Genomic DNA, 72,089 nt, shown 5'->3' with positions numbered 1-72,089 from the left:
TCTTCTTCTCCTTCTTCTTCTTCTTCTTCTTCTCTTCTTCTTCTTCTCCTCAAACTAACGTTGGTTGCAAAGTTTCTTTTTAATGGTGCCTTAAATTACTTAGGTTTGGCTTATGCTAAAATAGTGAGGTGGCATGCATGCTTGGGGGTTTAGGTGTCAACTTTAGAATAAATACAAGTGACTCATCCTTGTTAATGACACATGTCCTCCATTTTATTTTATTTTATTTTTATTTACTCAATTCTGAATATTCTATAAATCATATCAAAATTTTATTATTTACTCTTAGGTCCTTAGCCATAAACTTTAATATAATATTATTTAATAAAAAAATTATTTAAATAATCCTCATATTTACAAACAAACATTTACTATTTTTTTTTTTTAAATGGGGGATGTTACACTCTCCCCTCCTTAAAAGAAAATTTAGTCCTCTAAATTTGTCATACCTCTTTCGGCGAAAAGATGAGGATAAGCTTTCTTCATTTCTTCCTCTAGCTCCCAGGTCGTTTCATTTGTAGAATGATGCTTCCAAATTACTTTAACCAGAGTAATGATTCTATTTCTTAAGATCTTCTCTTTTTTATCAATAATCTGAATGGGCTCTTCCTTGTAAAATAAGTCTTTCTCAATCACAATCGGCTCATACTCAATGACATGAGAGGGATCAGGTATATACTTTCTGAGCATTGACACATAAAATATATCATGAATATGACACATCGATGGTGGTAAGGCAATCTTGTAAGCGATAGAGTCAATTCTTTCAAGGATCTCAAAAGGTCCAATGAACCTTGGGTTTAACTTTCCATTCTTTCCAAATCTTGCAATGCCTTTGGAAGGGGAGACCTTTAGGAATACAAAATCCCCTACTTGGAACTCGATATCTTGTCTTCTGTTGTCAGCATAGCTTTTTTGCCGACTCTGAGCAGCCTTTAGCCTTTTTATGATAACCTAAATCTTTTCAGTAGTCTCTTGTACTTTATTTGGTGCTAACAACTTTCTATCACCAACTTCCTCCCAACATATAGGCGTTCTGCATTTTCGCCCTTACAATGCTTCATAAGGAGCCATCTGAATGCTCGAATGGTAACTATTATTGTAAGTGAACTCAATAAGAGAAATATCTTTGTCCCATTCACCTCTCCAATCCATAACATAGGCTCTAAGCAAATCCTCAAGTACTTGAATTGTTCTTTCAGATTGACCATCCGTCTGAGGGTGATAGGCAGTGCTAAACTTTACTTTGGTACCCATAGAATCTTGTAATCTCCTCCACAATCTAAAAAGAAATCTGGAGTCTCTATCCGAGATAATCTCCTTCGGGACACCATGAAGTCTTACTATTTCATCAACATACAAATCTGCAAGCTTATCAAGAGAATAAGTCATATTGATTGGTAAGAAATGTACAGATTTGGTTAACCTATCAACAATGACCCAAATAGCATCGTGCTTTCTAGAGGTTCTGGGTAGCCCTGAAACAAAGTCCATAGTAATGCATTCCCATTTCCATTCAAGAATATCTAAGGGTTGTAACAAACCTCCAGGTCTCTGGTGTTCTGCTTTGATTTGTTGACAAGTCAAACACCTTGAAACATATATTGCAATCTCCTTCTTCATGCCTTTCCACCAATAATGACTTTGGAGATCTTTGTACATTTTTGTGCTACCAGGATGCATAGTATACTTTGAATTGTGACCTTCGTTTAAGATTTGGTTCTTGATATCTAAGTCATTTGGAACACATATTCTATCCCTAAATCTCAATAGGCCATCATTTGAAATTTTAAAATTCAACTTCAATCCCTTTTCAACTTCATTCCTCAAGTATATTAAATGTGAATCTCGTAGTTGTCCTTCTTTAATTTGTTGAATGAGATCAGTTTGCACCTGGATAGAGGCCATCAACATTATTGAGTCTTGCCCTTTCCTTATTACATTCGAATCATAATTTCTTTCTAATAGCTTCCATTGCTTCACAATCAGACTAGCCATAAAACTTGTAGATTTTCTACTAAGTGCATCAGCTACAACATTTGCTTTACTTGGGTGATAACGGATGGTACAATCATAATCCTTTAGAAGTTCTATCCATCTTCGCTGTCTCATATTTAACTCCTTTTGTGTAAAAATGTACTTTAAACTCTTGTGATCAGTAAAGATATCAAATGTCCACCCATACAAGTAATGTCTCCAAATCTTTAGAGCAAAGATGATTGCTGCCAATTCCAAATCATGAGTTGGATAATTCAATTCATAATTCTTTAGCTGCCTTGAAGCATAAGCAATTACTTTCCCTTCTTGCATCAAAACACATCCAAGGCCCTTTCTTGAAGCATTAGTATAAACTACAAATCCTTCACTACCACTCGGAATAGTGAGAATAGGGGCACTAGTTAATCTTCTTTTTAATTCTTAGAAACTTTGCTCACAATCACCACTCCATTCAAATTTCACATTCTTTTGAGTCAGTTTGGTAAGGGGATGAGCAATTTGAGAAAATCCCTCCACAAATCTCCTGTAATAACCTGCCATGCCCAAGAAACTTCTAATTTCTATTACATTTGTTGGCACTTCCTAGTTAACTACTGCTTCCACCTTCTTTGGATCAATAGTTATGCCCCTTCCTAAAATCACGTGGCCTAAGAAAGCAATTTCCTTCAACCAAAATTTACATTTGTTGAACTTTGCATACAGCTTCTTTTCTCTTAGTATAGATAATACATCTCTCAAGTGTTTATCATGCTCTTGATTACTCCTTGAATATACTAATATGTCATAAATGAATACAATTACACAATCATCTAAGAGTGGTTGAAATATTCTATTCATCAGTTCCATAAAAGTTGCAGGAGCATTAGTCAAGCCAAAAGGCATTACTAAAAATTCGTAGTGACCATATCGAGTCCTAAAGGCTGTTTTTGGATTATCCTCCTTCTTGACCTTCAACTGATAGTAACCTAATCTTAGATCAATCTTGGAGAATACTTGTGCACCCTGCAATTGATCAAACAAGTCATCAATCTTAGGTAGGGGATACTTGTTTTTTATGGTCACTTGATTCAACTGTCTATAATCAATACAAAGCCTCAACGTCCCATCCTTCTTCTTAACTAATAGCACTGGAGCACCCCACGGTGAGACACTGGGTCGAATGAAACCCTTATCTAACAACTCTTGTATTTGCTTCTTCAATTCCTCGAGCTCGAGTGGTGCCATTCTGTAGGGAGGCTTAGATATTGGGGTTGTCCCGGGGACCAAATCAATAGCAAATTCTCCCTCTCTATCTGGAGGTAAACCAGGCAATTCATCTGGAAATACATCAGGGAACTCTTTTACCACTATAATTTCATTTAGGTGAGTTTCTTGATTTGAATGCTCCTTTACACACACAATATAACAAAAACAACCCTTCTGCATAAGACGATAAGCTTGAAGTGTTGATATCAAGCAAGGAGGCAAATCATGCCTAATACCCTCAAAGTAAAATATAGGTTGATCTGGTATGTAGAAAGTAATTATTTTTGTATAGCAATCAATACTAGCATGATAGGAAGATAGCCAATCCATGCCAAGTATAATATCAAAACCTTGGATTTCTAGGAGTATCAAATCGGCAAGGAGTTCATGTTCTCCAATAGAAATCAAACAAGATGGATAAACCAGATTTGTAGTCAAGGAATCCCCAACAGTAGTAGTTACGTGTAGCAAATAATCCAGTGGTTTAGGTTGAATGCCCAAGTGACAAGCAAAATATTGTGAAACAAAAGACAAGTTGGAGCCAGGATCAAACAAAACTTTTGCATTTCTATTAGAAACATGTAGAATACCTTCAACCACTGATTTAGAGGCTCTGGAATCTTGTTCTGTGATAGCATATACTCTAGCATGGGCTGTCGACTTAGGGAGTAGTGGCTCTTTCTTCTTGTTTAGTGGGCAGTCTCTGACTTTATGATCTAACTTTCCACAGGCAAAACAGGCTCCAATCACCCGAAAACACTCACTTGTTTCATGATTATGTTCACATTTTGTACATGATAGAGTTCTTTGCGATGGAGTTCCTTTCTCAAATCTAGGTACCTTTACCTTCTCGTTACTTCTTTCTGCTTCATTTCCTCTCTTACTTTTACCAACAAACTTATCCTTGCTATTCTTGTCCCTGATTTCTTGGATCTCCTCCAAGTCTTTTTCAAGTATGAAAGCTCTTTCTACTACATCAGTATATACTTGGAGTTTTAAAACTGATATCCGGCTTCTTATTGCTGGCCTTAATCCTCTTTCAAATCTTCTTGCTTTCCTATATTCATCATCAATCATATGTGTGGCAAATCTAGAGAGCTCGGTGAATTTAGACTCATATTTGGCTACTGTCAAATTTCCCTGGATGAGATTTAGGAACTCCAATTCTTTCTGCTCTCTAATACAATCTGGAAAATATTTATCATTGAACTTTTCTGTAAATACCTTCTAAGTGATTGGCTCCTGTCGAGCTTCAGAAATCCTCTTCATGGTTCGCCACCAGGGCTCAGCCTCTCCTTCTAGCATGAAGGTAGCAAGAGAAACCTTCTTATCATCTGGGCAATTTAAAACATCAAATATTTTCTCCATCCGCATCATCCATTGTTCTGCTACCATTGGATCAGGCTCACCACTAAAACTGGGAGGACTAAGCTTCTTAAACTGTTCAATTCCCAACCCAGTCTGGTTTAAATTCCCAGCTTCATCATTTCTTCCTTGTCGAACTTGTTGTTGCATTACTTGTGTCATCGCTTCTAGAGTTTTCATAATTCCACACAATTGATCAGAAGTAGATGCAACAGGAGAACCAGATGACCTCGTCATCCTTGCTTCCTAAAAATAACAAAAGAAAACTTTTGATCAGTCTCTAAATAGAAATCACTAAACCTCAAAATTTATTACACATCTAGCATATCAAAATTCGTAGAAATCCTGAAATCATGCTCTGATACCAACTCTGTCACGCCCCCCCTGAATTATCACATTCAGGAGGTGTGACCCTGTCTAAAATCAATAATATTATAATTCATCATCAATTCAATCCAGGATCCAATCTAACAATTTGAGGATACTAAGAATCATTCAAAATCAATATTCACAATTCATAAACCTGTACGTTACAAAAATCATAATCCACTTCACTCAAAGATTCACAAAATCTAAAGGCAACTCAACTAAACATCAACCATAACACATACATAATCGTAGAAGTATATACAATCACAAAAAGATAATTATTTACCATGAGTTCTTATCCTTATACAACTTAAACTTATCATTCCAAACACATGAGCAGTCCTTTAAACTTTTACAACACATAAGTATCAACAGATCCTTAACATTACATCAGAATTAAAGTCTACTATACAACAAAAACCTATCATCCAACAAAGATTAGCTCAAAAATCTTCTAGCCTTTCACTGCTTTAACCCAATTCTAGCTTTTCAGTGCGTGACAAGCTACCCTAAAAAATTTATATAGCAACGGGATAAGCATAAAGAGCTCAGCAAGCGTCTAACATATCCATGGCGATAAGAGAAGTTCAAGCAAGCTTAGTATCAAGATACAAAAGTAGAAATACAAGTGTTCATTTGAAATCATCTCATTTGATATAAAATCACAAAGGTTTACCTCATTCAAAAACAAGCATTAGACATAACAATAGGAGAAGGGAAATTGGAGCATTTCATTGGCAAAAGAAGCATTTAGGCATGTATCAAATGACACATGAAGTATTTAGGCACATATCAAAGGAGTAAGAGTGTTTGGGGGTATGATAATGATAAACAAAACATTTCAAAGAATAACAAGTGAACCGAATAATAAACACAAGCTTGAATGACATTTTTAATGTAGCATGCATTCCATTTTTATCCAAAGCATAATATGAACTCATAAACATAACTTTGGATATCATATCAATAAACATAGATGGTGTTGTGGGACCACATACATAATGTGATTCATCCATTTCTGGATGACCACCAAGCATAAGTCTCCCACGTCTGGGAGCTCCATCCACCCACGTCTGAGTGAAGTCAATGGGGCCGGCAGAGCAATCGCAGGCTCTAAGCATAACTCCCTTTACCATTTCTGGCAAAGGTTCACAATATCCCACAAGCCACCAGAGTACAAAAAGGGTAGTATGAACAATAACATTGGCACATATCAGAAGCACATGCGGAACAACAAATTATACTTATGCTTTTCGAGTCTATACGATACAAACATAATCTTTCATAAATGTATTCAGATTTAAAAGAAAACAAAAGCAAGAGTATACAAGGATTTCAAGAAATCACATATAGCTCAATTGAAATAAAAAAGTTAGGTGAATTCAATGTCCAATGAAATGAAACTGGAAGAGGCACATATTGAAAGCAAATGCGGAACAATGGGATGCATGTGCCGAATCATTACGATGCAAACATGATCTTTAGATGATAGCTGCAGATGTACAAATAAATAGAGGACAAAAGTAGACAGGAATTTAAGGTAATAATGTAAAGCTTAACTGAAGTCAGAGTTTTTTCTGAAATCGATTTCCAAAGAGAAGAAACAAGGAAAGCTGAAATCGACCTAAGCTCGATTCTGGCAGAATTTGATAGGAACATTATATGAACGATTTGGATAACCAATTATGCTCCAATTTATACAAAATAGGTGTCATTAGAAAGCTTTGTAAATCTAATTTTAGGCAAATCAATTTTAACAAGAATTGGAATTTACAACAGGGAGTTACAGATAATTTCGTAGCTAAAGGTCTGAAAATATTAGCTCTATTTTACTGAATCCATAGGGTCGATGAAAGCAGATGTTTTAGTTAGCAATTGTACTCCAAAAATTTCAAATCAGGTATATACAGAAATAATTTTGAGTTTAGCTTCGAATAAATCATACTTTGTATGAATCTGAGTTCACAGCAGAAAGTTATAAGTAGTTAAGCAACAAGAGGTCAGAAATTTCAGTCCTTATTTTACAGAATTTGTAGGGTTAATTGAAACAAAAGTCTTAGTAGGAATTTAAACTCCAAATCATTCAATCTCAGTGTCAAAATAAAGATATTTGAGTCTACTTTCAAATGGATTAGGCTTTGTCTAAATCAGAGTTTAGTGCTAAAAGTTAGATCCAAAACAATGTATAGAAGTCAGATTACCGAAAATTTCAGATTCATGGCATTTTATCAAAAGGAAAGAAAGGTTTGGTACTAAGCTGAAATCTTTTGAATTATGAAGTATTAAAAGGAAAACAGAGATTAGGAATTCTATAGAAAGTGGTTAGAACACTTGCCTTAGATGAGTTTGATTCCCAAATATAGGGAGTTGATGCAAAACCTCAAACAAAGTTTCCTCTTCTTCTTCTTCTTCTTCTTCTTCTTCTTCTCCTCAAACTAACGTTGGCTGCAAAGTTTCTTTTTAATGGTGCCTTAAATTACTTAGGTTTGGCTCATGCTAAAATAGTGAGGTGCCAAGCATGCATGGGGATTTAGGTGTCAACTTTAGAATAAATACAAGTGACTCATCCTTGTTAATGACACATGTCCTCCATTTTATTTTATTTTATTTTTATTTACTCAATTCTGAATATTCTATAAATCATATCAAAATTTTATTATTTACTCTTAGGTCCTTAGCCATAAACTTTAATATAATATTATTTAATAAAAAAATTATTTAAATAATCCTCATATTTACAAACAAACATTTACTAATTTTTTTTTTTTTAAATGGGAGATGTTACAGTAATTGAGGACAAATAGGTCCAATGGATTATATTCCCTTGTATCGTCTAGGGATTGTTGTGTAGTAGCCTAGTACGTCCGTAGTCGATGAGTCGAGTGAATTATTATAGAGATAATAATTCATTGAGCTAGAAAGAGTTCTGATTGGTATGACTTATAGCCAGCTCGATATTGGACCTAGAGGGTCACACACATATGGTAGGCGTTGCGATGAGTAGAGGTTCGGATATGAAATATCCGCTGAAGCCTTAATCTTATCGGATATCCAATATGCCCCTGAATTATTTAATCCCATGGACGAGATCCAATAAGAGCCCATGAGAGATTATTGGATAGAGATCCACTAATCTAAAAGGCTTAAGTAGTTGGATGAAGATCCAATACCCAATAGGGGAGGATCCATTAGGGTTAAGTTGACAGGGGACCTCTATAAATAAGAAGGATTCAGTTGTTCATGGGCTAGAGCCTTTGCATGCCTCTCATATTCTCCTCCCCATCTCTACCTTAGAGCAAGCCTAGAGTTTTGAGGAGCATCAGTGCAGCTCTACTGTATAGATCACTGTTAGAAAAGAGGATGCTTGACCTCCTTCACCCTCTCTTTGAGATGTGCAAGGATTCAAGGATATATGATCTCCTTATGTAACACAATTTATCTTATACGTAGTTTTAAGTTTCACCGATTTTGCTCACCAATCTTCACACGACGATAAACATCTCTTTGGGAATAGAGAATTTTGTTTTCTGTTCTTCCGCTACGTATATGATGTCGCCCCCAAGATTTCCCAAAACGCATTAATCGCTATCGGAGATGAGGTAAGTAGTTCATTAAATGCAAATTTATCTTTTGATGAGCTTTTAAATACTTTTCATGAATTATTTGATGAATGTAGATCTTTGAATAAAAAGTATAACTCTTTGAAAAAGGATCATGACATTTTAAATATTGAATTTGAAAAACTTAAGCATGATAATCCTTCTTTGCCTCTATGTACTAATGTGAACACTTAGAGATACTTAAGAAGGAAAACTTGCTACTCAAAGAAACTTTAGAAAAGTTTGAGGTTGGTAGCAAGTCGTTGAATATGATCCTTGCCAATAAGGGTTAAGTTCATAGAAGAGGCAGAATCGGATTTGTGAGTAACTCTCACCAAAATCCAACCACCTTTGTTAAAGGCACTACCTTGCATGTATCACCCCACACCAAATGTAACTTTTGTTGCAAACTTGGACATATTACCTATAAATGTCCACTTAAGAGATATAGTCCACACAAATTGATTTGGGTTCCTAAAGAAACCACGAAACTCTATGCAAAACGATAAGTTGAGTAGATCGATTTTTGAGGTACCCAAGGTCTATTGGCTACCTAAAAATCACCTTCTTTTGTAGAAATGTTTACCATCACAAGTTAGGAGCAAAAGATGGTATTAGGATCGGAGTAGCACTAAGATGGGGGGGGGGGGGGGGTGAATTAGTGCAGCGGATTAAAACTCTTAAGTTTGAAATCGATTACATAAATGTGTAGAGATTTCAATTCGACAAAGGATGACTTAGTAAAGATAGCTGGAGTAAAGGAAGGAGATGAAAACCAAAAGTTTGCTGGTAAGTAAATAAATGTTTCAGAAAGTAGAACACTCACACATTCAAGGAACACCGTAATTTAAAGTGGTTCAGTCAAATGACCTACATCCGCTTGCGAAGCCTTCTTCGATGAGACTTCCAACTTCTACTAGCAAATCACTTTGAAGGGGAAGAACCAAATACCCCTCTTACAACCTTTTTACAAGTGGTTCACACTCTTACAGATTTTTCAAAAAGAAAGTGGGAGGTGAACACTTAAGCTGTTGTAAAACATTGCCAAAACTTTTTTTCAATTTCTAACTTCTAAAAAAGGTGTCTTCTCTCCTGAGAATTTAAGGGTATTTATAGGCCCCAAGAGGATTCAAATTTGGGCTCTAAATTTGAATTACTTTTGGGTTCTCGGTGCTGGTGGTGCCACCGCCTGTTAGTGGCGGTGCCATCGCCTGACCTTTCGGGTTCTAGGCGGTGCCACCGCCCATCCTTATGCGTCACTGGTTGGGCTCCTAATTTGGCCCAAACCAGTCTATATTAGGGCCCAGTTGGCTCCTAACCAGGTTATAGGATGAACCCTTAATCCTAACACTAATTACATGCAAACTAAAAAATCAAGACATAGTCCTAAGTAGGTTTTTAACCAACAACATCGAGTTTTCTTCTAGCGAGCTTTCCGGTGAACTTCTGGCGGACTTTGTTGGGAAATCTTGGGGGTGATATCACATGCGCAGCGGAAGAACAAGAAAACAAAATCTCCGATTCCCAAAGAGATGTTCGTCGTCGTACGAAGATTGGTGCGCAAAATCCGCAAAACTTAAAACTGCGTATAGAGTAGATTGTGTTACCTAGGGAGATCGTATATCCCTATTTCCTTGCAGATCCTTAGGAGAGGGTGAAAGAGGTCAAGCGTCCTCCTCTCTAGCGGTGATCCACACAGCAGGGCTGCGACGACGCTCCTCAAAACTCCAAGCCTACTTTGAGGTGGAGAGGGGGAGGAGAATAGGAGAGGCAAGCAAAGGCTCTAGCCTATGAGGCTCTGAATCCGTCCTATTTATAGAGGTCCCTTGTCAAACCCTAATGGTCCTCCCCTAGTGGGTATTGGATCTGCATCCAATAAGACAAGGGCTCTGTTGGATATCTCATATTCGAACCTCTACTCATTGCAATGCCTACCATATGTGTGTGACCCTCTAGGCCCAATATCGAGCTGGCCGTGAGTCATACCTATCAGAACTCCTTCTAACTCAGTGAATTATTATCTCTGTAATAATTCACTTGACTCATCGACTATGGACGTACTAGGCCACTACGCCGTAGTCCCCAGACGATACAGGGGAATCCAATCCATTGGACCTGTCTGTCCTCAGTTACCATATACATATAGTCCCTCATCTATCTAATATCCGAGAGACCGTATATCGAGCATGGTGCTGTCAGACCCATACGGTTTCTACTCAAGTCTCACTCTAATCGGATTCTCTCGGAGAACTCTTTCTCTCTCAACCCGAATGACCCTGGCCAGGGATTTTTCTGAGCAAGAACACATGGGATATTCCTCTCATGACGCTGAGAGTGGATGATCCTCTATCGACACTCAATAGCCCTTGTAAGGTCGACTACTACTCCCAATGACCAATTGTACTAGATCTGGGACAACCAAACCAATAAGTCTAGTATCAAAGAGTAGAACACTCATACAGGACATCCTTGGTGTCTCAAGTCTAAGGACCAGATACACCACTAGGACTACGGAATCATTGTCTGACAATAAGGCATCATCAACCATCTAACATTCCATAAGTGGATCAATCAGTGAACTCATTATCCAATGAGCACCTGTACTATATCCCTAGTGTCCCTACACGAGCAGCTATGAGATCAGTTGCATCCATTATATGGATGGGTATACAGCACACCAGTCTATCCGGTTATCACGATGTCCCTCTCGAGTAAAGTATGACCGGGATTATTTAGGATATGTGTTTAAAGGTGAATCGATCTCATTATCGTGATCTCATCACGATCCGATTCCCATTGGACAAATCCAAGGACATCACAATATATATATGCATATATGCAATAGTTATAAAGTGATATACGCTAAAATATAATAAGCAAAAAGATTATATATCAAGTCACACGTGCCATCCCTCACATGATTGGCTTACTAGGCACCTATGACTAGCAATCTCCCACTTGACCTAAAGCCAATCACCTATGTGTCTGATCCCCATCAGACCCCTGTAATGCTCAAAGACAATCTAAGACAACGGCTTTATCAGTGGATCTGCAATGTTACCTTCGGATGGAACTCTTTCCACTACTATATCTCCTCGGGTTACGATCTCTCTGATAAGTTGGAACCTCCTCAGAACACTTCTGATGAGACTCGGGTTCCCTTATTTGAGTAATCGCCCCGTTGTTGTCGCAATATAAGGAGATCGGCTCCTCGCTACCCGGCACGACTCCCAAATATGTTATGAACTTCTTTACCCAGACTCCCTCCTTTGCTGCATCTGATGCAACAATGTACTCCGCCTCTATGGTCGAGTTAGCAGTAGTATCTTACTTGGAACTCTTCCAGCATACTACACCTCCATTCAAGGTGTACACATACCCTGAATTTGACTTGCTATCATTGACATCAGACTGAAAACTTGAGCCTGTGTAGCCTTCAACCTTAAGGCTATTACCTCCATATACTAGTAAAAGATCCTTAGTCCTTCTCAAGTACTTAAGGATACACTTTACTGCTTTCTAGTGCTTCAAGCCTGGATCCGCCTGATACCTGCTCGTGACACTTAGAACATGCGCTATATCAGGCCTAGTACATAGCATGGCATACATGATAGACCCTATTGCTAAGGCATAAGGCATCATATCCATGTTCGCTCTTTCTTCTGGAGTCTTTGGGGACATACTCGTAGAAAGCGATATCCCATGTCTCATCGGTATAAGAGATCTCTTGGAATTTTCCATGCCAAACCATTTGACAATAGTTTCTATATACCTGGACTGAGACAAGCCAAGCATCCTCTTGGATCTATCTCTATAGATTCTAATCCCCAAGATATAGGATGCTTCCCCTAAGTCCTTCATGGAGAAGTGTCTAGATAACCAAGCCTTTACTATGGATAGCATTCCTACGTAATTCATAATGATCAGGATATCATCCACATATAACACCAAAAAGATGATAGCGCTCCCACTTACCTTCCTATACACACAAGGCTCATCTTCGTTCTTAACGAAGTCATAAGATCTAATTGCCTCATCAAATCTTATGTTTCAACTTCGGGAAGCTTTCTTTAGTCCATAAATGGATCTAACCAACCTACACACCTTATCTGGGCAGTTATTGGACACGAATCCCTTAGGTTGCATCATATACACCTCCTCCCTCCTCGAGGTTCCCATTGAGGAATACGGTTTTCACATCCATCTGCCAGATCTCATAATCATAGTGTGCTGCAATAGCCAATAGAATTCTGATGGAATTTAGCATTGCTATGGGTGAGAAGGTTTCATCGTAGTCAACACCTTGCCTTTAACGATACCCCTTCGCCAGTAGCCTTGCTTTATAGGTCTCTACCTTTCCATCTACTCCGATCTTTTCCTTAAAGATCCACTTGCAACCGATGGGTACAATACCTTCGGGCGCATCAACTAGGTTTCAAACCTTGTTGGAGTACATAGAATCCATCTCAGAATTTATGGCTTCTTGCCACTTCCCGGAGTCTATACTCATAATAGTCTCATCGTAGGTCTGAGGATCAATATCCTCAACATCCTCTCCTCTAATATGTCTCACATATCTCTTAGGAGGATGAGATACACTATCAGACCTACGTAAAGTTGAAACTTGTGTATTAGGTACCTAAACAGACTCGGGCTGTAGAGTGGTGCTTGAGCTTGGTTCTCCAACCTTGCTCAACTCTATCATTCTCCCACTGTCTCCGCCAAGAATGTATTCCTTCTCAAGGAACACTGCTCTCTTAGCTACAAAGACCTTTTGGTCCTCAAGATGATAGAAATAATACCTACAAGTTTCCTTAGGGTATCCCACAAATTTGTATCCCTCTGTCCTTGATTCTAACTTATCGGGATTGTGTCTTTTAACGTGGGCAGGGCAGCCCCAAATCTTAACAACTTTAAGATCAGACTTCTTTCCTTTTCATATCTCATATGGTGTAGACACTACCGACTTAGTTGGAACTCTGTTCAAAAGGTAAGCTGCGGTCTCTAGGGCATATCCCTAGAATAAGATGGGTAGGTCAGCGAAACTCATCATGGATCGTACCATATATAATAGTGTATGATTCCTCCTTCCAAAGACACCATTGAGCTGAGGTGTATAAGGAGGTGTCTATTGGGTTAATATCCCATGGTCCTTGAAGAACTGAGTAAACTTTGTACTTAAGTACTCACCTCCTCGATCCGATCGAAGAGTTTTGATACTCTTTCCAGTCTGGTTCTCCACCTCATTCTTATACTCTTTGAATTTCTCAAAAGCCTCAGACTTGTATTTCATTAAGTACATATATCCATACCTTGAGAAATCATCAATAAAGGTAATGAAGTAGGAGTAACCACCAATGGCATGAGTTGACATGGGTCCACATACATCACTATGTATGAGTTCCAACAGCTTAGTAGCTCTTTCTCCAGTTCTACTAAATGGAGAGTTGGTCAGTTTTCCACGAAGGTAAGGCTCGTAAGTTGCATATGACACATAGTCGAATGGATCTAAATATCCATAATATAGCAACTTTTGAATCATTCCCTCATGGATGTGACCTAGCCTACAATGCCATAGGTATGCACTGTTCACCTCATCTCGTTTCCTCTTAGACACTTACATTCATGATATGTGGAGTAGTATCTAGCATAAACAAACCTTTATGCAATATTCCGCTTGCCAATCTCCCCTAGGCTTTGCTAGAATTTACAATAAATTGTAGATGTGATAAGCAATACTGGTATCCAATACCAATGCACTATCACAAAAATCTGACAATTGGAGATTGATCATGAATGTACCTGAAGCTTCTCCAAGCTTCTATTTCGCCCTTTCTGCAAGATACTCTTTGCAGTTCCTCTTCCAGTGCCCATATTTGCCAGAGTAAAAATAGTGGCATTTGTCCTTTGTTGGGTCTTTCTTAGCAACCTTTGCTTTACCTAGTATGCCCTTGCCCTTTCCCTTCTTAAGGGACCTTTCTGCTTTCCTTTTCTTTCTGGTCTCACCAGTGTAGAGAACCGGCTTCTCTTTCTTAATAGTACTCTCAGCCTCCCTCAACATATTAAAGAGCTCTGGGAGAGTCACCTCAAGCTTGTTCATATTAAAATTCATTATGAACTGTGAAAAGGAATCTGGTAGAGACTAAAGCACAATGTCCACACACAAGTTATTCTTTAGGACTATTCATAGACCTGTGAGTTTTTCTATCCACTCAATCATCTTTAGGACATGGTTCTGAACCGGTGTCCCCTCAGTCATCCTAGCGCGGAAGAGGCTCTTGGATATCTTATATCGTTGAGTCCTTCCCTGTTCCTTAAACAATTTGCGGACATGTAGGAGAATGAATCTGGCATCCATCTTTTCATGTTATCTTTGTAAATCAGGAGTCATAGAGCCCAACATATAGCACTGAGCAAGAGTGGAGTCATCAATGTACTTCACGTAGCGAGCGATCTCATCCTCGCTTGCCCCTTCTTCGGGCGTAGGCATCACTGTATCAAGGACATACACGTTTTTCTCCACCGTGAGAAAAATTCTCAAGTTACGGAACCAATCCGTATAATTTGGACCAATGAGGTGGTTGACATTAAGTATGCCACGTAAGAGATTTGAAAGCGACATTTTCTAAAAATAAAGATGCGACAGAAATGAATAATATGCAGATTTTACAAAATATAAACTATCAAGATATAGACTTCTATCTTAATATGCTCCCACTATTTTACTAACGAATCACGCGACACCCTCAGCACGTGAAACGGAAGTCTCCGGCAGACTTCTAATGGGGATCAAGATCCAATCAGCGTCTTAGCGTAACCTCGAGGAACTCGACCAATCACACTAAGCCTAAAACATAGGCAACTCTTGCCGATCACAACTCCTTGTGTTTCCTATCCTGTTCGGTTTCCGAATCACCATGGTCTCGAGGGACTCGACTAACCATGATGCTCGGTTAAGTCAACACCTTCGTTACAAGATGAGCCTGATTTGATGATATACCCTCGAGGGACTCGACCAATCATACCATGCCCTCATGTCACCGGTGACATCTCTATGTCGTAAGAAAGATAGCAAATCGCGATATAGGTGAGTCTCGAGGGACTCGACCAACTCAACCTACACCGGGAATCGGTTCCTACTTATAACGATGGAAGGCCACGTGGGTCAATCTAATTGCCTCACGTTTACCGACTTAATATTATCGAGAGAGATGTTTCTATAATTTGGTCTCTTAACATGACATGTCACACATATACATATTTAATATATATCTACATTGCATGCAAATATATATACATATCTAGTATGTGTATAAGCAATCACACCAGATGATCATGGACAACAACCTAATGTGATTAGGCCCGAGCCAGTAGGCCTAATCACTCACATCAAGATCTATGTGTGCAACGGTGCATCTCCATGCCCTGTGATCGTCCATCTCGTCCTTGTCGGTTCTATCGACATCTTGATGCATCTTCATGCATCGCGATCGTCTATCTCGTGGGTCCCGCTATCGCATCCATGCTCCCGCTGTGCCTCCTCATGTGATTACAACTTAATCATAGGCACGCAGGCCCGACAATATGTTAGGATCGAGAGCACTAAGAGGGGGGGGGGGGGTGAATTAGTGCAGCGGAAAACTTTCTACAATTAAAATCGAAAGCTGCGTTCGAACGATAAAAATGATTTCTGTGTAAAATCCAATTCTAAGCAAGATGATATTAAAGTTAATCTAAGCAGGCAGTTTGCAGCTATGATGAAAACCAGAATATAGGCGCAAACTGAAATTCGACGTTCGTACGAAGAAACTGATTTACGTCTAAATGCTGATTCGTAAATCACTTGATTAGGCAAGATGCAGTTTAAGCAAGAGTATGAAGGTAGTTTGTAGTTATGGTAAAGCTCAAAACATAAATGCAATCTGAAATATGATGATCGTACGAAAAAGGCAGATTTACATCTAAACGCTGATTCGGAAAGAAAAAGGCTTGAAACCCGATCGTAAAAAGTGCAGAAGGCAGTAAGCTTCAGAGGAGGTTTGTAGTAAAGATAATATGCTCAAAGTAAATGCAAACTGAGATTTAGAGTGGTTCGGTCAATCTTGACCTACTCCACTTTTGGCTTCCTCCACCGACGAGGTCACCGACGTCAACTAGAGGCCTTCCTTCAATAGGCGAAGGCCAACCACCCTTTTACAGTTTCACTCCTTTTGACGGGCTTAGGAGACAACCCTTACAGAAATTTTCTCTCCTCTCTTTACAACTCAAAACTTGAAGAACAAAGGGAGAAGAACTTTTGGCCTTTACAACAATTTTGAGCTCTAAGAATCACATAAAAGGATCAAGATTTCAGTGTATGTCTGTGCTCTTTCAGTGCTGAATGGGTGGGGTATTTATAGGCCCCAACCCAATTCAAATTTGGAGCTCAAAACTGTCAATTCCCGGAATTCCGAGATCAGGCGGTTGCACCTCCTGACTGGAGCGGTTGCACCGCCTGGCAGAGCTCGAAGACTGAGCCTCTGGGTGGTGCCACCTCCTGTCAGGGGCGGTTGCACCTCCTGCCAGAGCTCGAAGACTGAGCTCAGGCGGTTGCACCTCCTGACTGAGGCGGTTGCACCGCCTGCTAGAGCTCGAAGACTGAGCTAAGGCGGTGCCACCTCCTGTCAGGGGCGGTTGCACCTCCTGCCAGAGCTCGAAGACTGAGCTCAGGCAGTGCAACCTCCTGACTGGGGTGGTTGCACCGCCCAGTCTCGCTCGGAGACTGCCTCCTGGGCGGTGCTACCTCCTACCCTGGCGGTGCTACCTCCTAGCACTATTTCAAGTCCGAATGGGTTGATTCATTCGGCCCAATTTGGGTCTTTCAGGGGCCTGATTGCCCCAAGATTAAGTTAATGGGATCACCTCCCATTTCTAACTTAATCATTGTGCTAACTATGATTATTTCCTAAGACATTTACTGCAACTTGCTCCGGTACGTCAATCACTTCTTCTGGCGAGCTTCCGGCGAACTTCCGTCGATCATCCGATGAACCCTCGGTGATGCTCCTGCGGACTTCCGGCAAACTCCTGGACTTACGACGATCCACTTGGTGAGTTCCGACGAGCTTCTTTGGCTAGCTCCTGGACTTCTCGGATTTATTCCCGTAGAACCTCCGACGACCGTCCGAACTTCTGTAGAACTCTCGAACTCACAACGTGATCATTGTCTTGACTCCGGCGCAACATCTGCTGCATGTCTTACTTTCATCATAGTTAATCCTGCACATGTAAACAAAACTTCGATCGAGGCAATTAACCAAGTTGTCCGGTATGTCATTGGTCCCTCGACGCTTCGTCCGATTCTTCGGCGCATCGTCCTTTCCTACGGCCTATTGCCCAATCGGCCAGTTGGCTCCGCAACTCCGATATCCTTGGCACAATACCCGCTCTTCTTGGCTCGATGCCCGAGTCTACAGCCCGAAGCCTTCTGACGATACGTCGACCGATCCACCAGCCCGACGTCCAATCTTCTGACATGTTCCTCCGGCACAATATGATTTTCCTGCTTTAATTGTCTCATCCTGATCAAGGCATCCTGCGTCACTCAAAACATAGATAAAATCATAAACATATATCAAGTAGTTTCATCATCAAAATACGAGATTCAATAATCTCTCCCTTTTTGATGATGACAACCACTTGATGACGGAGTTAAACTTAACTCCCGGAGTTTAAACAAACTCCCCCTATCAATATGCCATATTGATAGAATCTTGAATTCAAACTGAATTCAAGTCATTTCAATATTCATCATGAATACTTGCAACACGTCATTATGAACTTATGCATAAACTTATGCATAACATGTCATGTCATCAACATACTTCTCCCCCTTTGTCATCAACAAAAAGGAGAAGTACCACAATCAAGTGTTTATGATATTGGTTCAACTCATTGCATGAAAAACATAATATCAAGTTTTATCATCATGCAGTTTTGAAGCTAGAAAATTTAGCAAATGTTACATCATGCTTAGAACATTCAAGCTATCAAGTTTTAGATATGCAAGTTTTACAGCATACAAGATAGCACTTTTATAACATGCAAGCTAGCAATGTTGCAACATTTTAGAACTTGCAAGCTAGCAATTTAGAGATGTTCAAGAAGGCAACTCTTGCTTCTTGAAATATGCAAGTTGCAAGCTAGCAAATTTTTACGATATGCAAGTTTTGCTTCTTGAGATAGGCAAGATAGCACTTTTGCAATTTTGTTTGGCAAGCTTGTGATGTTCAAGATAACAAACTCTTTCTTTTCTTTTGAGAAGTGTCATTTTTGCTTTCTTTGCAAAGTGCAAGCTAGCAAAATGCCAAACTAGCAAGAGATAATGTTTTATATGAGGCAAGCAAACAATTTGGCAAGTGTTACATTTGCATCTTCTCTTTAGATGTGCAAGAAAATAAACAAGTTTTTGCATTTTCTTGACATTTCAAGCTAGCAATTATCGGTGATGTTCAAGATAGCAATTTCTTCTCTTTTGTAATTTTTGTATTTTTCTTGAATTGTGCTAGCAATTTATCTCCCCCTTTATCATTGTCAAAAAGAAGGGAAAAACCCTTTACATCAATTTCTAAATCATGACAAAGGTAAGTAATCATTCTTATTTGTGCATCATTATAGTTTCAATGCACAAATTCATTAACATTACATTTCATTTTTTTTTTATGCATGATACCGAAAAATCAATCATCATCATGAGCATATCAAACATGATATTCAAGCATTCATGATATATCATTTTGGCAACATGATCATAGATATTCAAACGATGGTATCTAAATGTCAAAATTCATTACATCCTATTATGCATGATCATTAACTCCTCATTTGTATTTTATGCATTATTTCATTTCATCTCATAAGGAATATCAAGAAGAGTTATTGGATGATGAGATAAATATTTTATGAATACACGGAATATCATAAGTGTTTCATGTATTCATATTATCACATGAAGCATATTATCATTTTTAAGATTCATAACATGAATAACGTTATTACTATTTCATCAAAATCAATTTCGAGATTCACACAATATCATGAAATCATTAATCTCGATAAGATGGGAAAAGCATTTTCTTTTTAAGTGATTCTGTTAACACATCATAAAAAACTCATTCATAATTCAAGTGATTTACAAGATATCATAAATGAATTTATCACTTGTATTTCATCAAAATTGAGAACTCTAGAGATAGAAAATGATTGAAGCATTTAATCTGATTGAAGCATGATTCATATTTAAAGTGTATCTTATGTCGTAAATACGAATCAAGCATTTGTCAAATCTGAAATCATTCTCAAAATTACATTCAATAAATTCATATATGACAAGCATAGATTTATTGAAAAATCAATAAGATAGAGGATTACATTTCAAGTGTTCATCAATTATAGCATTTCATCACATGGTAAGATATCAATGCGTAAAATTACGATACAAGTTCTTGATATCTTAACGCATGATGCGAACATGGCATAATACAAATTTGGCAATCATAGCATCAATTCATATAAGCATTGCAAATATGGCAATCATATCAATTCATATATCTCTTAATGATGCAAGCATGGGATAATCATAGCATAGTGTTTATAGCATCAATTCATATATTTCTCCCCTTTTTTAAGTGTTTCATCTTAAGTGATCGATTTCATGTTAGCATGCCTTTTCATTTATGTCAAATGAAAACATGCATCAACGTTTAGGATCGTAAAATGAATTTCATCATAAAACTATCAATCACAAAAATCATCATGTATAACTTTAAAATCTCATGCATAAAATCGTCAAATCATAGTATCAAAACTTTAATATTTTCATTGCAACATTAAGCAAGGTTTCATTGAACATAATTTTGAATGATTCTTATAAATGCCTAAAACTTCTTTAGTTTTAATTTATATGATTGACTTTATAATAGCATGCTCAAATCTTTATTCTTATGTCAAAACCATACATCATATTTAACAAACAAAGACAATGAAAAATATCAAGCCTTCCAGACAAAAGCCATGCATCGTCATTGAAAAGCAATATGAAAATCATCAAAATATACATTCTTGCTTCTCAAGCACATAAATAAGATTAATCTCACTAGGTGTACAATCATTAGATTTCTATCTTGCATTAACATAAGACATGCAATTTTCATTATCATTTTCAAAATTACAAGCATGATCATATTTTTACATTTTCATTATTAAATTATTAAAAATGTAATTTTCAAGAAAATTTAAAGAAAAAGAAAAATGCATCATGAGAAGCATCATGTAATTTCGAAGTAAATTAAAGGCATTTTGATTACCTCAACGTCGAAAGGCGTAAAGGCGTAAAGGCGTAGTTTGCCACCTCGCCTTTGTTGATTTTCTCCTCGTCTTCAGAGGAGCTCGATTCATCCCAATTTTTGTTCTTCTTCTTGCGTTCAAAGCAAGTAGTTCCATTCTTTTTACTTTTTAATTTTTGTTTCATTTGTAGTTTAAGTTCACCATCACTTGAGCTTATGCTCGAGTGGTCTTCAAATGTTCTATGTCCCAAATCCTTCATTTTTTGGAAGGTGGTTCTCAAGTTCTTCACGTGCATTGCACGTCATTTCATATGTGATCAAGGAACCAATTAGTTCTTCAAGTGGAAATTGGTTCAAGTTTTTCGATTCTTGAATAGTAGTTACTTTTGAATCCCAAGGTTTAGAAAGTGAGCGCAAAATCTTGTTTACGAGTTCAAAATCCGAAAAATATTTTCCAAGAGCTCTTAAACTATTGATGACATCCATGAAACGGGTGTACATGTCGCCTATAGTCTCGCTTGGTTGCATTCGAAAAAGCTCAAAATCATGCAATAAAATGTTAACTTTCGAGTCTTTGACTCTACTAGTTCCCTCGTGCGTGATTTCAAGTATTCGCCAAATGTCAAAAGCCGTTTCGCACGTAGAAATCTGATTGAACTCATTTTTGTCTAAAGCGCAAAATAAGGCATTCATAGCCTTCGCGTTTAAAGAAAAATACTTCTTCTCCAAATCTGACCATTTCGTTCATCGGTTTAGAGGGAAGTTGAAAATCGTTTTCAACGATATTCCATAAATCCAAATTCATAGAAGTCAAGAAAACTCTCATTTGAGTTTTCCAATAAGTGTAGTCTAATCCGTTAAACAACGGTGGATGAAAAACCGATAAACCCACTTGAAAGCCATGAAGAGCCATTTCTCTCGGGTGTAAATCTGAAATGAGAAATACCGTGCTCTGATACCAATTGCTAGGATCGAGAGCACTAAGAGGGGGGGGGGGGTGAATTAGTGCAGCGGAAAACTTTCTGTGATTAAAATCGAAAGCTGCGTTCGAACGATAAAAATGATTTCTGTGTAAAATCCGATTCTAAGCAAGATGATATTAAAGTTAATCTAAGCAGGCAGTTTGCAGCTATGATGAAAACCAGAATATAGGCGCAAACTGAAATCCGACGTTCGTACGAAGAAACTGATTTACGTCTAAATGCTGATTCGTAAATCACTTGATTAGGCAAGATGTAGTTTAAGCAAGAGTATGAAGGCAGTTTGCAGTTATGGTAAAGCTCAAAACATAAACGCAATCTAAAATATGATGATCATACGAAAAAGGCAGATTTACGTCTAAACGCTGATTCTGAAAGAAAAAGGCTTGAAACCCGATCGTAAAAGTGCAGAAGGCAGTAAGCTTCAGAGGAGGTTTGCAGTAAAGATAATATGCTCAAAGTAAATGCAAACCGAGATTTAGAGTGGTTCGGTCAATCTTGACCTACTCCACTTTTGGCTTCCTCCACCGACGAGGTCACCGACGTCAACTAGAGGCCTTCCTTCAATAGGCGAAGGCCAACCACCCTTTTACAGTTTCACTCCTTTTGACGAGCTTAGGAGACAACCCTTACAGAAATTTTCTCTCCTCTCTTTACAACTCAAAACTTGAAGAACAGAGGGAGAAGAACTTTTGGCCTTTACAACAATTTTGAGCTCTAAGAATCATAGAAAAGGATCAAGATTTCGGTGTATGTCTGTGCTCTTTCAGTGCTGAATGGGTGGGGTATTTATAGGCCCCAACCCAGTTCAAATTTGGAGCTCAAAACTGTCAATTCCCGGAATTCCGGGATCAGGCGGTTGCACCTCCTGACTGGAGCGGTTGCACCGCCTGGTAGAGCTCGAAGACTGAGCTTCTGGGCGGTGCCACCTCCTGTCAGGGGCGGTTGCACCTCCTGCCAAAGCTCGAAGACTGAGCTCAGGCGGTTGCACCTCCTGACTGAGGCGGTTGCACCGCCTGCCAGAGCTCGAAGACTGAGCTCAGGCGGTGCCACCTCCTGTCAGGGGCGGTTGCACCTCCTGCCAGAGCTCGAAGACTGAGCTCAGGCGGTGCAACCTCCTAACTGGGGCGGTTGCACCACCCAGTCTCGCTCAGAGACTGCCTCCTGGTCGGTGCTACCTCCTACCCTGGCGGTGCTATCTCCTAGCACTATTTCAGGTCCAAATGGGTTGATTCATTCGGCCCAATTTGGGTCTTTCAGGGGCTCGATTGCCCCAAGATTAAGTTAATGGGATCACCTCCCATTTCTAACTTAATCATTGTGCTAACTATGATTATTTCCTAAGACATTTACTGCAACTTGCTCCGGTACGTCAATCGCTTCTTCCGGCGAGCTTCCGGCGAACTTCCGTTGATCATCCGATGAACCCTCGGTGATGCTTCTGCGGACTTCCGACAAACTCCTGGACTTGTGACGATCCACTTGGCGAGTACCGACGAGCTTCTTTGGCAAGCTCCTGGACTTCTCGGATTTGTTCCCGTAGAACCTCCGACGACCGTCCGAACTTCCGTAGAACTCTCGAACTCCCAACGTGATCATTGTCTTGACTCCGGCGCAACTCATGCTGCATGTCTTACTTTCATTGTAGTTAATCCTGCACATGTAAACAAAACTTCGATCGAGACAATTAATCCTAAGCAATTAACCAAGTTGTCCGGAATGTCATTGGTCCCTCGACGCTTCGTCCGATTCTTCGGTGCATCGTCCTTTCCTACGGCCTATTGCCCAATCGGCCAGTTTGCTCCGCAACTCCGATATCCTTAGCACAATACCCGCTCTTCTTGGCCCGATGCCCGAGTCCACGGCCCGAAGCCTTCTGTCGATACGTCGACCGATCCACCGGCCCGACGTCCAATCTTCTGACATGTTCCTCCGGCACAACATTATTTTCCTGCTTTAATTGTCTCATCCTGATCGAGGCATCTTACGTCACTCAAAACGTAGATTAAATCATAAACATATATCAAATAGTTTCATCATCAAAATACGAGATTCAACATAATAAACGAGAAATATAATGGAGGCTCGTAAACCTCAATAATAATAATCACAAGTACACACATCACACGGTCCATGATCATCCATCCACACATCATACATCACATGTATAAATAATCATCATCATGTAGGACTACTAGATAATAATAAAAATAATAATCAACTAAACTTTTTAATCAATTAATATTTTCTGAAATCAGGGACATGTAGGGAATTTTTGAATTCCTAAGGGTATTTTTGTAATTTGGATAAAAGACAGAAATTGGAATTTCTTAAATTTCGAGGGGCAAAACTGTCTTTTACCCAGAAAACCCTAATGCCCTACTCCCCTTTATTGCTGCTGCCACCGCCACCCTGCTGGCGGCGGCCTGTGCGGCGGTGCAACACTCACGGGTGGTTCTGCCGGTGGGGCAATGCCCGCAGGCGGTGCTGCCCCTGTAGGTTGGCACCCCTACGGGTGCCGCCGCCTCCGCGGTGCTGCCCCTATGGGGGTCGGCAGGCGCCGCTGCCTTGCGGCGCCTCACCCCGTGGGAGAAGCGGCCGCAAGCGCCTTTGCCCGCGGGCTGCCAGCCCTGCTAGATACAAGCCTGCTGCAAGCAGGCCGCCGGCCAGCTGCTGCAGACGCAACCCCTATGCTGCCTGCTTGCGGCTGCGCTACATGCACGCATATCAAGGGCAGCAACTGTTGCTGCCCTTTCTCGCTTTTGCGTCAACGATTTTGACGTCAAAAGTTTTTCCTAAACACAACACACACAATTCAAAACCAATCATTCGCACGAACAACCTAGCTCTGATACCACTGTTAGGAAATCTTGGGGGCGACATCACATGCGCAGCGGAAGAATAAGAAAACAAAATCTCTTATTCCCAAAGAGATGTTCGTCGTCGTGCGAAGATTGGTACGTAAAATCCGTGAAACTTAAAACTGCGTATAGAGTATATTGTGTTACCTTGGGAGATCATATATCCCTGTTTCCTTGCAGATCCTTAGGAGAGGGTGAAGGAGGTCAAGCGTCCTCCTCTCTAGTGATGATCCACATAGCAGGGCTGCGACGACGCTCCTCAAAACTCCGGGCCTACTCTGAGGTGGAGATGGGGAGGAGAATAGGAGAGGCAAGCAAAAGCTCTAGCCTATGAGGCTTTGAATCCCTCCTATTTATAGAGGTCCCCTGTCAAACCCTAATGGGTCCTCCCCTAGTGGGTATTGGATCTGCATCCAATAAGACAAGGGCTCCGTCGGATATCTCAAATCCGAACCTCTACTCATCGCAATGCCTATCATATGTGTGTGACCCTCTAGGCCCAATATCGAGCTGACCATGAGTCATACCTATCAGAACTCCTTCTAACTCAGTGAATTATTATCTCTGTAATAATTCACTTGACTCATCAACTACGAATGTACTAGGCCACTACGCCGTAGTCCCCAGACGATACAAGGGAATCTAATCCATTTGACATGTCTGTCCTCAGTTACCATGTACCTATAGTCCCTCATCCATCTAATATCCTAAAGACCGTATATCGAGCTTGGTGCTGTCAGACCCATACGGTTTCTACTCGAGTCTCGCTCTAATCGGATTCTCCCAGAAAACTCTTTTTCTCTCAACCCAAATGACCCTGGCCAGGGATTTTTCTGAGCAAGAACACATGTGATATTCCTCTCATGACGCCGAGAGTGGATGATCCTCTATCAACACTCAATAGCCCTCGTAAGGTCGACTACCGCTCCCAATGACTAGCTGTACTAGATCTGGGACAACCAAACCTACAAGTATGGTATCAAAGAGTGGAGCACTCATCCAGGACATCCTTGGTGTCTCAAGTCTAAGGACCAGATACACCACTAGGACTACGAAATCGCTATTTGACAATAAGGCATCATCAACCATCCAACATTCCGTAAGCGGATCAATCAGTGAACTCATTCTTCAATGAGCACTTGTACTTATCCCTAGTGTCCCTACACAAGCAGCTATGAGACCAACTGCATCCATCATATGGACGGGTATACAGCACACCAGTCTATCTGGTTATCACGATGTCCCTCTCGAGTAACCTATGACCGGGATTATTTAGGATATGTGTTTAATGGTGAATCGATCTCATTATCGTGATCTCATCACTATCCGATTCCCATTGCTCAAATCCAAGGACATCACAATATATATATGTATATATGCAATAGTTATAAAGTGATATACGCCAAAATATAATAAGTAACAAGATTATGTATCAAGTCACACGTGCCATCACTCACGTGATTGGCTTGCTGGGCACCTATGACTAGCAGACTTCCGATACACCCTTGGATTTCTTCTAGCAGACTCCCAGTAGGCTCCTAGTCTTGTGACGAGTTCAGCGAGTCTTTGGCAAGTAGTCGAACCTTCTCGGTGATCTCCGCGAACCTCCAACGATCTCTTTGACGGACTTCCGAAAACTTCGACAAGTCCCTAATTCCTTCTCGGTTAGTTCCGGCAGCACTTCCGACGATTCTTCGGACTTTCGACAGATTCTCGAACACCCAACGAACTTGACTACGGTAGACTTGCTTTATGTCTTCAAGCTATCGTAGTTAATCTTGTACACTTAACTCAATAATATGGATTAGATCAATTAACCCATCAATTGACTTCATCATCAAAATTAGATATTCAACGGATGGTACCTTAATAGTGGATGCTAAAGGTACATGATTGGAGATCCATCTTAATTCTCAAATCTCACTAGCCTAGACAAAGGGTATGTCACTTTCGGAGACAACAATAAGGGTAAAATCATTGGCAAAGGAACTATAGGTAACAAATCCAACTTTTTTATTGAAGATGTGTTGTTGGTTGATGGCTTAAAGCAAAATCTTTTGAGCATTAGTTAATTGTGTGATAAAGGATATATCATTATATTTGAATACAATGCTTGCATTATTGAAAAACCATACAAAAACACATCTATGATTGCCATAAAATAAAATAATGTATACACTATCAACATTGATGATCTTTGTAATGAAATATGTTTTTCAATTTTGAATGACGATGCTTGGCTTTGACATAGGAGATTAGGTTATGCTAGCATGAAACTAATCTCTAAAATCTCATCTAAAGGACTTATAAGAGATATTCCTCACATTAAGTTTGTTAAAGACAATGTGTGTGATGCATGTCAATTAGGAAAATAAATAAAAGGTAGTTTTAAACCAAAGAATCAAATAAGCACTTCTAGACCATTGCAATTAATCCATATAGATTTATTTAGATTAATTGATACATCAAACCTAGGAGGTAGTAAATATGCCTTTATAATTGTGGACGATTATAGTAGATACACTTGGACATACTTCTTAGCACACAAAAGTGATTGGTTTAGATATTTTTTAAAGTTTTGTAAACTTGTTCAAAATAAAAAAGGCTTTATGATTTCATAAATTTAGAGTGATCATGGTGGTGAATTTCAAAATCATGATTTCCAAAAAATTTTTGAATAAAATGGATACAACCATAATTTCTCTACTCCAAGAAATCCTTAACAAAATGGAGTAGTAGAAAAATAAAATAGAAACTTACAAGAAATGGCAAGAACCATATTGAACGAACATAGCCTACCCAAATATTTTTGGGTCGAAGCCATTAATACGACATGCTATTTCATGAATAGGGTTCTAGTAAGACTATTACTTTTCAAAACTCCATATGAATTGTGGAACAACAAAAAACCCAACGTTTCATATTTTAAAGTTTTCGATTCTAAATGCTTTATCTTGAATGAAAAAGATGTCTTAGGAAAGTTTGATGCTGATCAAGGTATTTTTCTTGGCTATTCTTCTAGTTCTAAAGTCTTTTGTATTTTTAACAATAGAACTTTGGTTATAGAAGAATCTATTCATGTTGTCTTTAATGAAGTTTCCGAATTTAAGAAAAATGAGTTTGATGATGATCTTAATTTTGATGCTTTGAATTTAAATGAACCTTCTCCTTCAACTAGCAACTTTGATGCATCTTCTTCCGAAATATCCTTACCCGAGGAATGGAAGAATGTAGATGCTCATCCTAAGGAGCTAATCATAAGAGATATATCAAAAGCGGTTCAAACTCGTTCTTCTCTTAAAAATTTTTGTGCCAACGTCGCTTTTCTTTCTCAAATTAAACCTAAATGCATTAACAATGTCACGCCCCCTCCCCCGAATTTAATTCTCATTCAGGAGGTGTGAACCTAACTCAAGATTGATAATATTATAATTCATCATCAATTCAGGATCCAATCACACATTTGAGGTCACTAAGAAAAACATTCAAGTCATTCACCTCTACAATCCATAATTCACAAAACCTATGCAATTTATAATCATACATCATGTCACTAGATGATTCTTAAAATCCAAAAGCAACTTAACTAAACCATAACTATATCATAAATCCATAAGCGCGGCAATTAATGCAATCACAAAACCAACATGTACTACATGTTTATATCAATACACAGTTTAGACTTAACAGTTCCAAAATCCTGACGTAAGAGGTACTTTTCAAATATTTACAAGATACATCAATCTAGATTTGTCATTGATATTTCATTACACATAAAAAGAACTTGTACAATATCAACCAATCAAGTACGAAATATTTGCCCCAAAATCTTCTAGCCTTCCACTACCTCAACCCAATTTACACATTTTAGTGAGCGATAAGCTATCCTGAAAAATTTATATATCAACGGGATGAGCATATAAAGCTCAGCAAGTGACTAACATATCCATAGCAAAGAGGACAGGTTTCAAACAAATAAGGTATCAATGTCATACAAAGTAGAGATACAAGATGAAACAGTAGCATGTTTTGTTTGAATGCAGAATTACAATGTCATATCGTTCAAAGTACGTTTTGTTCATACAATCGAGGAAAGGTAGTTGGAGCATATCATTGGCATAAGGAGCATATCGATGACATATGGTAATTTCAAGGCATAACAAAGATGTAAGGAGCATTTTGGATATCATGAATGCAGAATTACGATGTCATTTCGTTCGAAGCACGTTTTGTTCATACAATTGAGGAAAGGTAATTGGAGCATATCATTGGCATAAGGAGCATATCGATGACATATGGTAATTTCAAAGCATAACAAAGACGTAAGGAGCATTTTGGATATCATGAATGCAGAATTACGATATCATTTCATTCGAAGCACGTTTTGTTCATATAATTGAGGAAAGATAATTGGAGCATATCATTGGCATAAGAAACAGTTCAGAACATATCAATGGTGAATGAAATGCTTCAGAACGTATCAATGGCATATGGAAATATTTTGGAAGCATAAGAAGCATTTCAGAACATATCAAAGAACAAATACGAAATAGAAGCTCAAACGTCGTACTCTAGCATAGTGCATGTGAGGTTTAACTCAGTGGTGGCTCCACGCCGTGATGAGTTCTTGACTCCATTCACGGGTAGCCCTTTCTTACTCGAGCCCTCTCACCCTACCCAAGTGCTAGGTCGGCTCTGAATTTCATATCAAATAAATAGAAGGTGAAGTGGGATTCCAAACATAATATGGTCCATCCATTTCTGAATGACCACCAAACATAATCTAGAGCATCGCGGGCTCTAAGCACATACCCTTTACCATTTCTGGCAAAGGTTCAAATAATCCCACAAACACCAGAGTACAAAAGGGTATTGTGAATAATGAATTGGGACATATCGGAAGCACATGCGGAACAACGAAATGTACATATGCCTTACGAGTCAATACGATACAAACATAATCTTTCATAAATGTATTCAGATTTGAAAGAAAACAAAAGCAAGAGCATACAAGGATTTTCAAGAAATCATATATAGCTCAATTGAAATAAGAAAGTTAGATAAATTCAATGTCCAAAGAAATGAAATTAGAAGAGGCATATATCGAAAGCAAATGCGGAACAATGCGATGCATGTGCCAAATCATTACGATGCAAACATGATCTTTAGATGATAGCTGCAAATGTACAAATAAATAGAGGACAAAAGTATACAGGAATTTAAGGTAATAATGTAAAGCTTAACTGAAGTAAGAGTTTTTGCCGAAATCGATTTCCAAAGAGAATAAACAAGGAAAGCCGAAATCGACCAAAACTCGATTCTGGCAGAATTTGATAGGAACATTGTATGAACTATTTGGATAACCAATTATACTCCAATTTATACAAAGCAGGTGTCATTAGAAAGCTTTGTCAATCTAGTTTTAGACAAATCAAGATTAACAAGAATTAAAATTTACAATAGGGAGTTACAGATAATTTCGTAGCGAAAGGTTTGAAAATATTAGCTCTGTTTTACTGAATACATAGGGTCGATGAAAACAAATGTTTCAGTTAGCAATTGTACTCCAAAAATTTCAAATCAGGAATACACAGAAAGCATTTTGAGTCTAGCTTCGAATAAATCAACTTTGTATGAATCTGAGTTCACAACAGAAAGTTATAAGTAGTTAAGCAACAAGAGGTCAGAAATTTCAGTCCTTATTTTGCAGAATCTGTAGGGTTAATTTAAACAAAAGTCTTAGTAGGTATTTAAACTCCAAATCATTCGACCTTAGTATCAAAATAAAGAGTTTTTTGTATACTTTCAAATGGAAAGGTCTTGTCTAAATCAGAGTTTATTACAAAATGTTATGACCGAAACATTGCATAAAGGTCAGATTACCGAAAAATTACATATTCATAGCTTTATATCAAAACAAAAGAAGGTCTGGTTCTCAGTTGAAATCTTTCAAATTTTGTAGAATAAAAATGGAAACAGAGATTAAGGTTACTGTGGGATGGGGTTAGAACACTTGCCTTAAAATTATTTGAATCCCAAATGTGAGAAAATTGATGAAAAACCTCAAGCTCTTCTTCTTCTTTTCTTCTTCTTCCCTTCTCTTCTCAAACTCACGTTGGCTGTAACTCTTCAGGTTTGTTTTCTTTAACCTTTCATCTAATTATTTGAGTTTTGGCTAATGCAAAAGTTGCAAGGTGTCATGCATACATGAAAGGGGCTAGGTGTCATCTTTAGAGCAATTATAAGTGGCACCAACCTTAGGTTAGTTTGTGACACATATCCACTATATATATTTTTTTTTTAACTTAAATCTGAATCTTTCATAAATTATATCAAACTTCTAATATTTACTCTTATGTCCCTAGCCATAAACCTTTAATATAATATCATTTAATATAAAATAATTATTAAATAATCCTTATTTTTACAAACAAACCTTTTACTAAATTTTTAAAAATGGGGGATGTTACAAACAAGGCCTTGAAAGATGATTCATGGGTTATCGCAATGTAAAGAAGAGTTGAATCAATTTGAGAGAAATGAGGTATGAAAGTTTGTTTCGAGGCTAAATGATCATTTAGTTATTGGTACTAAATAGGTCTTTAGAAATGTAATATCCCTCTCTTTTAAAATTTATTAATAAGAATTTATTTGTAAATCGGAGGACCTATATGTAAATATAGAAATTCCAAGGACTAAACTGTTAAGTTGCAAAAAAAAACCCAAAATTTTAGTTTTATCCCACCGCTGCCCACGCTCTCTGTTAGAAACAGAGAGTGGAGCTGTGGGGCGTGGGGAGAAGAAGAAGAGAAGTAGAGGGAGAAGAGAAGAAAAGAAGAATAAGAAGAGAGCGAAGAGGTAGAGGAGAGAGAGGTAGCAGCAGCAGCTAGGGCTGCAGCACCTCTGTTTCCTGTAGGAGGAAATAGAGGAGTGCATGTGTGGGGCGTCGGGGAGGAGAAGGGAAGAAGAGGAGAAGAAGAGAAGAGGAAGAAGAAGAAGAAAAGAGGAGGGTGGCTGCGGCAAGGGCTGCAGCGAGGAGAAGTGGGGCGTTGGGGAGGAGAAAGGAAGAAGTGGAGAAGAAGAGAAGAAGAAGAAGAGGAGAAGAGGAGAAGAAGAAGAAGAGAGAGGAGAGTGGCTGTAGTGAGGAGGTGTGGGGCGTTAGGGAGGAGAAGAAGAGAAGGAGAAGAAGAAAAAGAAGAGGAAGAGAAGAAGGAGAAGCGGGAGAAGAGGTTGTGACACCTCTGTTTCCTGCAGGAGGAAACAGAGGAGAGGGTGTGTGTGGTGTCGGGGTGGAGAAGGGAATGAGAGGAGAAGAAGAGGCTATGGCTACGGCGGTGGCAGCTGCAGCTGGAAGAGAAGAACGAGAGGGAAGAAGAGGAAGAGGGGAAGGTGGCTGTGGCTATGGCTGCAGCTGCGGTAGCAGCTGTGGTGGCGGCGGTGGCTGCGGTAGCTACGGTTGCGACGGTGGCTGCAGCTGCTGCTTTTGGGAAAGAGAAAGAAAGGAATGGGAAAAAAAAAGGGTTGTGGCCATGATTGAGGCTTTGGCGGCAACGGCTGCGTTTGCAGTAGCTATGTCTGCGAAAGAAGAGGAGGAAGAAGGCAGTGCGGTGGAAGGGGCTGCGACTGTGGCAGCGGTAGCGGCGGTGGCTGCGGCAGCTGCGGCAGCTGCATTTGGGAAAGAAAAAAAAAAGAAGGAACGAGAGTAAGGGAGAGGAGGTGAATGTGCCCCTATGTTCTGCACGAGCTGCAGTTGTGGAGGAAGAAAGAAGATTGGTGCAGAAAACAAAAACAGGGAGAGGAGATAGAAAAAAATAGAAGAAGGATTCGGGCATACACCTTCTTCGGATCAAAATCTTCGAAAGGCAAGTGTCCCGATCTTTTCCCATGCAAGTGTTCCGATCCTTCCTATTGCAAGCTTTCTAATCTTTTCTATTGCAAGTGTCCTGATCTTTTCTCCTACAAATGTTATATTTTTCTAACCTTTAAACAATGGAAGGCTTTGATTGAGAACCAAACAGGTAAACAGATTAAGCGACTTCGAATAGATAATGGCATGAAATTTTATGAAGGTGACTTTAATGAATTTTGTAAAAATGAAGGAATCGTTCGGCATCGCACTATTAGGATGACGCCTCAGCAAAATGGTGTGGCCGAATGTATGAACAGAATACTCTTGGAAAGAGTAAGGTGTATGATCTCAAATGCAGGGTTGACAAAGGACTTTTGGGCAGAGGCAATTAATATGGCCTGTTACATTGTCAGTCACGCTTCTTCTGTAGCACTTAACTTTAAAACTTCAGAGGAAGTTTGGTTAGGTACTCCTATTGATTACTCTGATTTAAAAATTTTTGGGTGTCCAGCATATATGCATATAAATGAAGGAAAATTAGAGCCTCGAGCTAAAAAATGTATTTTCCTTGGGTATGCTTCTGGGGTGAAATGATACAAATTATGGTGTTTTGATCCCAAATCCTCAAAATTTGTAATCAATAGAGATGTTACTTTTGATGAATTATCTATGTTATCTTCTAAAGATGAATCTACTAGTTGTACAAATGATAGTGCACAGAAGCAGATGGAGCTTGAGATTGGTAGGTCTGATTCTTTTCAATCGAACTCTTCTATTCAAAGAATGCCAGTAGATGGTCCCGAGTTTACTGATGCAGATGATCCAGAGGAAGAGTAATATTCCATAGCCAAGGATAGACCACGGAGAAATATTTGACCACCACAAAGATATATAAATTTAGTTGCATATGCTTTGCCTGTTGCAGAAGAAACAAGTGAAGTTGGTGAGCCTACTTCTTACTAAGATGCAGTTTCTTTTGATAATTCCGCTAAGTGGTTGATTGCGATGAATGAAGAAATTGAATCTCTCCATCGGAATAGAACTTGGGATCTTGTGAAGCCGCCTTCGAGTAAGAAAATTGTTGGATGCAAATGGGATACCATTGCTGATGAGAAAGTCATTGTTCAGAAAATTCATACGAAGGATAATCCAGCTGATATGCTTACGAAGCCTCTTCCGGTTTCAAGTTCAAGCAGTGCTTGGACTTGGTTGGTTTTCATTGTTGGTGATTGCCCGTTGGGGCTTTTATGAAGAAGGTGGAGCAAGTTTTGTTGGGACATGCCAAGGTGGAGATTTGTTAGTTTGGCAAGTTCCATAGTCCCACATCGGGAAAATCAGGCTTGTTATCTCCTATTGGAACTATAAATAAGGGTCTGAGCATTGAAGTCAGATGCACCATAAGTAGCACCACAAGAAAAACCTAAGTGTTTGTTTTGGGTTTAAGTTCACACTCAGTTAAATAGTTTGGGCTTATAGTTGAGGTTTTTCTTGTTTAGTATTTTCGGGTGTTTTATGGCCTAGGAATATCTTCCTAAAGCATTTGTAATAGTCCCCCTTTTATAGTAGTGATTTGCTCCTCTTTCATCCATGGATGTAGGTCAAGGTTAATTGATCGAACCACATAAATCTGGTGTTCTTATCGCTTTTATCTTTTTGCTTTATTATTTTGTTGGGTTACCAAAATTACCCTTTGGTAAATTTCCTGGGGCTAGCTCTAACAGCGGCCATGGTTGAGGCTGCGACTACAGCAGTGCAGCTAGGAAAGAAGAGAAGGAAAGGAAGAAGAAGAGAAAGGAAAAGGGAAGAAGAGAGGAAGAGGAGAGGGGGAGGCAGCTGCGATAGTGGCAGCTGCAGCTGGAAGAGAAGGAGAGGAAACAAAGCAGTTGAGGAAGAAGAGGCTGCGGCTACGGCGATGGCAGCTGCAATTGGAAGAGAAGAAGGAGAGGAAGATGAGCAAGGGAGGAAGAAGAGGCTACGGCCGTGGCTGAGGCTGCGATTGCAGCGGTGCAGCTGGGAAAGAAGAGAAGGAAAGGAAGAAGAAGAGAAAGGAAAAGGGAAGAAGAGAGGAAGAGGAGAAGGGGCCTCTACGGCAGTGGCAGCTGTAGCTGGAAGAGAAGGAGAGGAGATAGAGCAGGGGAGGAAGAAGAGGCTGTGGCTGTGGTGGCTGCGGCTACGACGTTGGCTGTGGTAGCTGCGGCAGCGGTGGTGGCTGTAGCAGCTGCTTTTGGGAAAGAGAAAGAAAGGAAAGGGGAAAAAAAAGGGCCTGTGGCGTGATTGCGGCTACAGTGGTGGCGGCTGCATCTGCGGCAGTTGTGTTTGGGAAAGAAAAAAGTAGGAACGAGAGAAGGGAGGAAGGAAGTAGTGCAGTGGAAGGGGCTGCGGTTATGATAGCAACTACGGTCGTGGCTACGATTGTGGTAGTGGCAACAACGATGGCTGCGATAGCTGCGTTTGAAAAAGAAAACGGAGGAATGAGAGTAAGAGAGAGCAAGTGACTATGCCTCTATGTTTTGCATGAGCAGCAGTTGTGGAGGAAAAAGAGAAGACATGTAGAAAATGAAATAGGGAGAGGACACGGAGGAAAAGTAGAAGGATTTGGGCTGACATCTTCTTTGGATCTTCGGATCAAAATCTTTGAAAGGCAAGTGTTCCGATCCTTTCTATTGTAAGCTTTCTAATCTTTCCTATTGTAAGTGTCCTGATCTTTCCTGATTCATAATATTTTATTTATCACTTGGGTATTCAACCTAGAACACTGCATTATGTGCTATATGTAAATACTATCATTGGAGATTCTTTGATAACGAATTTGAATCTGGTCCTCTTGTCTGATTTTTATTAGATAATTTAAACTTTTTGCTGATTTAGTTCTCCTAGAGATTTGGAGTTTTGATATTATACTTGCTATGGATTGGTTATCTTCTTATCATACCAGTATGGATTGTTATATAACAAATGATCACTTTTTGCATATTAGATCAGCCCATCTTTTATTTAAGAGTATTGGACATTATTTATCTCCTTGCCTAATGTATCCCAGGATAACTTGCTTGGATTACCTCCAAACGTGACTTTACTTTTAATTTGGTCCTTGGGACAATCCCAATATCTAAGCCTCTTTACAAAATGGTATCATTTGAGTAAGTGGAATTGGAAAAGCAGCTATAAGGACTATTAAATAAGGATTTTATTTGGCTTAATATTTCATCATGTGTTGCTCCGGTATTAGTTAAAAAGATGGATGGAACATTGAGGCTTTATATTGATTATAGACAGTTGAATCAGGTGACCATAAAAAACGATTATTCTTTAAAGTGACGACTTGTTTGATTAACTACAGGGTGTATAAGCATTTTCAAAGATTAATTAAAGGTCGAGTTACCATCAATTGAGGATCAAGGAGGAGAATATTTCGGTCACTCTTAGATAATTGTGTAATTGTATTGTATTGATGAAACTATTTGAGAGCAGGAGGAGGAATAAAGAAATCATAATCCTCATCTTTTCATCGATTGAGCTATGACCAATTTGGATGACTAAATTTTCTTTTTAAGGGGAGGAGAGTGTAATATCCCTCACTTTTGAAAATTATTAATAAAGATTTATTTATAAATCGGAGGACCTATATGTAAATATAGAAATTTCAAGGACTAAACTGTTAAGTTACAAAAAAAAAAGAGAAAACCGAAAATTTTGGTTTTATCCCACCGCCTCCCATGCTCTCTATTTCTCGAGGAGCAGTGGGGCATGGGGAGAAGAAAAGAAGAAGAAGAGGGAAAAGAAGAGAGGAAGAAGAGGGAGAAGAGAAGAAAAGAAGATAAAGAAGAGAGGGAAGAGGGAGAGGAAAGAGAGATAGCTGCCTAGCTGCAGCACCTCTATTTCGTGTAGGAGGAAACAGAGGAGTTCATGTGTGGGGCGTCGGGGAGGAGAAGGGAAGAAGAGGAGAAGAAGAGAAACAGAAGAAGAGAAGAAGAAGAAGACGAAGAAGAAGAAGAAGAAGAAGAAGAAGAAGAAGAAGAAGAAGAAGAAAAGAGAAGGTGGCTGCGGCAAGGGCTGCAGCGAGGAGCTGTGGAGCGTTGGGGAGGAGAAAGTAAGAAGAGGAGAAGAAGAAAAGAAGAAGAAGAGGGAAAAGAAGAGAGGAGGAAGAAGATGGAGAAGAGAAGAATAGAAGAAGAAGAAAAAGAGAGGGAAGTGGGAGAGGAGTGAGAGGTGGGAGCAGCTAGGGCTGCAGCACCTCTGTTTCCTGCAGGCGGAAACAGAGGAGAGGAGGTGTGGGGCGTTGGGGAGGAGAAGAAGAAGAAGAGGAAAAAGAAGAAGAGAAAAAAAAAAAAAAAAAAGAAGGATAACTATGGCATGGGCTGTAGTGAGAAGGTGTGGGGTGTCGGGTAGGAGAAGGGAAGAAGAGGAGAAGAAGAAGGAGAAGAAGGAGAAGAAGAAGAAGAGGAAGAGAAGAAGTAGAAGCGGGTGAAGTGGCAGCACCTTTGTTTTCTGCAGGAGGAAACAGAGGAGAGGAGGTGCTGTGCGTCGGGGAGAAGTAGAGAAGGAAAGGAAGAAGAAGAGAAAGGAAAAGGGAAGAAGAGAGGAAGAGGAGAAGGGGAGAAGGGGAGGCAGCTGCGGTAGTGGCAGCTGCAGCTAGAAGAGAAGGAGAGGAAACAGAGGGGAGGAAGAAGAGGCTACAGCTATGGTGGTTGCGGCCGTGGCTACAACTGCGGCTGCGGCTACGACGTTGGCTGCGGTAGTTGTGGCAGCGGTGGTGGCTACAGCAGCTGCTTTTGGGAAATAGAAAGAAAGGAAAGGGGAAAAAAAAAGGGGCTGTGGTCGTGATTGCGGCTGCGGTGGTGGCGGTTGCGTCTGCGGCAGTTGTGTTTAGGAAAGAAAAAGTAGGAACGAGAGAAGGGAGGAAGGAAGTAGTGCAGTGGAAAGGGTTATGGTTGTGATAGCAGCTGCGGTCGTGGCTACGATTATGGTAGTGGCAGTGACGATGGCTGCGACAGCTATGTTTGAAAAAGAAAATGAAGGAATGAGAGTAAGAGAGAGCAGGTGACTATGCCTCTATGTTCTGCATAAGCTGCAGTTATGGAGGAAAAAGAGAAGACATATGTAGAAAACGAAACAGGGAGAGGACACGGAGGAAAAGTAGAAGGATTTGGGCTAACACCTTCTTTGGATCTTCGGATCAAAATCTTTGAAAGGCCAGTGTTCCGATCCTTCCTATTGTAAGCTTTCTAATCTTTCCTATTGCAAGTGTCCTGATCTTTCCTTACTATAATTTTATCTCTATATTTTCTTTGAATATGAGGAACTTTAAATTGTTCTAGCCTTGCATTTGATATATCTCCTATTTAGACGTAACGATTTGAATCTGTGTAACTTCTGAGATTTTGACCTTTCTACCTTTTTATGGTTATATCTTCATGTATTGACCTCTGATTTGGACAAAACTTATTTGATCAGAATATAGACTCATAAAACTTTCTTTTAATAGCTTAATTTAAGAATTTGGAGTAAGTTTGTCTATCCAAACTTCTATTTCAAATGAGCCTACAGATTCTGCAAAACAGGGATCGTAATTTTTGACCTTTCGATACCGAGCTGCCTATAAGTCGATTTTGGAAACTCCGATTTGTTCAAAACAGATTTCATTAGAAACTAGACTCATAGATCTTTCTTTTGATATATGGACTGAAAGATTTGGAGTCCAAACACTTGCCCAATTATCTGTTGAATTCTGCCAAACAAAGATTTTGTTCTTCGACCCTTGTTTACCAAATTATTTGTAACTCTCCGTTGGACAGTTCAATTCATATGAAGCTTGTTTTATCTGAAAGTAGATTAAAATATCTTTCCAATGATATATTTCTGAGTAAATTGGAGCACGATTGATAGTATGAATCATTTGTTCAATGTGCCTCTTGAATTCTGCCAGAAATCGAGCTTTGGTCGATTTCGCATATTCTGGTTTCATTCCTTGGGAAATTGATATCCTTTAGCTTTCTTATTCAATTGAGCTTTATATTACTGCTTTGAATCCTTATATGCTCTTATCGTTAAAATTATTTGCATTCTTGAAAACTATTGTGTAACATTTATGCTATATCGTATTGACTCATATAGGCACATGTATATCCCATTGTTTCGTATTTGCTTTCAATATGTGCCTATTCCAGTTTCATTCATTTAGATATCGAATTCATCTAACCTCCTTATTTGTATTGAGTTGTATGTGATTGCCTGGAATCCGTGTGTGCTCTTGCTTTCATTTCCTTTCAAATCTGAATACAATTGTGAAAGACTATTGCTTACTTCGTATTGACTCGTAAAGGCACATGTACGTTTTGTTGTTCTACGTGTGCTTCTAATATGTGCTATCTATTGTTCATACTATCCTTTTGTATTCTGGTGTTTGTGGGATTATTTGGACCTTTGCCAGGAATGGTAAAGGGTATGTGCTTAGAGCCTGCGATGCTCTAGATTATGTTTGGTGGTCATTCAAAAATGGATGGGACATATTATGTTTGGAATCCCACTTCACCTTCTATCTATTTCATCTGTTATTGTTACGCTTTGAAATGTTCCATATGTCATTGATATGCTCCGGAACATTTCATACACCATTGATATGCTTTGAAATGTTTCATCTGCTACTGTCCTAAATTATTGTTCACAATACCCTTTTGTATTCTGGTGTTTATGGCATTATTTGGACCTTTGCCAGGAATGGTAAAGGATATGTGCTTAGAGCCTACGATGCTCTAGATTATGTTTGGTGGTCATTTAGAAATGGATGTACCATATTATGTTATGGTCCCATTTCACTTTCTATATGTTTGATATGATATCCAGAGCTTTGGGTATATGTTTCTATACATGCTTTGGATAAGAATTATATGAATGCAATGTCAAATTCGACGTTTGAGCTTTTGTTTCATATTTGTTCTTTGATATGCTCCGAAATGATTCATATGTCATTGATATACTTTGAAATGTTTCATATACCATTGATATGTTCCGAAATGTTTCATTTGTTATTAATATGCTCCGAAACATTTCATACCCCATTGATATGCTCTGAAATGTTTCATATGTTATTGTTATGCTTCGAAATATTCCATATGTCATTGATATGCTCCGGAACATTTCATACGCCATTGATATGCTCCGAAATATTTCATCTGATACTGTCCCAATTTATTGTTCACAATACCCTTTTGTACTCTAGTGTTTGTGGGATTATTTGGACCTTTGTCAGAAATGGTAAAAGGTATGTGCTTAGAGCCTACGATGCTCTATATTATGTTTGGTGGTCATTCAAAAATGGATGGATCATATTATGTTTGGAATCCCACTTCACCTTCTATTTGTTTCATCTGTTATTGTTACGCTTCGAAATATTCCATATGTCATTGATATGCTCCGGAACATTTGATACTCTATTGATATGCTCCAATTACTCTGTGCTCCATTTGCTATTAACTGATATGTTCTGAAGTGTCCTATTTGCCATTGATATGCTCCGGAACATCTCATATGCTATTGATATGCTCCAATTACTCTGTGCTCTATTTGCTATGAACTGATACGTTCTGAAATGTCATATTTATCATTGATATGCTCCGGAACATCTCGTACGCTATTGATATGCTCCAATTACTCTATGCTCCATTTGTTATGAACCAAATATATTATGAATGAAATGACATTTGCGATTCTATATCTAATGAGATGATATCCTTGAATCTCTTGGATTCTGTCTTGCATTGTAATATCTTGTTTGTTTGGAAACTGTCCCTTCTCGTGATAGATATGCTTTGTCACATGCTGAGCTGTTTTTAGCTCACTCTGTTGTTATATAAATCTTTCAGGTCAGCTTGTCACTCTCTGAGATGTTTGAACTGGGTTGAGGCAATGGAGAGCTATTCAGAATTATGGGCAAGTCTTGTTGGTTATTATGTTATTGTTGTATAAGCATATTTTGTATGTAATGAAATGTTGTCGATGAATCGAAATGGATATACCTTGTAAAAGTATTAGACGATCTCTCTTATTTGGAATTTCGAAATGTTAAGTCTAGTTTACGATGATATGAACTTGTGGTAAATGGTTGGAGTTCTGATTGTATAAATTACTTAGCTTATGGATTTATAAATGTTGTTCATGTTTGTTAAGTTGGCTTGGGTTGCCATAAATGTGAATTATCGAGAGATGTGATATATGATTATAAACTGCACTGGTTTTATAGATGTGAATTTGATAGAATATTTTTCAGTGTCCTCAAATGTTAGTTTGGATCTTGGATTGGTTTGCGATGAAAATTTTAATAATATCGATATTTTTAAAGGGCGTGACACTTAGTCCCTTCACTTATGGAATTCATTGACAAATGCATCTCTCATGGATTTCACTCTTGTGAACTTTTAACGGATTTGATTTATGAATTTTTATTCAAGGATTTTTTATCCTTCATTTCATGCTTCTTCCTTACTCTTCTCATGAAAGAAAAATTTTATTAATTTTTAGTGTGTAATGATCACTCAAAAGAATAGGGATTTGATTTCATATTGGATATCTTGATCCTTTTCATAAATCTATTCTCTTTGTCAAAATTAAAGCATGATTTAATAAAACTCATTTATTATTTTGAATTTGACTTGGTTCAAATCCTTTTATGAAATTTGGTTCTTGATGGATTTTTTCCTTACCTTTCTTCCTCTTCTCATTTTTCTATGACAAAGGAAGAAAAAAAAACTTGCGCAACTAAAGAAGAAACAAAAAGCCCTTGAGTAAAATGTTAGCTTTTCAAAAAGTTATCATGCAAAGTTTTTGCTTACCTTTCTTTATAGTTTGGATAAATTAGTGTAAAACTTGCTTGAATCTTTACCACACTTGCATTGTTGAATTGTTCTCTTTTTATTGATGACAAAGGGGGAGAAATGTGACAAATTGATGACAAAATGAATGTCTTAGATAAGTGCATAAAATGTATTATGAATGCTTGAAATATGAGTAAATATAATTGAAATCATCAAATACATCACAACATATCGTAAATACTTAAAACATATCAAAATGTATTTTATATACATTATAGATACTTGAAATGTTTCATGCTTGATAATTGTCTATCATAAGGCATCATGAGCTTAACTTGTATTTACAATTGACATCTTGCCGTGGATTGATGAATTTATCAAGAATTTTATCTTGCTAAATTTCATATTTTAAATTTGTATCATACTTGAAAATAATGATTGACTATCATCATTAGACTTGAAAATGGATGTCCAGCCTTGACATCATTTGTTTTAATACGTGGTATAGTATTTTGAATTAAAAAATCATGATAAGTATCATGATGTACATGTTGATAAGTTTAAATGAAAATAACTTATCGGTTTGATACTTGAATTCAAATATCTTGAATTCAAGAATGTCTTTTCTCAAGCATGGCATATAGATAGGGAGAGTTAAAGTTAACTCCGTCATTAATTAATTATCATCATAGAAAATGGGGAGATTATTGAATCTCGGATTTTAATAATGAAATCAATTGGCAAATTGTTTGATCTAATCTATATGTTAAGAAAAGTATGTAGGATTAACTACGATAGCAGTAAAATATAAAACAAATATTGTTCTGGAGTTAAGATCTAGATTTTGTTGGAAGTCTGAACGTTCATCGGAAGTTCCATAAAAATTAACCGAGAAGTCTAGAAGCTTGCCAAAGAAGTTCGTCGAAACTCGCCAAGAAGATCGTCGTGAAGTCTAGGAGCTTGTTAGAAGTCTATTGGAATATTACCGAGAGATCGTCGGAAGATTATTGGAAGCTCGCCGAAAGAACAATTAATGAACCGGAACAAGAATACTTTGTTAAATATCTTAATTATTGTAGTTAGACCTTAAGTTGAGTTAGGTTTGGAAAATAATCCTACTAACTCAGTTAGGAGCCAACTGGACCCTTAATAGGACTGAATTGGGCCAGATTGAATAGCCCATTTAGCACCTGAAGTCACGGCCGACGATGGCATCGCCTGGTGATAGTCTCCCAAGTGGTTGGGTGGTACCATCGACAGTTAATGCTGTCAGATGGTGATACCGCCCCTGTCAAGTGGTGGTACCATCAAAGCTCAGTCTTCAAGCTTTATCAGGTGGTCGTACCGCCTAGTGTTAGTTTGTAGGTAGTAGTACCATCCAATAATGGCAGTGGTATCGCCAGTACCCCGACATCTAGGGATGTGACACTTTTTGATTCCAATTTTGAAGTCATTGGGGTCTATAAATACCCTACCCTTTTTTGCATAAAAGGGCACGAAAGTGTGAATATAATCTTGTATTCTAGGGGTGTTAAAAGTGTTGTAAAAGTGTAAGAGTCCTCCTCTTCCATTTCTAAGTATTGAGATCATTCGAGAGAGGTGTGAGACTTGTAAGGGTTATCTCCTAAACCCGTGAAAAGGAGAAAGCGTTGTAAAGAGATGGTTGGTCTTTGCCTATTGAAAAAGGACCATTAGTGGACGTCGGTGACCTCGACAGAGGAGGAATCGAAAGTGGATGTAGGTCACAAACGACCGAATCACTATAAATTCCGGTGTGTTCTTTACTTACTGTAAATTCTCTTTATTGCATTTAAATTGTCTACATTACAAACTGTCCAACCTTTTATTCTCTACTTATTCAAAGTGAAATAAATGATTTGATTCGAAACCGATTTTTATTGTACGAAGTTTCTCGAATCGATGTAATTTTTTCGCTACACTAATTCACCCCCCCCCCCCCCGTACCGCTCTTGATCCTAACACAAAGAATGCATTAAAGAAGTTGATTACCAGCTGTAAAATATTTAATTTTGAAATTTCCTATGCATAAAGGGTTGTTTCATGCTTTAGTACTTATTTTAGTGTTTAGGGATTAGAAAGGGGTTTAGAAACTGATGACATTGGCAAAAGCTCTCTTAGCAAACTCTATATCTTTTGGATGCTTCATTTAGTGGTGAGTCTTATTTTTCAATTTTGTATTCTTGTTTAATTTTCTTGGGGTGGTAAACTTTCTATATCCCTTTGTGATTCTAAATTTGGTAGTGAGCTATTTTTTGATTTGAAGTATTATCGTGAGTTTGTTCCTTTTTTATTCGAAAAACTTATTCCAGCAAATATAACTGAATTACCAGTTTTTCTTTTGAAATCCATTTTGCCCCGATATCAGAGTGACATGACGAATTGTCACGGACAAAGTTCTAAACAGGATACTTGATGTAATACTTATATATGTCCGTGTCTTTTGGTTTGTTCATGTTTTGCACAGCATATAGAGGGATGATCGAAGGCTTAAAAGCCCCATTTTAGTTGGGTTTGGTGGCCTTCTTAGGCTTGTAAATAAAGATTGTGTCATATGGATACTTGTGAGAGATATTTGGTTTGTGGTGGATCATTTTGACCCTTTGTTGTGTAACTGTTCAGAGTTTGTAAAGTCTGTTTATAATTTGTATTGTCTATGAAGTGTTTTCGAAAATGTTTATTTGTGAATCCCGAGTGAGGCGTTTTCTTTAACTCGTTTTCTCTTTTGTAGGTCATAAGAGACAATATGAGGCTTCAAGGAGGTTGACCTTTGCGGACGGACACGCAAGGGTGCCGTACGATTTAGGCAAAACCACCTAAGTCCGTAATAGAATGTTGATAAAGGAAGCTCTTTGCCAATATTTTCTATGATATTATCTCAAGGGTTCTCCTAGCATCAATCTAAATAGGTCATATTTAATCATCAATTTGGCTTAGTGAAATTGATTTGATTTGACTTATTTTTTTTGAGTGGTATCACATCTAAAAGAGATGAACTATGTGGGGAAAATTTTTCGGCAGATGATAAATATTTTAATCCTAGATCGTCCCACTTTAGTCCAAGTACTAAAGATATCTTATCTTGTATTATGCTTCATATAAAAGATTGTATTAGGGATTTGTTTGATAAAATTTTATTGACGATCAAGTTAGTATGTGTCTACAAGCATCGAAAATTCATAAGTATTTGTTTAGTAAGTTTCGAACAAAAACATAGAAGACTGTTTAATATAGTATCATTTTTGTAACCATCAATTTAAAGAAGAAATATATCATTTTATATCAGATGTGGCATATCTAATTGGCTAGTTTTCATCGATACCTAATAGGACATATCCTAATAAGACCTCATGTAACGAGTCCTAATTAATCAAAAATAAAAATCATATCATCTATCAAATTAATAAATTAAAAATCACATTCTATTAATTAGATCAGTAGTCATGTTTGATTTTACAAAAACAATTATTCCTGATTTATCAACACACGAGAAAGAACAAGAACAATGCAGGAGATTGTATGACCTTCGATTACTTATAATAATTAATTAATAATAATTTAATGAATATATTTATTATTATTATTAATTTATATTTAAATATTTTATTTTAAATTAATTAATAAATTGGTTATCATTTTGACAAATAGCATGTTTGGATTTACGGAGGCTCCTATATTGATATGTGAGGGAAAGAGAGAAGTGGATCCAAATGGCCGCACTGCTACGTCAGTGATGGCACATGTAGACGAGTCGGGTGGACACCATTCTTGTTTGTCATCCAACTCGATCGCTGAGACGTTATTTCCTGGACTAGCAATTAACGATTGGGTAACAGTTCTGTATCCCAATGATAAATTATTTATTTATTTATTATTATTATTACTAATAGAGAGTGCGCACCGATTCGACTTAGGTGCCAACAGTCGAATTTGACGCTTCACCATCTTCCGTGGCTCAAGTAGCGACATGAAGCTTTTTAATATAGTTGAAAAGTCGTCGTCAAACAGAGCTGGGAAAAAGATAGGCGAACTTCACGAGAACTATTTAGTCTACCCCGACGACGTGCTAACGTTACGCCGTTTAATATTTCATCAAGTCCTTTTATCTTTTAACTCATTTACGACCATGAGGAAAAGAATCACATGTTACTTACCAGTACAGTCACTGCTACAGGAAAACTTTTAATTCTAGATTCTCTCTCTCCTAATGTAGCCGAGAACCGAGACTTACCACCAACTATGCACTTGTCTTTATGCCACCAAAAGGTTCCCAATGTTGATTGTCCAACGGTATGATTACTATTATACAATTCTTAGGAATAAAGAACTTAATAACTATCCGAAACATGTAATTGTAGCTTTGGACAATCATACTAGTCGGTCGACCTATGTTGTTGACGGCAATTTAAACACCTAAAAAGACACCACAGCCTCTGTAAAAACATTTATACATTATTACGAGTGGGAGAGACGATGAGACTGATCTGATGTCTGGCTTCGACTAACTTGTGTGTTTTGGTTCCCCAAGGTCTTCTTATGTGACAGTAAAAAACATTTCTATTAATTATATAATCAATTCCACAAGCCCAATTTTTAAGCTTCCAACTACTTTTGATTCCTCGTCTAATTACCATGATCCATCAGATTTTTTTTTTGAATGATAAATCATGAGGATGAGATTTAATTCCAAACGTCATTGTTAATTATCAAAATTTTTAATATTTAAATTAGAGGATATCTTCAAAATTTATTAGAACAATCCTTCATAGGTGAGTTTGACATTCATCATATCAATATTTTGATTATAAATTTATTTGATGATGTCTCAAATGTTGAATCTTACTTGAGTATAACACGACAACTATGTTAAATTGATAGATATATTTTTTTCAATGTAAATAATGAAGGTGAATTTTAATCTGAAGAGCTTTGACTTAACCCGATGTGATTGAAGATGTCAGCTCTGCGAACTCAAGCTGATGCTAGTCGCTACTCCACGGATCAACCGAGGCTCCCCGTGTAAGTCGTAACACCAGGTCATCTATCATCAAATAACAAACGACTTTTGACACGGACACGTGCCTGTGCTGAGTATGTACAGTAGTCGTGCACCCGAGTGTCGGACTGTTAACCTCCTTGTCGCTTCTTCCTCCCTGTTCGATCACTACCCTGCTCTATTTTCACTGTCGTCATTTTGTGCAATCCCTAAATCATCCTCTCATCTTCTTCTATTTACTATTTTTTTCCATCGCCGTCCCTTGCATTCGGTTGGAGCAATTTTCTTGGTCACTCCCATGTCGCAGCTCTTTCATAGTTATAGGTTATGTTTTTTTACCAGCTGTGTCGGCAGACCGGTCAATACAAAAGAAAAAGGCAAAAATGAATGAAGAAAGGGCAGGTGAGACAAGATGATGGACCATAAGGCACAGAAAGAGGGGAAACCGATTGAGAAAATTTAGAAATAAAAGAAATTGATAAGAGGATAAAGGGCGGGGTCTACGTTTTGCTAAGCCGCTTGATCTTGATCATCAGAGACAGCTCAGACGTTGCTTTCCCAACTGTGCTGGTTGTTGGTCTTTCTCGTTCATTAATCAACCACCCCGATCGCCTGCTTCGCTCTTCCAGGCTTCCCTTCCGATTGATGCATTCATTCCTCCAGCCGAGGGGAGACGGAGATTGTTCTTTTTCTTTTTCTTTTTTTTTTGCCCTTTCCAGTCCTATTTTACAGAACCAACCAAGGAAAAAAATCAGTCCAGGTGGGCATCGTAAACAAGCAAGGAATAATAAGTGGGAGTGAGAAGAAGTGGGGCAGGTAGCGGACTCGCTGGCATCACCTTCTTTAGGAAGTAAGAGAAAGAGAGGCTTCCGTTCCTCCCTGTCCGCTCTACTACGCACCAGAGTAGAGAGGGAGGGAAGGGATGAGATCTCGCCGCTTGAATTGAGTCGAATTGCTTGCTGACTTGTTCTTTTCCAAGAATAGATAGAATATCACCAACAGGCGCATGGAGGCGAGCGCTGGTTTGGTGGCCGGCTCTCACAACCGGAACGAGCTCGTGGTCATCCGCCGCGATGGAGAATTGGGGGTATCCTCTACATCCTCTTCCTCCGTTTCTTTCATCCCGTCAGGCGTTCCGTTTTAACGTTCGTGTGGAGGTTTTGTGACTCGATTCTTGCCTGCAGCCGAAGCCGCTGCAGCAGCTGAGCGGGCAAATATGCCAGATCTGCGGTGATGACGTCGGACTCACCGTCGATGGAGATCTCTTCGTCGCCTGCAACGAGTGCGCCTTCCCCATTTGCAGGACTTGCTACGAGTACGAGCGCCGGGAGGGCAATCAGGTTTGCCCCCAGTGCAAGACCAGGTTCAAGCGGCTCAAGGGTAAAAATACTAAGACACTACGCCCTCAATTCCTCCTCCCTGCTTCAATTGTGGTAGATCTACCTTTAATTTTCTCTCCCCGTGTTTTTCCAGTATAATTATCCACGGGTTCTTATTTTCATGGTCGTAATTGATTTTGATGATTTGTTATTCAGGCTTTCTGCTATTTGAACCTCCTTATAATTTTTAGGATTTGGTTCACTTCCTGTGAAAATTGGGTTGAGCATTTAGTATTATTAGCAATGCAAACAAACACCTATGATTACCTTGCAGTAGATCTCTCTAGTCCACTGTCCTTTTGTTGGACCCTAGTACACTTCGTATCTTCTAGTTTCCTTGTAGTAGATCAATGTAATCTGCATTGCTTGCAACAAACCCTAATATAATTCCATCCCTTCTCTTTCTCTTGTCGCAGATCTCTCTGGCCTTTAATCCTTGTTGTTTCATATTGTAGAATTTTGTCATCCTCTCTTGCAGGGTGCCCTCGTGTGGCTGGTGACGAAGAAGAGGATGATGTCGATGATCTTGAGAACGAGTTCAACTTTGTTGGGGGAGATCAGCAGGACCCAAAGTACATGGCGGAGGTCATGCTGCAGGGCCACGGGAGCTATGGCCGCCGGGTTGATATCAATACACCTCATGTGGCTCATGCTGTGCCTCAAGTTCCACTTCTCACCAATGGCGAGATGGTAATTGAACTGACACTTTGCTGCCAGTACTTTGCACCCAATAGAACCCTTCTATTATGATGGGTGAAGTTCATTCCTCTTCCAGGTTGACGATATTCCTCCAGATCAGCATGCGCTTGTTCCTTCTTTCATTGGTGGTGGAGGGAAAAGAATTCATCCGCTTCCCTTTCCAGATCCCAATATTCCAGGTACCCAAATTTCTGCACCACGACTAGGATCTTCAACTTGAATAAGGTTGAGCAATCATAATACTGACCCAGCAGGTTTTCTGGTTCATCAGGAAATTAATGGAAAACTGTTGCCTTGCAGTTCATCCTAGATCAATGGATCCTTCTAAGGATCTTGCCGCTTATGGATATGGAAGTGTGGCCTGGAAGGAACGAATGGAAAATTGGAAGCAGAAGCAAGAGAAAATGCACATGACCAGGAATAATGGTGGTGACAAGGGTTGGAATAACGACGGTGATGAACCTGATTTACCATTGTAAGCTCCAAATCCTGTTGAATGTCAATCGTCCTTAAAAATCATACTTCAGTAACATTTGGACAATGGTTTACTCCAGTTTACAAGTCTGATATTGTGTGTTTATACTCAAGATTCCCTTTTCAATTTTATGTTTTAACAAAAATACATCTTCAAATAGTTCTACTGTTCTTTTAGAACTGTTTTTCAAATGAAAGTGCTGACAGAATGTCTGGCTAAGCTGCATCCTGCTACCACACAAAACTTGAGGCTGACCAATCAGTATAATTAGCATTATAAGAGACAGGTATAGATTTTTGTTCCATTTAATGGTCATTTATTTTAACATTGAAATTGATGGGCATTCCTTTATCAGTTTGAGCAAGGAAGCTGTGACTAGAAACTAGTCGCCATATAAGTGCAAGAACAATTTTCTTTCCACAAAGTCCTGTTGTTTATAGTTATTAAAAAAAATGGATTACTCTGGCTGTTATCTCTGAATGAGTTATGACAACAATATAGCATAACTAGAAATTAGGCAAGCAAAAATTTTTCAAGTTCGTATCTCTTTGACAAGGCCGATTGATCATAGCTATCATATTGAGGTTTTTTTCTTTTTTTTGAGTTACTGAGTCATGAATTCAGGATATTGTTAAGTTCAACATGGTTACACAAATTTTATTGGTCTATAATGTGAAATTTAGGAAAATGTCGTTTTCAGATATTGCTTTGTTTTTTTTCTTTCCAATGAGGCCAAGGTGGATATCAAAGACTGTATTCTGCTTGTATTTCATTTATTCTTGTATTGAAACAAAATAAATTCTCATGTTTTGTAGTTACAGCATTTGACTTCTTTGTAAGAAACTGTAACTTGTCATTGAATTTGTGTTCTATAGAATGGATGAAGCGAGACAACCGTTGTCCAGAAAGTTGCCCATTTCTTCTAGCCAAATAAACCCATACAGAATGATCATCATAATTCGTCTTGTAGTTGTTGGGTTCTTCTTCCATTACCGAATCACAAACCCTGCATCTGATGCATATCCATTGTGGCTCATATCCGTCATCTGCGAAATTTGGTTTGCTCTTTCATGGATTCTTGATCAGTTTCCCAAGTGGCTTCCAATTGAAAGGGAAACTTATCTCGACAGATTGTCATTGAGGTAGTTGTGGTTGCTAATATGGTAAACTTGTTCACCTTATCACTCATTTATCTGCCTAATTGTTCGTTTTTTTTCCCTAGGTATGAAAAAGAAGGGCAGCCTTCTCAGCTATCTCTGATAGACATCTTTGTGAGTACAGTTGATCCTATGAAGGAACCCCCTTTAATCACTGCAAACACTGTTCTCTCAATCCTTGCTGTGGATTACCCTGTTGAAAAAGTATCTTGCTATGTATCTGATGATGGCGCTGCTATGCTGACATTTGAAGCATTGTCAGAAACATCCGAATTTGCAAAGAAATGGGTTCCTTTCTGTAAGAAATTCAATATTGAGCCCCGTGCACCAGAGTGGTATTTTCAGCAAAAGATGGATTATTTGGAGGATAAGGTCCACCCTTCGTTTATTAAGGAACGAAGAGCAATGAAAGTACGAAAACTTATACATATATCTTCTTGATAAAATGTGTATGTAAATAATTTTTTTCTGAATTTGATTCTGTTTGCAGAGAGAATATGAGGAATTCAAAGTACGAATCAATGCCTTGGTTGCAAAAGCACAAAAGGTACCAGAAGAAGGGTGGACAATGCAGGATGGAACACCATGGCCTGGAAATAATGTCCGTGACCATCCAGGCATGATTCAGGTGAATCTTCTGTCCCTTGTAGTCTTTTGTTTGCTGCTGTGGTAACAAACAGCTTTTTGCCAATGCAATTGATAGTTATTCTGCTGATATAAATTTTTAGGTCTTTTTGGGGCAAAGTGGTGGGCATGATGTGGAAGGGAATGAATTGCCACGGTTGGTTTATGTCTCTAGAGAAAAGAGGCCAGGATTCAATCATCACAAAAAAGCTGGTGCTATGAATGCTTTGGTAACAAGCTGTCCCATAGATCGATTTTTCTGCCTTTGTGTAACAGTGGCTTTAGGTTTACTCATTTGATTCTATTGCTTTTGGCAGGTTAGGGTCTCTGCTGTCCTAACAAATGCACCTTACTTGTTGAATGTGGATTGTGACCACTACTTCAATAATAGCAAAGCTATACGAGAAGCAATGTGCTTCATGATGGATCCACTTGTAGGAAAGAGAGTGTGCTATGTGCAGTTCCCTCAGAGGTTTGATGGTATTGATCGACATGATCGCTATGCTAATCGAAACATAGTGTTTTTTGATGTAAGTGTCACATTTTATTCACATTCCTTGGTTACACTTTTGAATCTTTTGCACAGTTTCCTTGTTTATAAGTTCATATACCTAGTATGCATAGAGAAGTAAAATAAAGACTTGATGCAGATCAATATGAAAGGTCTGGATGGGATTCAAGGACCTATTTATGTAGGCACTGGATGTGCTTTTAGAAGACAGGCACTCTATGGATATGATGCTCCAAAATCAAAGAAGCCACCAACTAGGACGTGCAATTGCTGGCCTAAGTGGTGCTGCTGTGGATGCTGTTGTTCTGGTAGGAGGAAGAAGAAAAATGAAAAAGCTAAGCAGGAAAAGAAGAAGAATAGTTCCAGGAGAGGTGACTCTGGAGCACCAGTATTTGCACTGGAGGGCATTGAAGAGGGCAAGCAAGGTATGCCTATGCCTGTCACTGTCATGTTGTTGGTTCATCTTGTTATATGTCTTGTAGTTGTAATAACCATATGAACATGAACATTGAGATAGGACATGATTCCATTTAGTTTGCCCGAGTATAGTATTTGAGAGAACTTGATGCTCAAATCATCTTGAAAGTCTACCCCAGTGTGTTAGCACTCAGGCATTGGCTTGTATCTGGATTTTTTCATTCTGTTTGGAACTTTTTAACTTTTTGTAGAACTATATGAAATATGTTACCACAGGTTACCTAGTGTTTGCTAAGTAGCTACTATATACTTTCTTGCTATACAACAGGTAGGTCATAATGCTCAGGAATAAGGTGCAACACTATTGCCTAGTTTGCATTCATTGAAATGCTTTGGCCTTTATATATTTTGCTAACTGTCATGTTCTTTTAAAACTAGATTATAACCATTCACTACTCTCTATTAGGCAACACTAGTTCATGGAAAGGCACAAATACAGGGCTATTTAGAAATACATTAGAATTGTTCCAATCTTTGTGTTATCATACAATTTCAATATCTTAACCGTTTAGTATGTTCACAGGAAATGAGAGTGAAAAACCAAATCTGATGTCTGAACAGAAGTTAGAAACGAAATTTGGACAGTCACCTGTTTTTGTTGCATCTACTCTCCTCGAGAATGGTGGAATACTTAAAGGTGCTACTCCAGCATCCTTACTAAAGGAAGCTATCCATGTTATTAGCTGTGGCTATGAAGATAAGACAGACTGGGGAAAAGAGGTAATTCTTTTGGTCTTGAAATTTTTTATGTGTTGCGCTTAAGGTATCTTCCTAATTTGCTATGCTTTCATCACAGATTGGGTGGATCTATGGCTCAGTGACAGAAGATATATTGACAGGATTCAAAATGCATTGCCATGGGTGGAGGTCCATATATTGTGTGCCAACAAGGCCTGCATTCAAAGGTTCTGCACCCCTCAATCTCTCAGATCGTCTTCACCAGGTCCTTAGGTGGGCTCTTGGGTCTGTGGAAATTTTCTTGAGCAAACACTGTCCTCTCTGGTATGGATATGGAGGTGGACTTAAATGGTTGGAAAGGATGTCATACATTAATGCTACGGTTTATCCTTGGACATCAATTCCTCTTTTGGCCTACTGCACCTTGCCTGCTGTCTGCTTGCTCACGGGAAAGTTTATCACCCCAGAGGTGTGATGTCATTTTCTCTTTTTAAATTTCAAATGGATTCCTTTGATCTTTTATTTCTTGATGCTAATAATGACTTTTTTAACTGCAGCTTAGCAATGTCGCAAGTCTTTGGTTCCTGTCGCTTTTCATCTGTATCTTTGCAACAAGCATCCTGGAAATGAGATGGAGTGGTGTTGGCATTGATGACTGGTGGAGAAATGAGCAGTTTTGGGTTATTGGAGGTGTTTCCTCACATCTGTTTGCTGTGTTTCAGGGGCTTTTGAAGGTCCTTGCAGGTATAGACACCAACTTCACTGTGACAACGAAGGCTGGTGATGATGATGAGTTCTCCGAGTTATACACATTCAAATGGACCACGTTGCTCATTCCTCCTACGACTTTGCTTATTGTGAACTTCATTGGTGTGGTAGCGGGTGTCTCTAATGCAATAAACAATGGATATGAATCTTGGGGACCTTTGTTCGGGAAACTATTTTTTTCCTTTTGGGTGATCGTGCACCTGTATCCTTTCCTCAAGGGTCTTGTTGGTCGGCAGAATCGGACTCCTACCATTGTCATTGTGTGGTCCATTCTCCTTGCTTCAATTTTCTCTCTACTGTGGGTACGGATTGATCCATTCCTGCCAAAATCAGATGGCCCTCTCTTGGAGGAGTGTGGATTAGACTGCAACTAAGCACTGGATCATGATTAAGCATTGAAAAATTCATGGGTTGCAGCAGCTCACTCATTGTCATTATTATCACACAGGAAAGCAGACGGCCTTTGCATCTGTGTACATGGCGGTGTTCTGCTTTGATGTATAGATTAAAAGATGGCGTGCTAGAATTTTATTCCCTTGTATGCTACTCTGGCTGTGGACTCCTATTACAGAATTGGGAGGCTGGTACAGCCTTGTGTTTCTTGTTTGTGCAAGATAAGCAGTTGCAGGTTTTGTTCTTTAGTAATTGGATGAAATGGTGGAGGAAGAGTTGTCTTTGTTCATGTATTATTGGAGTTGAACTTCATATTGATTCATCACAATAAGTCAGGCATCGCCTGAGATGTGGAAACGAAGAAGACTCATTAAAATATTCTGTTAGTTGCTTGTATTTTCCGTTCTTTTGGGGTATGTTTATTGTCGTTATTTATGGTGATACGGCATGATATATAGAACATTTGTACTGTGTATTTTATCTAATAATGTTATCCCTGTACTTGTTCAGAACAAACTCTTTGTACTGATATATATTAACCCTAATGGGGCAAGATTTCAAGACTCGAGTGCTCTCTCTTTGTTGATGCCTTCAAATGGCAAGATTGTTTGTCATGAGTCATGTCTTTACAGTTCAGGCCTGACCGTATGGATCTTTGAGTCGAGGCATGTGCCGATACGCTGATGCATGTGCTTTACAGCCATACTCTGCCTGCTCGTGTCTCGTAACGTTTCCTTGGGTGCATGCTGTTCCTTTGTCCTTCCTCTTTTGGGAACTCGCCGTGACACTTCTTTTTAGATCCATCCTTTTCCTGTATCGGGCCACAGCAGGGACAGCTCGGCCACTAAAGATCGTTCGGCCTCCAGTTCATACATAGATGTCATAGTGAATAAGAAGATCACAAGATAGGATATTCAAGAGAATAATAATCAACATATGTGTCGCACGAATGTTTTATTGTGCTTTTGATAAATAAAAATTTGAAATATGTATATCAGGTTACATGGTAGTACAGCACTTGGACTTTTTTTTTTCTCTCTCTTCTTTCTATCTCCACCTTCGGTTCAAACAAAACCTGCATGGGTCCCATGTCTTATTTCTGGGCGTGAATGATGCTAATATTCCTAGATTTGCTTAGAAAGACGACCTGCTGAGCTGATAAATATAATTCGTTGTTTCACTATTTAATTTTTTGTTAAAAAAGGAAAATATAATCCATTGCCGAGGTACAAAATCAATATTTTGATCGGACCGACCAAAATAGCATGAAGAATAGGAAGTGGGAAAGAGCACACCCAGTTTTCTCCTAACTTGTGTCTTGGATCAATTTACATATCCGAACCCCGAGATCATATTATTTGAGAGAATGTGATGCCACCTTGTGAACGATAGCAAAAATTAAGAACGAACACAACGATCATGAGAAATGTCTGCCGAAGCAGAGGCTACGCAAGTGAGTTAGGGGACTTGAATAATATTAATTCGACCCTAAGAAAGTAAAAAGGAAAAGAAAAAATTAAAAGCAATAAAATGAGGCAAACGGAATGGGCTGTAGCCTATGTATGGATGTATATCCATGTGTTTATCATGTTATAAATGGAACAAATGAGTTATCTTCTACATTTTGGAAGGTAGAATGGGATGAAACAAACATAGGTTGGTCGTTAGTCAATCCCTTTTTCTTTTTCTTTTTTAATTAAAATCATGGATTAATTGAAAATAGAAATAAAGTTGTAAAAAAGAGGGTTAGAGCGCAGGTTAGGAAGAGCTTGAGCGTTCCAAACCCAAGATAACGTAAATAAATTCATAAAAAATGACTAAAGAGTAAAGCCATATACTTGGAAGATCTATGGCTATGGATATGAGACCAACTAATATTAGCTTGGTTTGTAACAAATAACAAAATATCTGATAAAATATTTTGGATTGACTAGGGGCGAATCCATATTTTTCTTCAAAATGTTGATGATCCGGATGTAGTAGATAGATTGAGATGTTTGAGAACCTTTCACATTATGCGATCCTTAAGTCTTCATAAATTGTCCACATCTCGGCATGAGGAACAGAATGCATCTTCTTGTACCAGCAACCTGCAAGAACAACCTCACCATGAGCATTCTTGAAAATAAAATTGACACCACCAAACCTGTCAAAGGAGCCATCACATTCCAAAGAATAATCTAATATGCTTAGGATAAGAGAGAGAAAAAAAAAAAGATGGAGAGACAAGAAAGATGGTCTTGAAAGAGGGTCGTTGAGGCCTAATGTATATTAAAAAAAAATCAATTATAGTGGCAACAACTTTACATCACAGAGGAGACAGATTGGGTTCGTGGTTACAAACGAAATAATCATTATAGTTCTTCCAAAGAAACCATAAAGACTTAGCAATAACAATACGAAAATAAGAGTTTGATTAGATTTTAGGTCACTATCTTCTTGAAGCCAAGAGCCATAAAAGAATTGAAATGAGATGTTACGTTTTAATGACATGAGATCCCAAAAATGAGAGGCAAAAAAACACTCAAAAAAGAAATGATCAATAGAATCAATGTATAGATGATAGATATAGGTTCAGGATACCACTTTTAAGAAGATTGCGGAAGTAGGAAATTTTTTATCAAAGTAATTTTTAGATAAATATTTTGACCGTAGGAGCAACCAGCCCATGAGTCTTTCACCTTAGAAAGAGCAACGTCCTTCGTAAAGCTACATGCACTAATATTTGGAACTAAAAAGAACTAGATTACATGGGGTGTCGGGCCGAGTGAATTAGTACAATAATATTATTAATTAATTTTTAAAACTCAATTGATAAATTAATATATTTTAAAAACTTGATTGATTAAGTTAAAGTTATAAGGAGAATAAAAATAAGTTATAAATAAAGGGCAAGTAAAGAGAGACAAATCAATTTATAGTAATTTGATCTTCTCGACCTATGTCTACTTATGATATTTCTTTCCTCGAGAATATTGACTTTTACTATCTATATTCTTTCTAATGCCTTTGTTACAGCTTTTTTCTTTTTGAAATTGAGGAGATAACCTTAATATAATTTTTTTACACAAGATCTCTCACCTTATATAACTTATAATTTTAACTAAACTTAACAATAGAATACTCAAAATATACTCAATATGAGAGTTTATAATATTTTGAGTGAAGCCAAAAATTTAAGACTTGAAGAGTGAAGTCAAAATTTTAAATCCTTCAAATTTGGGTTATGGGTGATACCACCGCTAGTACTGGATAGTACTAGCACCCCAACGGGGCTACGAATATTGGCTCTAATGGTACTACCATCAGCCTAAGTGGTACTTACCACTGTCCTAGGTGGTACTACTATAAAAAAGCTTGACAAGTACAAAATAGTGCTTGTCAACTAACTTAGGTGGTATTACCACTTGGCCCTAATCGTACCATCACCCATGCTTGCTTTATGTCACTTGTTTCGTCTTCTAATAGGCCCAATTTAACCTAACTTCAAGCCTATTAGCTTTCTCGATAAGTTGGCATTGTTTCAGCTCAATACCAACTCAAATTAACCTAAAATGATCTCAATCAAGACTTTAATAAATTAACTACATATCTAGTATATTTACGAAGATTTTGGCATGTTGTACGCTTTTCTGACAAGTCATCCGATCTTCCGTCATTTCATTCGAACCTCTAGCATATTACCTATTTTATCGACATATTGACTTTCCTACGACATATAATCTTTTGGTGCAATATCCAATTCTTCCGACATGATGCTTGAATTTATAGCACGAAGTTTGATCTTCGGGAAATCGACTAATCCTTCAGCTCGATGTCTAATTTTCAACATGATAATTTTTCAATGTAACATCCGACTCTCTTACTTGATAGTTGGCCTTTCGGTGATCAAAGTTCGTGATCAAAGTATTTCTTATATCACTTATCTTAAAAGTATATTTAGTCCAATAAACTCATCAGTTAGTTTTATCATCAAAATCCCATGTCTATTTTAACAAATTGATGATGAGATTTTAACAAAACTCCCATGTCTATTTGTTATTTTAAAATATTATGATAAACTTGAACTTAAATGATCATATATCCTTTTAAATTCATATACTGAATTCAGGTTGAAAGAAATTTGATCTTATCGATATTATGATACAATTATTCAAGCCCTAAAATCAATATTCAATCAAGTTTCAATTTATTTCTCGTTTATTATTAGGCCTGCGTGCTTGTGATTAAGTTGTAGTTACATAAGAAAGCGTAACAGGAGCGTGGAAGCGATAGTAGAACCCACGAGGTCAAGATGGACGATTACAACACATGGAGATGCGTCAAGATCCCAACGGAATCGACGAGGACGAGATGGATGATCAGAGATGCACCGTTACACACATAGATCTTGATGTAAGTGATCAAGCTCATGGCTTGGGCTTGATCATATTAGGATATGGTCCATGATCATCTGGTGTGATTGCTCATATGATGTGTAATTGATTATACACCTACTAGATATATGTATATATATTTGCATGCAATATACATATATATTAAGTATATATGTGTATGACACGTTACATTAGGAGACCGAATCAAAATCCCCTCTCTTGATAATCTTAAGCTAGTAAACATAAGGTAATTAGATTAACCCATGCGGCCTTCCATCGTTATAGGTAGGGATCGATTCCCGACGTAGGTTGAGTTGGTCGAGTCCCTCAAGGCTTATCTATATCGTGATTCGCTATCTTGCCTATGAGATAGAGATGTCACTGGTGACCTAAGGACATGGTATGCTTAGTCGAGTACCTCGGGTGTATATCGTTGAATTAGACTCATCTTGTAATGAAGGTGTTGACTTAACCAAACATCATGGTTGGTTAAGTCCCTCGAAGCCATGATGGTTCGAAGGTCGAACAGGACGAGAATCACAAGGAGTTATGATCGGTAAGAGTTTCCTACCTTTTAGGCTTAGTGTGATTGGTCGAGTCCCTTAAGGTTACACTAAGACGCTGATTGGATCCCGATCCCCACTAGAAGTGTATCGGAGACTTCCATTTCATGTGATGAGGATGTCCCGTGACTCGCCAGAAAAATAGTGGGAGTAGATTAAGATAGAAGTCCATATTTTATTTGTTTATTTTTCTACGAAATCGATATGTTATTTATTTCTGCTCCATCTTTATTTTAAGAAAATATCACTTTCAAATCTCATTCGTGGCATACTTGATGTCAATTGTCTCACTAGTCCAAATTATACGGATTGACTCTGCAACTTGAGAATTATTCTCACGGTGGAGAAAATTGCATACGTCATTGATATAGTGATGCTTACACCCAAGAAAGGGGTAAGCGAGGATGAGATCACTCGCTACGTGAAGTACATAGATGACTCCATTCTTATTTAGTGTTACATGTTTGGCTCCATGACTCTTGAGTTACATAGATAGCATGAAAAGATGGATGTCAGATCCATTCTCCTACATATTCGTAAACTGTTTGAGGAATAAGGAAGGACTCAGCGATATGAGATATCCAAGAGCCTCTTCCACGTTAGAATGACTAAGAGGACATCGATTCAGAACTATATCATAAAGATGATTGAGTGGATATAGAAACTCATAGGTTTGGGAATGGTCATAGAGGATAACCTGTGTGTGGATGTTGTGCTTCAGACCCTACCAGATTCCTTTTCACAGTTCATAATGAATTTTAATATGAACAAGCTTGAGGTGACTTTTCTTGAGCTCCTTAATATGTTGAGGGAGGCAGAGAGTACTATCAAGAAATAGAAGCTAGTTCTCTATACTAGTGAGGTCAGAAAGAAAAGGAAGGCAGAAAAGTTCCTTAAGAAGGGCAAGAGCAAGGGCGGATCGGGTAAAGCAAATGTTGCTAAGAATGACCCAGCAAAGGACAAAGGCTAATGCTTCCACTATGGCTAAGATAGGCATTGGAAGAGGAACTACAAAGAGCACCTTGCAAAGAGGGCAAAACAGAAGTTTGGAGAAGCTTCAGGTACATTCATGATCCATCTCCATTTGTCAAACTCTTATGATAACATATGGGTATTAGATATCGGTAGTGCTTATCACATTTGTAATTAATTATAGGTTCTAGCAAGACCTAAAAGATTGACGAGAGGCGAGATGGACCTCAAGATGGACAATGGAGCAAAAATTGCTACAGTAGCTATTAGTGAGGTCACCCTACATCTGCTTGGTGGAGCTATTATTGCATTGGATGCATATTATTTTATTTCTTCTATTATCAGAAACATTATTTCTATTTTATGTTTGATAGTTAGTTTATATAAATTAGTTTTTAAGAACAATGATTGTTCAATAATATTAGATGATGCGATCATCACGAGAGGAACATTACATAATGGTTTGTTTATACTAGACACTGCTCTACATATCATGAATATAAGTATGTCCAAGAGGAAACAAGATGAGGTGAACAATGCATATCTGTGACATTATAGGCTAGGTCACATTCATGAGAGAAGGATTTAAAAGTTGCTAAAGGATGGATATCTAGATCCATTCGACTATGAGTCATATGCAATTTGTGAGTCTTACCTTCGTGGAAAACTGACCAACTCTCCTTTTAGTGGAACTGGAGAGAGAGCCATTGAGCTGTTGAAACTAATACATATGATGTATGTGGACCCATGTCAACTTATGCCATAGGTGGTTACTCCTACTTTATTACTTTTATTGATGATTTCTTAAGGTATGGACATGTGTACTTGATTAAGTATAAGTTCGACGCCTTTAAGAAATTCAGAGAGTATAAGAATGAAGTGGAGAACTAAACTGAAAAGAGTATTAAGACTCTTTGATCAGATCAATGAGGTGAGTACTTGAGTACATAGTTCACCTAGTTCCTCAAGGACCATGGGATTCCATCCCAATGAACACCTCCTTATACACCTCAACTCAATGGTGTATTTGAAAACAGGAATCGTACAATGTTAGGTATGGTGCGGTCCATGATGAGCTTAACACTTTTCACTTTTAAGTAGGAGGAGGACACTTAACACTTTCCAAAGCTTCACAACTCAGAATCACTAGGCTTTTTGTTCTTTTTTTGTGCTTTTTCAAGCAGGAAAGAGTAAGGTATTTATAGGCCCCAATGACTTTAAAAATGGAGCTAAAAAAGGTCTTATCCCAGGTTTTCGGGTATTGGCGGTACCATCACTAGTACTTGTTAAATCTCGCATTTTAATGATGAAACAAATTGATAGTGTTTATCTGATCTGCGTTTTGAGTGATGCAAGAAGCTTCGATCAGGGAGAGATAATTAAAAGCAGGAAAAATAATGTTGGGCCGGAGTGGAACATGTTAGAATATTGGACGTTGAGCCGGAGGATCGGTCGACGTATCGACAGAAGGCTTTCGGCCATGGGTTTGGGAATCGGGTCAAGAAGAGCATAAATTGCACCAAGAAAATCAGAGTTACAGAGGTCAACTAACCGATTGGGCAATAGGCCGTAAGAGAGGACAATGCACTAAAGAATCGGATGAAGCGTCGATGAACCAATGACATGTCGGACAACATTTGATTTAAGCTATGTATTAATTGTATAGATCGAAATAGGTTTTAAGTGTGTAGGATTAACTATGGCAGCGATCAAAGCATAAAGCAAAATGAAGTCCTAGAGTCAAGAAAGAGATTTCGTTGGGAGTTCGAGAGTTCGTCGGAAGTCCGAATGTTCATCGAAAGTTCTGTCGGAATTGACCGAGAAGTCTAGGAGATTATCAAAGAAGCTCATTGGAACTCACTAAGAAGATCGTCGTGAAGTCCAGGAGCTTGCCGGGAGTCCGCTGGAACACTACCGAGAGATCGTCGGAAGTTCGTTGGAAGCTTGTTGGAAGCTCGTCGGAAAAACCTAGACTTACCAGACTTATTTAGCTTAGTGTATGCCTTAAAATTCATAGTTAGCACATAATTGGGTTGGAATTGGGCTAACTCAATTAAGGGTCAATTAGTCCCAAGTTTGGGCTGTGTTGGGCCAAGTGAAAGGCTCAAACAGTGACCCAAAGATGAAACCATCATAATAGTTTCCGAGACTATCAAGTGGTGGTACCACAAGTCTGGGTGGTGGTATCGCCCAGACACAGTCATCTAGGTGGTGGTACTGCCAGACTGGGCGGTGGTACCGCCTAGTGTCAATGCTGCAGGCGATGGTACCGCTAGGACCCGAAAAACCCGGGATGAGACACTTTTAGGCTCTAAGTTTGAATTCACTTGAGGGTTATAAATACCCCTCTTATCCTTGGTTAACACACACAAGAATTGAGAGCAAAAAGAAGAAAAACGCTATTGTAATCTTGTGAAAACTCCTCTAAAAGCTCTAAGTGTTAGTGCAATTTAAAAGAGGAGTAAGTGGGGGTGTAAAGGTTATCTCCTAAACCTATGAAAAGGAGAAGAAGGGTATAAAAGGGTAGTTGATCTTTGCCCATTGAAGGAAGATCATTAGTGGATGTCGATGGCCTCGATGGAAGAGGAATTGGTGGAGTGGATGTAGGTCACGACGACCGAACCACTATAAAATAGTTTGCATTTATGTTTTGCTGTTTATCTTTATTGCAAACTGCTTTACTTCCTCATTACTTTTATTGCACACCCTTCCATACGCCTTCAAAGTTAAACTCACTTTATCGAAATGATTTTATCGAACGAGATTTTTGAACCAACGTAATATTACCGCTACACTAATTCACCTCTCCCCCCCTCTTAGTGCTGACTCAATCCTAATAGTACTGATCGGTACTACCACCTACACCTCTGACAACTAGCGGTACCACTGCCCAATCTAGGCAGTACTACTACTTGACAACTTGGAAGACCGAGCTCTAGCAATACCACCGCCTGCTTGGGTGGTACCACCACTTGACAACATTAACAACTAGTAGTACCACCACCTAGTTTGAGCAATACTATCGCTAGACAACCTGGAAAATGTGTACTTCACTTTTCCAGCTTATAGACGGTTCCACCGCCAGACCTAACACTAAATGGGCCTCCCAATAGGCTCAACTTAGCCCTAGATTAGGCCTAAATAGCCCGTAATTGAGTTAGTTGTTAAATCTCGGATTTTGATGATGAAATTAATTGGTAAATTGTTTGATCCAATCTATATATTGAGAAAAATATGCAGGATTAACTACGATAGTGATCAAGGCATAAAGCAAAACGAAGTGCCGGAGTCAAGTTCGAGAATTCGTTGGGAGTTCGAGAGTTTGTCGAGAGTTCGGAGGTTCATTGGAAGTGCCGCCGGTATTGGCCGAGAAGTCTAGGAACTTGTCGAATAAGCTGTTAGGAACGAGTCAGCACTAAGAAGGTGAATTAGTGTAGTGAAAAAATTACCGATTTCAAAAATCTTTGTTTCGATTAAACCCGATTTCAATGAAAACCGTTTCGTAAAGGTATTGACTTGAAAGTGTATGAGAGTGTAGTGAAAGCAATAAGAAGGTAAAGCAATTTGTAGTAAAGATAAATTGCTCAAAGCGAAATGCAAACCATTTTATAGTAGTTCAGTTATCGTGACCTACATCCACTCTATCAATTCCTCTTCCGTCGAGGCCACCGGCATCCACTAATGATCGTCTTTCAACGGGTGTAGATCAACTACCCTTTTACAACTCGATTCTCCATTTGATAGGTTCAGGAGAGAACCCTTACAACCCCCTTCACTCCTCTCTTAAACAAGATTACAATAGTATTTTCTTTTCTTTATGCTCTCAATTATATGTATATTAACCAGAGATGAGAGGGGTATTTATAGGCCTCAAGTGGATTCAAACTTAGAGCTTAAAAGAGTCTCACCCAGGGTTTTTTGGGTCCTAGCGGTACCACCGCCTACAGCACTGACACTGGGCAATACCACTGCCAGACACCCTACCATTGGATGGTACCACCATGTTGGGAAATCTTGGGGGTGACATCACATGCGCAGCGGAAGAACAAGAAAACAAAATCCTCAATTTCCCAAAAAGATGTTCGTCGTTGTGCGAAGATTGGTGCATAAAAATCTGTGAAACAAACTACGTATAGAATAGATTGTGTTATCTAGGGAGATCGTATATCCTTGTTGTTGAATCTCGGATTTTGATGATGAAGTCAATTGTCATTTGTTATCTAATCTATATGTTGAGATAAGTGTGCAGGATTAACTACGATGAAAGTGAGACATGCAGCAGGAGTTACGCTGGAGTCAAGACAATGATCACGTTGGGAGTTCGAGAGTTCGACGGAAGTTCGGACAGTCGTCGGAAGTTCTGCGGGAACAAATCCGAGAAGTCCATAAGCTTGCCAAAGAAGCTCGTCGGTGTTAGGATCGGAGCGACACTAAGAGGGGGGGGGGGGGGGTGAATTAGTGCAGCGGATTAAAACTTTGGTTTTAGAAAATCTTTCGTACAATAAAAATAATGTTTCATTTGAAACCGTTTCAATTGCGTTGAAAGCGTACGTAATAAGATGAGGGCAGTGAACTTAGCAAAGTAAAGGTTTGCAGAAAGATAAATGCATAAACATAAACGCAAACCGGAGATTACGTCGATTTTAAAGTGGTTCGGTCAAATGACCTACATCCACTTGCGAGGCCCCTCTTCGATGAGGCTCCCACCTTCCACTAACAAATCTCTTGAAAGGGAAGGGTAAATACCCCTCTTACAACTCTTTACAAGCAGTTCACTCTCTTACAAATTTTCAGCAAGAAAGAAGGAGGTGGACACTAGCAAAATGAAAACAAGATTAGCTAGGACTTTTCTAAAACCTTTCTCTCAAACACTTGCTGCTCAAAAAGTTGTTTTCTCAGTTGAGACTTGAGGGATATTTATAGGCCTCAAGAGGATTCAAATTTGGGCTCCAAAAATTTGAATTCTCGTATGTTCCTGATGTTGGCGGTGCCACCGCCCAGCCAAGCGGTGCCACCGCCCAGCGCTCGGGTGCTGGACGGTGCAACCGCCCAGCCCAGGAGGTGTCACCGCCTAGCTCTCGGGTGCTGGGCGGTGCCACCGCCTAGGCTAAATCAGCTCACTAGTTGGGCTCCAAACTTGGCCCAAACCAGTCCGAACTCGGGCCCAATTGGCCCATACTTGGGTTATACGATTAACACCTAATCCAAGCGATTGACGCACCGGAGCAAGTTGCAGTAAATGTCTTAGGAAAAATCGTAGTTAGCACATTGATTAAGTTGAAAATGGGAGGTGATCCCATTAACATAATCTTGGGGCAATTGGGCCCCTGAAAAACCCAAATTGGGCTGAATGGATCAACCCATTCGGACCCTGATTTCTGCTAGGCGGTTGAACTGCCCAAGGCAGGAGGTTGCACCGCCTGGGCTCAGTCTCCGAGCGAGACTGGGAGGTGCAACCGCTCCAGCCAGGCGGTGGCACCGCCTAGGGCTCAGTCTCCAAGCGAGACTGAGTGGTGCAACCTCCCCTGACAGGAGGTGGCACCGCTTGAGCTTAGTCTTCGAGCTCTGCCAGGCGGTGCAACCGCCTCAGTCAGGAGGTGTAACCGCCTGAGCTTGGTCTTCGAGCTCTGTCAGGAGGTGCAACCGCCCCTGACAGGAGGTAGCACCGCCTAGAGGCTCAGTCTTCGAGCTCTGCCAGGCGGTGCAACCGCTCCAGTCAGGAGGTGCAACCGCCTGATCTCGGAATTCCGGGAATTGACAGTTTTGAGCTCCAAATTTGAACTGGGTTGGGGCCTATAAATACCCCACCCATTCAGCACTGAAAGGTAATCAACTTACACCGAAATCTTGATCTTTTTCTGTGATTCTTAGAGCTCAAAATTGTTGTAAAGGCCAAAAGTTCTTCTCCCTCTGTTCTTCCAAGTTCTTAGTTATAAAGAGAGGAGAGAAAATTCTGTAAGGGTTGTCTCCTAAGCCCATCAAAAGGAGTGAAACTGTAAAAGGGTGGTTGGCCTTCGCCTATTGAAGGAAGGCCTCTAGTTGACGTCGGTGACCTCGTCGGTGGAGGAAGCCAAAAGTGGAGTAGGTCAAGATTGACCGAACCACTCTAAATCTCGGTTTGCATTTACTTTGAGCATATTATCTTTACTGCAAACCTCCTCTAAATCTTACTGCTTTCTGCGCATATACGATCGGGTTTCAAGCTTTACACTTTTTGAATCAGCGTTTAGACATAAATCTATTTTTCGTACGATCATCATATTTTAGTTTGCGTTTACGTTTGATTTCTATCTTAACTGCAACCTGCCTTTATATCCTTGCCTAAGCTGTATCTCGCCTAATCAAAGTGATTTACGAATAAGCATTTAGACGTAAATCAGTTTCTTTGTACGAACATCGTATTTCAGTTTACGCTTATATTCTGGTTTTCATCATAACTGCAAACTGCCTTCATAGATTGACTTTAACGTCATCTCGCTTGATCTTAAGTTAAAGTAATCTTAGAATTGGCATTCACACCGAAATCGTCTTTATCGTTCGAACGTTTTTTTTTGGTCGAAAGATTTTCGTTGCACTAATTCACCCCCCCCCCCCCTCTTAGTGCTCTTGATCCTAACAATTGGTATCAGAGCGGGATTAACTGTCTAACGGATTAAAACCCAAGAGAGATGGCATACGCCGGAAACCAAGAGGGCCATTCTATTACACGTCCACCCATGTTCAGTGAGACGGACTACACCTATTGGAAGACCCGAATGAGGATCTTTCTTATTTCTATGGATTTTGAACTTTGGGATCTTGTCGAAAACGGATTTTCGAAGCCTTCTCTTCCAATGATCGATTGGAATGAATTGGAGAAGAAGGCTTTTGCTCTTAATGCAAAGGCTATGAATGCCTTATTTTGTGCACTTGATAAAAACGAGTTTAACTGTGTTTCGACTTGTGAAATCACATTTGATATTTGGCACACACTCGAAGTGACTCACGAAGGCACAAGTAGAGTAAAAGAGTCAAAAATCAATCTTCTGTTACATTCTTTCGAACTTTTTTGGATGAAACCGAGTGAAACCATTGGCGACATGTTTACCCATTTCACGGATGTCGTCAACGGTCTAAAAGGACTCGAAAATTTTTTTCGGATTTTGAGCTCGTAAATAAGATTCCAAGATCCCTTCCTAAGAGTTGGGATCCTAAAGTCACTGCTATTCAAGAGGCAAAAGATCTAAGCAACTTCCCTCTTGAAGAACTAATCGGGTTATTAATGACCTACGAGATGACTTGCAAAGCTCATGAAGAGCAAGAAGACATCCTTTCAAAGAACAGGAAGGATATGACACTTAAAACTTCAGAATACCACTTGAGAGAAAACTCAAGTGATGAGGACTGTGATGATGACTTGGCACTTCTAACAAGAAAATTTAAAAAATTTATTAAAAAAAACAAGTTTAAGAATGAAACAAAAAATAAATTTGAACCTAAGAAGGACCAAATTATTTGCTATGAGTGCAAGAAGCCGGGACACTACAAGAGTGATTGTCCCCAAGTCAAGAAGAGAACATCAAAGAAGAAGGCGCTCAAAGCAACATGGGATGACTCGAGCGCATCCGAAGAAGAGGAGTCCAACACCGAGCAAGTTGCTCATTACGCCTTAATGGCCATCGGAGAGGAGGTAACAAATTTAATAGATGCAGATTTATCATTTGATGAATTACTAAATGCCTTCCATGACTTATTTGATGAATGCAAGATTATTAGTAGAAAATACAAATTGCTAAAAAAGGAGCATGATAGTCTTACTTGTTATTTTGATAAGTTAAAAACTGAATATCATGATAGTTTAAGTTCATGCACAAAATGCCATGATCTAGAAACTCTCCAAAAGGAAAACTTGCTACTTAAGGACACCTTGAAGAAATTTGAGGTTGATAGCAAGTCACTAAACATGATCCTTGCAAACAAGGGTCATGTTCCCAAAAGAAGTGGAATCGGATTTGTGAGAAGTCCTCACCAAAATCCAACCACCTTCATAAAAGGCCCCATCTTACATGTTCGAGACCAAAGCAAATGCAACTTTTGTTGCAAACTTGGACACAAAACGCATTATTGTCCATTCAAGAAAATTAGTCCGAATAAATTAATTTGGGTTCCTAAAGGAACCATGATAAATTCTATGCAACATGATAAATAATGTAGATCTATTTATGAGGCACCCAAAAGTAAATGGGTTCCTAAAAATCATCCTTTCTTGTAGAAACCTATACCATCGTAAGCTAGGAGCAAGAGATAGTACCTTGATAGTGGATGCTCAAGGCATATGACCGGAGATCCATCTCAATTCTCTAAGCTCACTAGCATAGACGAAGGCTATGTCACCTTCGGAGACAACAACAAGGGTAAAATCATTGGCAAAGGAACCATAGGTAACAAATCCAACTTCTTTATTGAAGATGTTTTGTTAGTTAATGGTTTAAAACATAACCTCTGGAGCATTAGTCAACTATGTGATAAAGGATACATTGTCAGATTCGAATCTAATGCTTGCATCATTGAAAAACCACACAAAAACATGTCTATGATTGCATTAAAATAAAATAACATATACACTATTGACATCAATGAATTGTGTAATGAAATGTGTTTTTCGGTTTTGAATGAGGATGCTTGGCTATGACATAGAAGATTAGGTCATGCTAGCATGAAACTAATCACTCAAATATCATCTAAAGAACTTGTCAGAGGAATTCCTCATATCAAGTTCATCAAAGATAATGTATGTGATGTTTGCCAATTAGGTAAACAAATTAAGGCTAGTTTCAAATCTAAGAATCAAATAAGCACCTCTAGGCCCTTACAATTGATCCATATGGACTTGTTCGGACCAATCTCTACATCAAGTCTAGGAGGTAGCAAATACGCCTTTGTCATTGTGGATGACTATAACAGATATACATGGACTTACTTCTTAAAATAGAAAAATGAATATTTTAGATATTTTACCAAGTTTTGTAAACTTGTTCAGAATGAGAAGAGGTCTATGATTTCGTCAATTAGAAGTGGTCACGGTGGAGAATTTCAAAACCATGATTTCCAAGAATTTTGTGAACTCAATGGATACAACCATAATTTCTCTATTCCAAGAAATCCTCAACAAAATGGAGTAGTAGAAAGAAAAAATCAAAATTTACAAGAAATGGCAAAAACCATGTTGAATGAACATAGCCTACCCAAATATTTTTGGGCCGAAGCTGTAAACACTGCATGCTATATTTTGAATAGAGTTCTGGTAAGACCCTTACTCACCAAAACTCCTTATGAGTTATGGAACAACAAAAAATCCAATGTTTCATATTTTAAAGTCTTTGGGTGTAAGTGTTTTATCTTGAATGAAAATGATAACTTAGGAAAATTTGATGCTAAATCTGATTAAGGAATCTTTCTTGTTTATTCTTCGGTTTCTAAAGCTTTTCGTATCTTCAATAAAAGAACCTTAATTATTGAAGAATCCATTTATGTTCTTTTCAATGAGATTTCCGAAATCAGGAAAAATGATTTTGATGATGATGTTAATTTTGATTCCTTAAATTTAAATGAAACCCCATCACCAACTAGCAACTTGGATGCATCCACTTCCGAAACATCCTTACCTAAGGATTGGAAGTATGTAGATGCTCATCCCAAGGAGCTAATCTTAGGAGACACATCAAAGGGGTTCAAACACGATCTTCTCTTAAAAATTTTTATGCGAACACTGCTTTTCTCTCCCAAATTGAACCCAAATGTGTTGACGAAGCCATGAAAGATGATTCATGGATTATCGCAATGCAAGATGAAATGAATCAATTTGAGAGAAATGAGGTGTGGAAGCTTGTTCCTAGGCCAAATGACCATTTAGTTATTGGTACTAAATGGGTCTTTAGAAACAAGCAAGTTGAAAGTGGTATTGTGGTTAGAAACAAGGCTAGATTAGTGGCCAAAGGTTTCAACCAAGAAGAAGGTATCAATTACGAAGAAACCTTCGCTCTTGTGGCTCGATTGGAAGCCATATCGATTATGAAGAAACCTTCGCTCCTATGGCTCGATTAGAAGCCATAAGGATGCTCCTTGCCTACGTTAGTAGTAATAATTTTAAGTTGTTTCAAATGGATGTTAAAAGTGCTTTTCTTAATGGCTTTATTTCCGAAGAAATCTATGTTGAATAACCTCCTAGATTTGAAAATAATAGCCTCCCTAATCATGTGTTTAGATTAACTAAAGCTCTCTATGGTTTAAAACAAGCCCCAAGGGCTTGGTATGAGAGACTTAGTTCTTTTCTTATTGAAAATAATTTCACAAAAGGCAAGGTTGATACTACATTATTCATCAAGAATTTTGAAACTAATTTTCTCATTGTTCAGATTTATGTTGATGATATTATCTTTGGTTCCACGAATGAATCTCTTTGTGAATCGTTTGCTAAAACTATGAGTCTTGAATTCAAAATGAGTTTAATGGGAGAATTAACATTCTTCCTAGGCTTACAAATCAAACAACTAAGCAATGGCATCTTTATTAGTCAAACTAAATATGCTATAAATTTATTAAAAAAGTTTAATATGAATAACTCAAAGGCTATTAACACTCCTATGAGCACCTCCACTAAGTTAGAAATTTATGAAAGTGGAGAAAGCTTCGATCAAAAAACTTATAGGGGTATGATAGGAAGTTTACTTTACCTCACTGCAACCAGACCAGACATCATGTTCAGTGTAGGACTTTGTGCTAGATTTCAATCAAATCCTAAGATATCTCATCTCAAAGCAGTTAAAAGAATACTTAGATATCTTAATGGTACCACAAATCTAGGATTATGGTACCCAAAATCAGAGAATCTTGAGTTAATTGCTTATGTTGATGCGGACTTTACTGGCTGTAGACTAGATAGAAAAAGCACATCAGGATCATGTCAATTTTTAGGACATGCCCTTGTTTCCTGGTCATCTAAGAAACAAAACTCGGTTGCACTATCAACAACCGAAGCTGAATATATTGCAGCAAGTGCATGCTGTGCACAAGTTGTATGGATGAAAAACAACTTAGAAGATTACAAAGTTCATCTTAAAAATATTCCCATTAAATGTGATAACACAAGTGCAATATGCTTAACCAAGAATCCTATACAATACTCAAGAACAAAACATATTGATATTAGACATCACTTTATACGAGATCATGTTGCTAATCATGACGAAACTATAGAGTTCATTGATACTAAACATCAACTAGCTGATATTTTTACAAAACCTCTGAGTGAAGAGCAATTTGATTTCATAAGAAGAGAATTAGGAATGTTGATGTGTCCGAATACATAAACTAGTTAAAATTATTTTTCAGACTTTATTGAATGATCAAATCACTTGATTGCCATTACATGCCTAAATAATATGTTGGAAATTATGTGTTGAATACAAAAATATTTTGTCTTCATGATTGTATTTGAAAATCTATAGCATAGTCTTGTCCGAATGCATAAAAGAGTTCATTTCATTTTCGGATTCGCTTAACAATTGAAATGCTAAAAATCGGATTTTCTCATACATTCTTATGAAAAATATTTCATCTGAAATGAATTTGATGAAATAATTCCTGCTTATGAATTCCATCTTGAAATATGGATTTTTACTTGCAAAAAGCTGTTTCACACACATATCTTGACTCAAAGTAAACTCACAAATAGCTGGTATCACAAATGGCTTTCCTCCTTCATGCAAAAAGGATTATAACAAAAAAGAGGAAGAAGTATTCAACGTAATCTACGTATCATGCCTTCCTTTATATGCTTGATAATTTGCTGATATCACAACTACCATGCTTTTTGTTAATGACAAAGGGAGAGAAATATATGAATTGATGCTATAAACACTGATACTATAATTATGCCATACTTGCATCACCAAGAGATATATGAACATATATCATTAATTAATTTGCATTATGCCTTGAGTTGATATCTTACCATGTGAAGAAATGCAATACTTGCTAAAATATTTAAAATGTGTACATCATGTAATGATATCAAAATCTTACTTCACAGCTTTACATGTTGATATCTTACTATATGATGAATTGCTACTATTACCATCATTCAAACTTGTTATATTCGAAAATGAATGTCAAGCCTTGACATCATCTTCAAAGAGATACATCATGATGGGAATCATGATGGGAGTATTGATAAGTTCAAATGATTTTAACTTATCAATATGTCTCTTGAATTCTTAGGTTTTGAATTCAAGAATGACTTATCTCAAGTATGGCATATAGATAGGGGAGTTAAGGTTAACTCCATTATCAATTGATTGTCATCTTAAAAAAGGGGGAGATTGTTGAATCTCGGATTTTGATGATGAAGTCAATTGTCATTTGTTATCTAATATATATGTTGAGATAAGTGTGCAGGATTAACTACGATGAAAGTGAGACATGCAGCAGGAGTTGCGCCGGAGTCAAGACAATGATCACGTTGGGAGTTCGAGAGTTCGACGGAAGTTCGGACAGTTGTCGGAAGTTCTGCGGGAACAAATCCGAGAAGTCCATAAGCTTGCCAAAGAAGCTCATCAGAACTCGC

The 72,089-nt window shown here is 38.5% G+C and overlaps 2 protein-coding genes across 2 annotated transcripts; both read left to right on the top strand.

Annotated features, from left to right (window-relative positions):
• Positions 1–32,062: 32,062 nt before the first annotated feature.
• LOC135649046 (uncharacterized) lies at positions 32,063–32,446 on the top strand. The gene has a single exon (XM_065167143.1). The coding sequence runs from the start codon at positions 32,063–32,065 to the stop codon at positions 32,444–32,446; it is 384 nt and encodes a 127-aa protein (XP_065023215.1).
• A 14,408-nt stretch (positions 32,447–46,854) lies between these two features.
• On the top strand, positions 46,855–54,135 carry LOC103973182 (probable cellulose synthase A catalytic subunit 5 [UDP-forming]). The gene is made up of 14 exons (XM_009387684.3): positions 46,855–47,500; positions 47,598–47,793; positions 48,271–48,482; positions 48,568–48,670; positions 48,792–48,966; positions 49,842–50,108; positions 50,189–50,534; positions 50,614–50,751; positions 50,852–50,977; positions 51,065–51,277; positions 51,398–51,683; positions 52,259–52,455; positions 52,532–52,882; positions 52,971–54,135. Exons 1-14 carry the CDS (start codon positions 47,420–47,422, stop codon positions 53,553–53,555), a joined length of 3,276 nt encoding a protein of 1,091 aa, XP_009385959.2. The 5' UTR covers positions 46,855–47,419; the 3' UTR covers positions 53,556–54,135.
• Positions 54,136–72,089: the final 17,954 nt, after the last annotated feature.

This window comes from Musa acuminata, chromosome BXJ3-9 (genome assembly GCF_036884655.1).
Source record: "Musa acuminata AAA Group cultivar baxijiao chromosome BXJ3-9, Cavendish_Baxijiao_AAA, whole genome shotgun sequence".
Lineage (NCBI taxonomy): Eukaryota > Viridiplantae > Streptophyta > Magnoliopsida > Zingiberales > Musaceae > Musa > Musa acuminata.
The sequence above is the reverse complement of the archived record's forward strand: the minus strand, read 5'-3'. Positions and strand labels throughout refer to the sequence as shown.

Excerpts from the sequence above, each read along its gene's own strand:
- LOC135649046 (XM_065167143.1), top strand. The coding sequence starts at position 32,063 with ATGGCTACGGCGGTGGCAGCTGCAGCTGGAAGAGAAGAACGAGAGGGA.
- LOC103973182 (XM_009387684.3), top strand. The coding sequence starts at position 47,420 with ATGGAGGCGAGCGCTGGTTTGGTGGCCGGCTCTCACAACCGGAACGAG. Across the intron at positions 48,967-49,841 it reads GATGAACCTGATTTACCATT|AATGGATGAAGCGAGACAAC; the intron begins GTAAGCTCCAAA and ends TGTGTTCTATAG. Across the intron at positions 50,109-50,188 it reads CTCGACAGATTGTCATTGAG|GTATGAAAAAGAAGGGCAGC; the intron begins GTAGTTGTGGTT and ends TTTTTTCCCTAG.